Source organism: Pinus tabuliformis, chromosome X, assembly GCF_031772625.1.
Source record: "Pinus tabuliformis cultivar Carrire ecotype Pingquan chromosome X, CPIR1, whole genome shotgun sequence".
NCBI classification, from domain to species: domain Eukaryota; kingdom Viridiplantae; phylum Streptophyta; class Pinopsida; order Pinales; family Pinaceae; genus Pinus; species Pinus tabuliformis.
The window spans coordinates 1,193,536,465-1,193,608,553 of NC_142308.1; the positions used below are offsets into that span (position 1 = coordinate 1,193,536,465).

Below are 72,089 nucleotides of genomic sequence, written 5' to 3' on the forward strand. Positions count from 1 at the left end.
ATTATCTACACACTACTATTAATACTCCACAGTCTATTTATGTGTCAGCAATATAGTATCGTATATCAATAATCATAAAGACCTAATAAGGAGTCAAAGTTCCTTTGAAGTTAAGATGATGAAGCAGTTTCAAACATCATAATAACATATAGTCTGAAGAATTTTTTTGTCATCCTTGGTGCTTGACAGTGCAAAGAGTCTTGGTAAGAGGTTTTCAATAATGATCTAGAAAGAATCTCATTCAAAGAAGTATCAAGGTAAGGATCTCCTCTTCATGTGTCAAGTAAGTATCTTTCACGGTTATGGTTTATATTTGATTTAAATGACTTTGTTGTACAAATAGATATGCTAGTCCTTGTATAAGGAGGATATTCTCAGTCTTTATAAATAGGCAAAGTCATTGAAAGGATAATATCAAATAGAGGATAAAAAGAAAATTCATCCTACTCGTTAGGATGAAACGAGATGAATGGATTCCATGATAAGAGGAGTAGAATTCTTTAAGTTAGCCTCTCTCTATAAAGTCTCTTTCTAGACTCCTATATCATGCATAGAATGCGACTAAAATATGTTATAGGATGTGGTGCAACACTATGGAGGTATTAGAAACTAGATCTCATGACATCATCATGAGGGTGACTATGATAATGAGCATAAGATACATTTGTCAACAACTTAGGGTTTCTATGAAAGAATGCAAGTTGTAGGCAACAACTTTTCAGAACCAAAACATTCTAAGATTGCTCATCATGCCATCGATCCAAAGGTGAAGCATGTGTTTCAATAGAAACTCCAACGTATGGAGTTCATGAATGATGATATGATGATGTGAGAGTAGTCAAGGAGTTGAAGATCTTTCAATCAAGGAATATGTTGAAAGAAGCCTGGAAAACGTAAAGTTAAAATGAGATATGCATACTTGTATTTAAGTTTTATAATGTCATGTTGTATGGTTGCAGATCAATACTTATATCTCGAGAAGGATGATCGAAGGAAAAAGGATATCCTCCTCTGAAAGGATGAAAAAAGAGATAAGTCGCACCAGATGAAATGCTCTAATTCACGTAGTGGAGTTTTAAGATATAACTTCAACCCATCAAACATGCATGTGCATTAACGACTCAATGCAAATGAATCTATAAGCAAGTATTAAATATTATAACATCTATTGTTAAACGAATTCAGAGAATAAAATAGACAAAATGGATGAAAACAGGAAATACCACACTGTAATACTCAAAGGGGGGATCACCACTACCCCTTCGATATTCTGCAAGATCTATGTAACTAAGTGACACAGTCTCACAAAAATATCGTCCATTCCTTGCATATCAGAGCCTTTATTCAGTTTTTCTGCCCCCTATTTATAAGAAGCGGGGGTGTGTTATTAATCATGATATAATATAAAATATCCCTCGGCCAAGTCTCAGTTGTCAAATCAGCTTGTTGTCTCGGCCAAGGAAGGCTCTGTGTCCAAAAAACATCACAAAAAATAGTAATTGCCCCATAAAAGAAAGAAAATCATAAGATCACAAAATATATGAAACAATAATGCAATATCTCTATGCCCATCCCTCTAATTACTTTGGCTTTAGGCTGCATCTAGTTCGCAGTATGATCTCCTATGGTTCTCAGCTAACTCTTGTCATTTCTTCCTTTAGCAATGACCTTGGAAGCAGGTCAAAAAGATCCATTTTTGAGTCCACCCATACTTGGTTTTGAATGCTCAATCTTCTGTATGTAGTGTTACAGTTGTTTTCGGCACCAACTTTGGATGCGTATTGCAAAATAGTTTTCTCATGAATGTGCCCATGCCTAGTTTGAAAGATCCATCCCTCCATTAAACACACCAACTGCCGACCCATATGTCTTTTAAAGATCTGTGTAGTCCTACATTATTGGTGCCTTGATGTAGTGTAACAATGAAGTTTGTCAACTGCAGGCTTTTTACCTCTAAAATAGGCGAAATGGGCAATATATTGATTTCCCCCTTAGCCCCCCTTCGATGTGGTGCCCTTATCTCTGTTTTCTTCATATAACCACAGGTTAAGAATAGGGGCTTTAACTTTTCAGGAACTAAAACCTTTAAACTTGTGTTCGGGAGGTTTTTTATTTTATAATGTGAAATTCCCTTTTATTTACTTTTACACCACATCGTTCAAAGTCTGAACGCGAAATCTTCATCAAATAGAGACTATGAAATATCGCATATGGGGGCTTCTTCCTTATCAAAATCGCAACTGGGGAGGAGCATCGGCGGAGGAAAGAATTTTCATTTTGTGTGATCACCAATATGTGGGATGACATCATCATTGGCACGTGTCACTCTGTGAGTGGTGACATGTGTCACCCGAAAATGGCCCCATAGCACGACTGAAAATGTTAAAATCAAGTGACACATGTCCCCTACCACGTCAACATATGTACTGCCGCATGTCCTTCATACTACCACATCATTGATGACATCAATTTTCATTTCAGTTGTGAGGACCAATTATACGCTACCACATGGCCTCCTGCAGGAGAGAGAAAAAGTCTTGCTGGACCTTGTTTTCACGTGCATTTCCTTTGTTCATGAATTTTTGCCTTCCACAGAACTTTCATAATGTATCGCAAAATCGGTACCTGAACGGGCTTGGAATGAGAACCTCCTAGATTCGCCAATATTGTGGGATTACAGGATGAGGTATTAACCATACCATCGTACCACCACATGGAGGAGAGAGAAGGGGGCAACGTAACCTTGGGTTTTCCATGCTTTGCTTTGTTAGAATTTTTTAGCCCTACTGGTAATTTCACACTATATCGCAAGATTGGCCTCCCACAAGGTTTTGGATTTTGTTGTGACAGCCGGACTGTGGGATCTCCAAGATGTGGGATGCGGGGCCTAGTGGGACCTGTAGGACTGCGGGATCCGCAGGATGCGGGGACCTGTGGGATGTGAGGACCTACAGTATGCGGGGACCTGCGAGACTATGGGATGTGATATTGGTGTTCAACACTCTGAACCATTGATAACCTTAAGTATGTACCCCGAGACCTCAACGATATGCCAGATGTGGGACTGTAGGGTTGTTATATGCAGTACTGCGGGGTTGCGATATGCAGGACTGCGGGGTTGCGATATGTAGGACTACGGGTACTATGCCACATGGTGCCCATGAAGGAGACAGAAATGGGGTCCTCCTGCCCTTCCATTTTCAATGATTTTTAATGTAAAGTAGCCTCTGCCCTTCCCTGTTGCCTTAACACTATTGGCATGCTCCCACCCGCAATTCCTTAAGGATGGCCCATAAGGAACTGTGGGGGTCATGAGGGATGAAAGATTGTGGTATGTTCAATCTGCTCAACTTTCTATGCCCGGGCTCCTCTAATAAACTCTTTTGCTGCACTTCAAGGCAACATGACTGCTGATCTTCCATAGGCCATATCTTCTGATGCAGAGGTCCATTTTGGGACTTTTGTATACCGTTGGAAAGCTCATTTCAGGAACTATGCAATGGAGAGGGTTTAATCAAGATTTGATAGCTTCCATGACTCAGGAAATCACTTCAAATTCACTTCTCTTATTCATCTTGGACAACTGATCATTTGCAAAGCAGTGAGTGATCAATGAGTAATACCATTGGCTCCATTGGGGACAGTGCCTTGCTAGCAAGGTGTTGAGAACCGGAACACTACAAACTACTCCTTTAGGCATGGACTCACTTCTAATCAAAATATAACTTTCATGAAAGTAGAAAGCTTTACATAAAATGAAAATTCAAATAATAATCAATACACACATTGAATATTTACAATGAGTGTAAGACAGGTACTTCTAATTTTGAAAATAAAATTTGAGGAACTGACCATTCACTAGAAGTTTGAACAGTTCACCATCCAATTTTTCAAGTAGATATGCGTTGTTCCCTCTCTCTTCTGCAATCCTGAAGGGGCCAAACCATATAGGATCGAATTTTCCATTTTTTCCTTTGTCATCCCGTCGGACATCCCACCTGAGAACTAAATCTCTTGGTTGAATAGGTTTTTCCTTGGCCTTCTTGTCAGATAGAGATTTCATCTTTTGTTGGTAATTGGATATTTTCGCCTCCACTTGTTCTCTGTTTTGCTGAAGCTCAACCAACTAATTTATCCTCCTTGTCAGGGTGTTTGGTTCTTCCTCAACTTCTTGTAGAAACCTTGCTACTGGCATTGATAGTGGGATCGGGAAGACAACAACCTTGCCACACACTAGTTCAAAAGGTGATTTTCCGGTGGATCGTTTACGCATTACCTAGTTGGCCCATAGAGAAACTTTATTTGGGAGTCCCAGGTCCTTTGATTTTTAGTGATGGTCTTCTTCAGCACCCTCAGCACAAGTTTGTTTGAGGCTCAGCCAAGCCATTGCCTTGAGGGTAGTATGGAGTGGAGTACCCAATGGCGATATTATATTTATCGAAGAAGCTGGTGAACTTGGTAGATTTGAATACTTGAGCATTATCATTGATGATTTTGAAAGGACAACCCAAGTGGGATGGTATGTCTCTTTCATGAATTTTATTACCATTGAGTTTGTAGCATTTCTAGTTGGGATGGCCTCTACCCACTTGGTGAAATAACAAGTGGATGTTAATATCCATTTGTGCTAGCCACTGGATGGTGGATTGATATCCCCTATGAACTTTAATCCCCACTATTTAAAAGGCTCCTCCACATCCACAAGAATCAGTGGGAGAGGAGTAAACTTCTACCTTTTAGCAAACACATGGCATTTCTGACAAATCTTGACTCTGGAATGAACATCCCCAAACATCGTAGGCCACTACAATCTATACTTGAGTATTTTGTGTGTCGTGGTCTTCTAGCTGTGACGCCCTCTGTAGACTCCTTCATGAAACTCCCCAATCACTTTATGGGTCTTTCCTTCCACCAAACATAGAAACCATACCCCCATAGGGTCCTTATAGTAGAGTAGGCCATTGGATATGATATATTTTTGCACTTGCAATCTCAGGCTTTGGTATTTGGATGTATCCATCCCCAAAGAGCACCTTAGGAATAAGAGGTAATGAATGATGTTATTATACCAAGATGATCCCTTGTATTTGGTATAGATTTCATACTTAGATGTTTTAAGATTGCTTTGGTGATCCTCTAATCTGCCTTCCTCTATGATCAATTTTATCCCTAGTGCATTGTAGTTGGATTCAGATAAAACCTTGGTCAGCACCTGGCCTTTAATGAGATTGTTAGGCTTTATTTCTAACTGTTATTTATGTTTTTTTTTTATCCACCTACCCCTCTCTCCTTTGTTGTCTCCCTGCACCAAGATGTCTTTGATTGCTATCATTGGGACAAATGTTGTGATTTTAGATTGTAGCACATACATGAGAAATGCCTTCAGAGCCTGTACCAATGGATAGGATTGTTTCTCCAATATATTATATTTTAGCTTAGCATCCCTTAGGACTTGGTTGGAGAAGGCGATGTGTTTCTCATAACCCGCTTTATTTTTTTGTAACAACATTGTAGTGATGGTATGTGGAGAGGCAAAAGAAAAGATGTAGAAAGGAACTAAATAGATGACACTGGCTAACACTAGGGCTTCAGCCAAATATTATTTGATTTGACTAAAATAATAATGGGGGAAAGGGCTCCATTTGACCTCATTTCCCTTCTTGAGCATGTCTATGATACCCTTGACTATCTTTTCATAGTTTGGTATAAATCACCTTAAGAAATTTATTCTCCCCATGAAGGCTTGGAATTATTTATTATTCATGGGTAGATGAATGTGGTTGATGCTTTCAACTCATTTAGGATTGATCTTCACACCCTCCTGCACTATTATATGTCTTAGGATTCAGGGAGAGACCATATCTCCTACACTTCTCAAAGGTGAGTTTTAAGTGAAGGATGTGTTCTTCCTTAGTGTTGGAAAAGATTGTGATGTCATCCAAGTAGACCACCACGAATTTTTCTTGCTCCCGCATGAAATCTATGTACATGACTATTTGAAATGTGGTCCCTGCATTTATCAGCCAAAAATGCATGTGATCATAGATGAATGTTCCCCACATGGTGATGAAAGTTGTCTTTTCCCGATCCTTGAGATGAATTGCTACTTGATCGTGTCCAAATAACCATCCATCATGGACATTATGGCTGAACCAACCACCTTATGCAATATATTATCCATCTTGGGCAATGGGTAGTTATCTTTCAAAGACGCCCTATTTAGATTCTGGAAGTCTACACATAGCCTTATCTCTCTATTCTTTTTTTGGACCGAGACCAAATTCACTACCCACTCAAAGTATATTCAAGGTACTATGATCTTTGCATGGAGCAGCTTACTTACCTATCTTTCAATGGAGGGGAGTAGGAGTGGATTTATCTATCTGAGTTTCTGGTTGTAGGGTTTCCTTTATATTTTCAAGGGAATCTTATGTTGTATGATGTTAGTATCAATGTTTTTAAATCATCATAAGACCAAGAAAAAGAATCTTTGTAGGTTTTGAAAAGATCTCAATACTTTTGTTTGTAATGCAAGGGGATTCCTTTTGAAATCCTGATCATCTGGGGCTCCTCCTCTGATCCAATGTTGCAATCTTGTACTTGATCATCCATCTCAAGAGCCATTTGTTTGAAAACTATGTCATATTTATTAAAAAGCCTTTCTAGTGGGACTAGTCTGTGAGGGATAGTATTCCCTTTCAGTTGCAAAAATTTGTGCCAATCCACTGTCTTTTGATGAAGTGGCTTATTAATCTACTTCTTCTTCTTCTTCTTGATCAGTAGTGGAGTTAGAAAACTACCCAACGACTTCTATGAATCATTTCACTTGCTTTTCATCTTCAAACACCTACTAGTTCTTGATTCTATCAAGTATGGAGGGTCTATACTTGACTTGCACCTCATATCTAAGGTGAGAATTTTGAGGGGGCCTGAAAGTGCTTGCAGCTACAACAAGGGAGTCAGCCATTATATTTCCTTCTCTTGGCAGAAATTGGATATTAAAAGCTAGGAAGACGTTTTCAATTAAATCCCACACTTCATTGTCATAGGTCCTCGGTCTAGGGTGTTTGGCTTGGCATTGATTTTTTATTTGTCTTATGACTAGCTCAGAGTCTCCATAAACTATTAGGCATTCAATATTCATATTTTTTGTAGTTTGTAACCCAAGGAGAAGTGCTTCATACCCCCCCACATTGTTAGTTACTTCAAACTCTATCTTGAATGAGAGGGGTATCACGCGGCCCTTAGGAGATACCAAAAATACTCCTTCCCCATTTCCATCTTTTGAATTCGCTCCACCAAAATATAATTTCCATACTTTGCTTTCACTTGCTTGTTGATGTTCTACCTGCAATGTTAGGTGGACTAATGTTTCCTCTAAGATAAACTCATCTTCTTCTAGGAGTAGGCAAGAGAGGTTACTTTCTTTTCCATACATTGGGGAGTTTTGTGAGCCTTTAGTTGAGGTCACAGTTTTTAGAAACCTATATTCTCTACATATCCTCCTTTGTTCTCCTCCAAAGATGGGAATGGTGGCATAAGTTAGATCAAACTTGATAAAGCCCCCAACCTTGGAACCCCGAGATCTAGACAGTAGCATGCCAAAATGAGGGTGTATATCTTACAATATTATGTCCATTATCATGCTCTTCATAGGGATCTAAGCCAGTTTCACCACCAAATCCTTTATCATTCCCAAAAATTTGACTCTCTTGGAGTCAAAGGAGTATAGGTTGTTGTAGGGCGTAGTGATTTTCAAGCCAATATGTTCCATTACTTCCTATGGCATGGGGTTGTGGGAGGATCTAGAGTCCAAAATGAAATTATGAAAAAGAAGGTCATGGATTCCCAGAGTCACATAGAAAGGTGCAGTAGAAGGATCAAGTTCTTTCACATGTGGCTCGAAGACCTCTATTAGCCTCTCTTCCTGAAGATTTAGTGAATCATGGGTGGATGGTGAGAGTGATGGATGCATGAATTGAGATACCTAAGCTTTATAAGTAGGTTGCTTTAGAAGCTCAGTCATTGGAACAAAACTCTTTACCTATTCAAGCTCCTTTTGAAGGTTGAATGTATATTGGGTATTTTCTATACCTCCTAACGTTACTTCTCCTTCACTACCACCAGTTTTTTCTATAGTATAGGTGCCTCCTTTGCTGTGTGACCCTCTGAGATATGTCTTTCCTTATTCAAGGGGAATTTTCCCCTAGCATTGTTAGGATTCAACTTACCTTTCCCTTTATATGGTACTAAGGAAATAGTTTGGGGCGCAATCGGTTCTTGTTGTTTTGGCTCCCTTGACCTTGTTTAGTCAATTTAGTGTTCCTAAATTGATGTCATTAATTGTCAACCCGGGGCTCGTAAGCTGATGAAGTGAAGGTGTACTATATGTACTTAAGCAACCTCTTAGAGCTTTTTGTCGTTTGGGGGTGTTGTTTGTGGTTAATTTATCTTTCTAAAATGGAGTGGTGATTTATAAACAGATGAGTGATGGTGTGTGTAAAGTGAATTCTAGATGAGTGAGAGTGTGTGATTAGTGATTTCTAACTACTTGTTGAAAAGGAAAAGCTTGAAGGAAATAAGTAACTTGAAATAACTTGAAAGCAAAGAACCACTTTCTAATGGCATTAGACACCATTCATGCTGCTGCAAATAAAAGGTAAGAAAATCACTTAAAAGACCAATGATAAAGTTTATCTCTTCCTAACTCTCTGCCTCTAACACATAGTACTGTGTAAGACACGATTAGGAAGTAGCTAAAGATAAGTCTAAGAAATGATAAAAATGAGAAAAATCTACTTTAAAGACTAGTTATGATGTTCAGCTCTCTCTAACTCTCTGCCTCTAACACATAGTACTGTGTAAGACACGATTAGAAAGTAGTTAAGGATTAGTCTAAAAAGCACCCAAAGCCAGCTGCAAGTTATTAATATTCTGATCTCTAAAAGATAGACAATTTATGATAAAGAGATCATTCATATGTTAGCAAACCACTTTGAGAAATAAAACTAAAAATCAGCTATGAAAATAAAGCAAAGGCAGCAACTTGAATCTGTCAACTGAAACTACCACTAGATATTTAAGCAAATACACAAACACAAAATCAATCCCGGGTTTAAAAACTTGCAAAAGAACAATGCTGATCAGCTAAAAAGAAAGGCTGGAAATGAAATAACAAGAAGGTAAATTACGCTGTACATGTTTCAACTAAGAGAAATGCTGAATAGAAATAAGGAAATGCTGCATATAAAATACATAAAATACTTTACAAGGCTAACATGAACAGGGGCCCTCCATTCATATCATCCAAAAGAGACTCAAGGAATTGGAAACTTCAAAACAGCACTGTTTCTATTACTCCATGTGCAGGAAAATACAGTCCAGAGTGCTAGAACAGCACTATAAAAACAGAGTCTTCGAATGCTCTAAATTAACAACAAGTTTATAAAATGCAGCAACTGAAAAGTAACCTTCAGCGTATGCGAACGCTAGTTTTATAGGCATCTGAAAGACGGCCTAATGCGTACAGCTAAAACTGAAAAACTAACTAACTGTCATGCGTAATTAAGGATCAAAACACGTCATAAGTCTGCGTGGATGAGCTGGAGGTTCTGGTCGTTATGGGCATTGAATCCAGAGTTGGATTATGTCCCCCACGGCCTGCATAAGACGGACAAGTCACCGTTTGAACTGACGTGACCCAACAGCTTACGTATCATCGTTAAGCTGCCTTTATTGACCGTAACTTGACCCTCGTTGACCGGAGGTACAGATGACGTGGATGGCTGAACAGATAGCACAGGAACCTCGATCACCTTGATTCCTAAGTGCCCATGTGGCTCATTTGGCAAAATGACACGTGGAACCTTGAGATTAACAAAAAGGCTGCGAGATCATCAGATGGCTGCGGAATCAGCAGATGGCTACGGAATGCCTGTAAGTATGTCAAAATATAAACAAAACAGTCACACATTAGCAAAATCCCTAAATCATGCTTAATGCCATCATATGTAATGATCTGGGTGAGTTTACAATGAAAATGAGGCAAAAGAGAGAGGTAAGTGATGAAAAACAGTAGGTAATAGTGGATGATGAGGTGTAAATTAGAGGCTCTACAGACCTCTTTCTTCAAGATCTTCGATCATACCTTTGGTGTAGCTATGCTTGCATGAAATTTGCCAATTGTTTATAATAATAATCAAATCTTCCTCCTTTGTTGTTGTTTCTCTCTCATGAATGACCTCCTAGTGAGCCATATCTCCATGTTCTTCTCCAGATAAAGCAAAATATAATTTTCCTTTCATCTCCTATGTATCTGACCATTGTTCATCGAGATAATCTTCTAAATATAAAGGATGACGGATCTGGTCTGGATATTCTTTTCTTTCTCCTGGAAATATCTATAAAAAGGGCCTTCTATATTGTGGGTTATAACCTCAGTTGTGCCTTGAGTATTTTGTTTGGAGAGACTCGTGTTCTCAATTTCGAGCTTTCCAACCTTATGGGACAAAATCATGATGAGTTTATCCAGTTCCTCCAACTTTAGGTTTGGTGATTCTCTTGTATGACCAGAGGAGGAAGCTTCTTCTTTACCTCTTCTATTCCCAGTGGTTTCCTACTTTCCAATTGACTTCCCTGTTGAGGTAAAATTTGCTTCTACTTCAAGAGCATCGACTTGGAGTTGATCTAAAGTAGGAGACCTACTTCCTGTTAAGGTAAAACAAAAGTCAGATTCAAAGGCTCCCAAGTAAGCTACACAAGCAGCAACTGGAGGAGGCTTTATCTTAGAAGGAAAGTTGTTATATTGCTTATTGAACCTCGTATTAAATTATGAGATATCCTACTTTTTATTCTTCTAGATGGCATTGAACTCTATGTGGAGGTACTCATGATTTCTCTTCTCACCCCACTTTTGTTTGAAGGAGGTTTCAAGTTCCTCCCGAGCGGTGATGGAGGCATTTGGTAGGGCTTTAAACCATTTTCTCACTTCTCCATCAAGGCACTGTACAAAAAATCTCAGAACCACATGCAACTATTCTATATTCAGGTTCTCAGCAAAAGCACAAAAGGCTTGAATGTGTTTCTGAGCAGAATTTTCATCTTCCCCATTAAACTTAGGGAGAAGATTTAAGTAGTCCTAAGGAATAACACCTAGGGGTTGACGTAAATCGAAATGTGCATACATATTTAGAAAAATTCATTGAAGAGGCATCTAAATTAGTGGAGGGGGATTAAAATTTTCTCGAGGAACTGGGGTCAAGACCACAGTGGTTGGAGGGGAAGCAGGGTATGTCAGAATCTTTGGAGCCAATCCTAAATAATGAGCAACAATGGGTTGAGAATTCTAGGAGGATGTTGTGAAGGCTAGTGAGATGGTAGCACAGGTAGGGGGAGTTTTCTCTTTCTAGACTTTCCAAAAAAATATTTTTCAAGGTCAGATACAAATGGGGCTTTCTACTGAGAGGTGTCGAAGTGAGTATGAGGCCTTCTAAAAGCTAGTGTGATGAATGATAATGAGGGGGGGTGTGGAGTTTCCAAGGTGATGTGAATTCAATCAAAATAGACTTCGCTCACCTACACTACTTCGCTCACCTACACGAAGGGTGCTCAATTTTCCATATCCTAGGGAAAAAATCCTTCAATACGTTCCCCGACAATGGTGCCAGAAGATGATGTCACTCCCAAAGACAGCCTTAGATTGCTTACAAGACCAGTGCCTACGTACATCTAAATCAATGTGTCTCAAATGATTCTACAAAAGGAGGAGACACAACCCATTTTCTATACACATTTATAAGAGGCATGAGTTGCTTATTTCATCCAAAGATACATCTCAGGTATTTCAATATTTCTGCACATGCAGAGTTTCCATAAATATATTAGAAAATAGTGGAGGTTGAGCACTTTAAAGGCTTACAGTTTAATTATCTTTATGGAAAAAATGAGAGAAGACAAAGAGAATGGATAACTAAAAATGTAGAGCTAAAAGAAACAAGAAATATATATTAAAAGCATAGAGATTGAAACCATGAGATTTGCTACAATTATCTGAGTTACAAGTACATATAATAGACTGAAAAGAAACTAGATGTTGTGATTCATGTAGTGCAGTTTAAAGATATAAATTCAACCCATCAAACAGGCATGTGCATTAACAGCTCAATGCAAATGAATCTGTAGGCAAGTATGAAATATTCAAGCATCTATTGTTACATGAATTCAGAGAATAAAATAGACAAAATGGATGAAAATAGGAAACAACGCACTGTAATAATTCAAAGGGGGAACCACCACTACTCCTATGATATTTTGCAAGATCTATGTAACTAAGTGATAGAGTCTCAGAAAAATATCAACCCTTCTTTGTAGATTTAGAAACCTTTATTCAGTGTTTCTACCCCCTATTTATAAGAAGAAGGTGTGCGTTATCGATCATGATACTATACAAAATATCCCTTGGTTGAGTCTCAGCTATCAGATCAGCTTGTTGTCTTGGCCAAGGAAAGCTCTTTGTCTAAAAAGCATCACAAAAAATAGTAATTGCCTCATAAAGGAAAGCACATCACAAGATCAAAAAACATATGAAACATTAATGAAATATCTCCACGCTCATCCCTGTAATTAGTTTGGCTTCAAGCTACATCTACTTCATGGTATGGTTTCCTATTCTGCTCATCTAACTCCTGTCATTTCTGCCTTTAGTGCCTTCGGTGTCGACCTTGGAAGCAGGTCATAAAGAGCCATTTTTGACTCCGCCCATACTTGGTTTTGAATGCTCGATCTTCTACATGTAATGTTACAGCTGCGTTTGGCATCGACTTTGGATGTGTATTTCATAATAGTTTTCTCATGAATGTGCCCAAACCTAGTTTGAATACACCATCCCTCCATTAAACACCCCTACTACCAAGCTAAACGTCTTTCAAAGCTCTGCACAAACCTGCACTATCAATGCCTTGATGTAGTGTAACAACAAAGTCTATCAACCATGACATTTTTACCTCTAAAACAGGCGAAACAAGAACTTTTTGATTTCCCCCTTAACCCCCTTTTGATGTAGCGCACTTAACTCTATTTTCTTCATATAACTAGGGGCTTTAACATTTCAGGTGCTAAGGCCTTTAAACTTGTGTCAGGGGGCCTTTTTATTTTATAATGCAAAATACCCTTTGATTTTCTCTTACACTATTTCACACTATATCACAAGATTGATGCCCGACAAGGTTTTGGAGTTTGATGTGATTGCGGGACTCCGAGGTTGCCGAGATGTGGATGCGAGGATGGGCGGGACCTGCAAACCGGTGGGACTTGTGGGATGCGGGGACCTGTGGGACGATGGGACTTGTAGGATACGATATCGGAATTCAACACTTTGAACTACCGATAACCTTAAGTATGTGCCCCAAGACCTCATTGATATGTCAGATGCGGGACTGCAGGTAGTGTGAAGTTGTGGGACTGTGGGGTTGTGGGGTATGGGACTGCGGGTAGTGTGTGATGTGGCTCCCCTGGAGGAGAAAGAAAGGGGATCCGCCTACCCTTGGTTTTTCAATTATTTTTAGTGTAAATCAGCCTCTACACTTCCCTAATGCTTTAACACTATTGGCATTCATCCTGCCCCGCAATTCCTTAAAGGATGGCACATAAGGAACTACGGGGGTCATGTGGGATGCGGGACTATGAGATGTTCAATATGCTCAACTTGTTATGGTTGGGGTCCTCTAATAAGTTATTTTCCTTAGTTCAATGCAACAAGACTCATGATCTTCCATATGCCATATCTTCTGATCTAGAGGTACATTTTGGGACTTCAATGTATTGTTGGAAAGCTCATTTCAAGCACTATGCAATGGAGAGGGTCTTATAAAGATCTAATAGCTTCTGTGGCTTAGGAAATTGCTTCAAATTCATTGCTCTTATGCATCCTAGACAACTAACCATTTACAAAGAAATGAGTGAGGTGTGAGGGACAACACAATAGACCAGCACTAATAACTATAAGTCTAGGTGAAGGTCATGAATGGAAATGTAGACACATGATAGACACAACATTCTTGACTTCACGTCAGAAGAAATAATGATGGATCGGGTAATCATTTGGAATTTGATGCTCTTTGAGGATGTGTAGGGAATCCAAGATAAGAGTAGGAAAGAGGAATAATATTCTTTGAGGGCTGGGAACCCAAGATAAAATAGTCCTAGAAGGTAATACTCAGTGAACACCTAGGTGGGTATGTACCTTAAGAGATAATGATAAAGGTGTCTATAAATCATTGGTCTCACCAACATTTTGCTTTGATCTTATGAGAGGTAGAGTTGTTAGTGAAGGCCTTGCTATAAAAAACGTTGGTTACTATGATGTTATAACATATGGGTTACCAATCCTTCTTATGAGAAATTAGTTAGATTGAGAATGACCAAGTGCCATTGTAAATACCTCCCTAGTTAAGAGGGAGTGTTGAAGAGAAGTGTAACTTGGTTCGGTATTTGTAACTATAATTTTGATCTTTGTACTTATAAAAAAAAGAATTATTATTTTTGTAGATTATTTGAAAGAGTTTCTTGCTCATTCGAAAGGTCTAGGAAAGTCAAAGAATCAAAGTCATGTTAAAGAGATATTCTTGAGCATGAATATGGGTCAAGCTAGTGTCAAATAACCCTCAAAGACAAGCACCATCCTCCAAAGAAGAATATTGTTAGCAAAATGATGGAGAGATCAGCTAATTGAACCTCAAAGTATATATAAATGACATGTCGATTCAATAAAATATAGACATAAGTTCACATTGACATGTTGGCTTATTATGGAGGCATAACACCTATAAATAGGTGACTAGAGTCCACAAAAACCTAGAATTTCGTAGAAGCATCTCTACTACTTCATAGGTATAGGAACTCGAATTTCAAATGGCTACATGACTTTCTATCTTCGCATAAGGTTCACACTTCAGATGAAATCACTATAGCTTTAGATGTGTGCTACATAAATAGTAACATTCTCGGCATAAGCATGATGATAAGGGTTTCAGTGAAAGAGGGGAACACTCTGTCTCATCATTCTAAACAGTATAATCTTGGCATAGCAGTGATGACAAGAATCTCAGAGATCCCACATTAGTCTACATAGTCTCAACATAATTCGGAAAAGAAGTTCCTATAGTAACACTCTCTGCAGTCATGATCATAAGCATATATATGATCTCAATGGAGACTCTACCACAAGGTTATGATCACAACGAAGGAGCAACAGTCATGACCTTGATGGGCCTAAGGGCATACCTTAATAATATCTCGTTGGTACAGTTAAGACCTCGATGAAAGTGCAAAGATGTTGTAGCAACATTGAAGATCATGATGATGACCTTAGTGCTACATCAACGATGATTATCTCAACAATGACAAAGAAGAGGATTGGTGTCTTGGTCTTGGAGTGGCATAATAAGTCAAGGGTCATGGTCTTGGTGTTCATCAATAGGAATCTCTATAAGAATAATTATGTGTGGGTTTTCCTGATCGAGAGAGAGAGTTTTTGGCCCTTGCAGAATGCCAACATCTTGTATTCTTGTCTCTTTGTTTTTGTTATCTATTTGATGAAATAAGAAACACACACTCTAATAATGTCAAAGAGAAGATTTTGATAATACGAAAATTGAAAATGCCTCACAAATAGTTATCAAGTCAAGAAGAATCTCATTAACTACATGTGCCCCAGATTCTTCAACATGTCCCGCATTCCCATGCCTCCCAATCGCTAAGGGTTTTTATGTTGGAACATCAACCTTAACGTTGACCAATAATCATGAGGTCCGCCTTATTCAAAACCTCGTGGAGCGGAACATCATTCCCAAGGATGACTTTATGATCAAGTCCTGGACCACCAAACCCTCCCTCACGACGCTAGGGTAGAGGACAAATAAACAACTAAGACATCCAACATCCTTCACAGGGATAGGGAGGATGAAGAAACAATTGAGACATCTAACATCTAACCATTGACTTGTTCCCAATGTCACCGACGAAAATGACACCTTTATCTTCCAGGAAAAAGTAGGTTTGTCCAAATTTGAGTCAAATTTAACAATAGTCTATAAAATTTGAGTAATTGACTTTGGTATCATCTATTACAACTACTAACTAATAGATCCTCCACAAACCTAAACTATAAAATTAACACTACATTTTTATTTTTATTATAATTGTTTAAATATAAAAATATTAATAAATACATTTAAAAATTAAAATTAAAATAAGAAAGAAAACCAATTCCCCTTAAATTTTAAGAAGATAATAATCCAGGTAAAACAAACCTAAAAGATATTAGAGATCTTAGAAGGAACCAACTCTCCTTGAAATTTAGGAAATTAATTTTCAAGGAAAAAAGGATGGGGTCGAAATAGTCACCATTACCAAATAAGCATTACATACTTTTTCCTAGTTTGGTAATATTATTATAATTTCTTATTTTTATTCAAATTATAATTATTTAAATTATAAAAATTTTAATAAATACATTTGAGATTAAAAATTAAAATTGAAGAAAATTACATACCTTTTTCTAATTTGGTAATATTATGTATAATTTCTTTATTTTTATTCAAATTATAATTATTTAAATGTAAAAAATATTAACAAACACATTTAAAAATTAAAATTAAAATGAAGAATTTTTTTACAATTTCTAATTTCTATGTGAAAGAACCATATCCCATTAAATTATAAGAAGATGATAATCCCGACAAACATAAAATAAAGGATATTACAGATTTTTGAAGAAACAACTCTCATTGAAATTTAAGAAAATAATTATTAAGGAAAAAAAATGTCGACCAGTAAATAGTCACCCTTATCAAATAACTGGCATTACCTAATTTGAGAAGATATTTTAATTTAGACTTTCATAATGTAAATGGTAATGGGAAGCCTTAAGGATTAGTTCAACTGGTTAAATAAGTCTGTTGCCCTTCCAGAACCAACTCCCATTAGATTATAAGAAGTGACAAACATAAAAGATATTACAGATTTTTTGAAGAAACAACTTCCATTGAAATTTAAGAAAAAAATTATTAAGAAAAAAATATGTCTACCAGTAAACAGTCACCATTACTAAATAACTGGGATCACCCAATTTGAGAAAATATTTTAATTTAAACCTTGATAATACAAATGGTCATGGGAAGCCCTAAGGATTAACTCAACTGGTCAAATAAGTGCCCTCCCCCCTCCCCCTTGGGGAGGACACAGGGTCAATTCTTCCGGAAGCCCTTGGAATTAGGCCTCTTAATCAAGCTCAGATATTTCTGTAAATGTAGCAGCCACCCAGTAACTACTAGTATCATTTAACCAAGTGAAAAAAAAAAAATGGTAAAGGTTCGTAAATAAGAATGAGTGATGCGTATACAATTTAAATTCTCATCTGAATGTCTGTCTCATGAAACATGAAAGATGAGGCTCAGAACCTCGTTTGGGAACGGGGTAAAATTCTATGAAGCCACCGGCATGACGACGATGTTGTTCGCCACGGTTCTACCAATTCTTGTAAAAACCGGGTGTATTGCGTCTCCTCGTATTTGAAAAGCAAATCGAAATGCAGATCTTGGAGAGCAGGAGCGCTCTTAAGCAAACACGCCAGCACGTCCTTTTCTCTCTCGTCAAATTCCTCCAATACTACCATCACATACTGCAGATTGGCTTAAACGCTCTGGTAACTTATCTTTACCTAATTCCTGCATCGCATTACAAAGAAAAATCCGTTCTAACTTCGACTTAAATAGCGAAAAAAACAGAAATTAAATACTAATCATAACCCTATGAACTATTCCTTACCAGAAGAAACACGCCATTTATTACCAGGTGCTCAAGATGAGGAAGCCCTTGCAGCAGGCTGATAAGAGGAAAAGTCATCTCTTGTTCCCTTTCAGCCAACGGATCAAAAATGTGAATTCCAAGCCTTTTCAAAGCTTTGAAACTCCCCACTATCTCGACAAATCTCTGCGCCGAGAGACTGTCGTATCCGCGGCTTAAAGTCGAATTCATTTCCAATCCAATCACATTTGTTTCGCACTGCATTTCTAGTGCAACAATCCCAACTGAAAGCTCGTCAAAGAACACCCCATTCACCCTTAGATCATGTACCAAACATTCCTCAATGGTTCTAATTGTGGGACAATTGACCGTTAAAACCTCTATATCATCCCATCCCATTATATCTAAAAGCAAAATGTTGGGAGCGGAGATGGTGGGCTTATTCAGCCAGTGCAGCTAGATATTTCGAGCTTTTGCAGAAGTGGGCAATGTGATGCAAACCAGGATAATGAATCATCGGTCAATTGCATGTCTGTGAAGGAGCAAGTAATGAGATGGTTGAATCCAGAGGAATTTGTTGGAATATGAGTGAGAATGAAAGAGTTGAGCGTGAGCGTAGTGAGATGAGTGCAAAAGAAAAGGGCAGGAGGTGGAATTTCTTTTACCGTGGAATAGCCGAGATTGAGGTGTTGGACATTCTTGTCTGCTGCATACTGCACCCATTTCCATACGCTTTCGCGGCCAAATTCCCAGTTGTTATCAATTGGGTAGGTGCGAGTGCCTGTACTGTCGTTGAAAAGATGGAAGGCCTCTAGATCGAAGCAATGCGATTGCAGAATGCTGGAGATTGCATTCTCTGCCGTGCAGATCGATAACGGATCCGGTGTGACAGGCCCCTGCAAGAGGAGATAAGGACATATTTTGAGTTGGGGTATTTGAGTGTAGAGAAACCTCCATCTTTTCGAAAGAACGGAGCATCTGACTGCCTCTCTGATTGGGAGTTTAGAGAGGATGACGCCCAGAATCTCATTTGGAAGTGGGGAAAACTTGTCTGAAGCCGGCATGATGATGTTTGGCAGTGTTCAACTAATATTTACTGCGAAACGTGGGATGTGGAATGAAGGGACGGAGAGGTGGAAGGGAGAGCTGCTGGAAAGAAAAACGCGATTTTATAGGGGGAGGGAGATTGTGAATATGCAGCAACGTGGGGAGAAACCGATGGAAATTGAGGGTCAGATGTATTTCTATTTAGGAGGGAGAAACTGATGGAAATTGAGGGTCACATGTATTTTTATTTAGGATGGTCAAACATTATTTGTGGACGCGTATGAAACCAATTAGTGTGGTTCATCGTCAGGACAAGTTGAAGAAACAGATCCAGGTTAGCAAGTTAAATAGACAGAGCAGAGCCTCCAACGGTTAAAAAGACTAACAACTACTTTTAATAGTGGTACCGGTTAGCAAGTTAAATAGACAGAGCAGAGCCTCCAACGGCTAAAAAGACTAACAACTACTTTTGATAGTGGTACCGGGATCAAACCTTTTTAATAATTTAAGGGAAAAAAGTTACCCTAAGGGGACCAATCCCTTAAAATAAATAAAAATAATTTTATGATAATAGTTAGTTAAAAATTATTAATAAATAATTAAAATTTTATGTTAAATTAGTATTTAAAAATAATTCATGATAATAGTGAATTAAAAATAAATAATTAAAAATTATAAGTAAAATTAATATTTGAAGGAATTTAGATAAAAACATGACCATTCTTATATAAATAAATGAATATAAAAGAAAGAGAAGGTCAAAAATATGGATAAATAAATGAGAAAAATAATATAAGTCAACTTAAAAATAACAAGAAACGAGAAAAGTAAAATAAGTCAGAAAAATAAATAAATAATAAGAAAAGAAAATAAATAAATAAAAATAAAAATAAAAAATTAATAATAATAATATAAAATAAATAAATAAATAAACAAATAAATTAGCTAAGAAAGAAGATGGTAAAATCAATAGAGATGATCGCTGGAAAATCAGTTGGTGTTGGGTCTATTTATTTATTTTATTTTTTTCTGACTTATTATATTTTTCTCGTTTCTTGTTATTTTTAAGTTGACTTATATTATTTTTCTCATTTATTTATTCATATTTTTAACCTTCTCTTTATTTTATATTCATTTATTCATATAAGAATGTTCTGGTTTTTAACTAAATTCCTTCACCCATCAATGGCTAGAGTGTTTGGAGATTAGGAGTCGCACAATACCATCCATAGATATGCCAGTTATCGGTGCTAGGGTTAGTTCTCGGTGTAATCACCCAAATCCTGCTCCCTCCTCATGCCATTATCGTCTCCTGTGCCTCCAGAAGCACTACACACCAACGTTTCGAACCCTGGTCACTGTAATCATCAATTTTCTCTACCTCGAGGCTGAGGCATCACTAGCCATGTACTGGGTTGCAGTTGAGTTGGACATTGTTGGAATTCCATTATGGTTTTCTTTTTGTTTGGTGGCTCAGGGTTAACGTTGTTCCTGGCTTGTCCACAGGTAATTTGAGCTAGCGTTTCACAGCTAGTTGCACGAACCATGTCAAGGATTGAGGTAGAAAAATTCTCTTTCGGACTCTTACGATTCATGACTTACAGATGCTTTCGTAGACAAATTTTCTGCGTTAAGTTTGTCGGAGGTTTTCTTAAAGATATTTTTTGCTTGATGCGTGTAAATTTTTAGCTGGGTCTTCACTCATACTTTGTTCTTATTAAATAACCCTGCTAGACTTATTCCTTTGCAAGTGGAAGCATTCAAGCATATTATCATCAAGGTATGTCTATTGTTTGTCCTTTTATTCCTCCAACAACCTTAAATATTTTACAATATAACGTTTCCCTTACTGGTATCCTTATGTGATGTCCAGGTTCGTTGGCATGGCGTGCCTTGCTCGTTCGCTTTATAATTTATATGCTCTCGGCTCAGTACACATCCTCCCAAGTTCTCCTTAAACATTTTCCCTTTATTTGTTGAAATACATTTATCTTTCTGGTCAGGCGAGACCCATATGGATAGTTTTTTTGCTAGGCGAAGAATAGATGGTTATTTTCTTTGTTCTATTATGGTCGTATGGCCCAGCCTCTTTCCGACCCTTTTTTATTGTCATATGTACTTAGGGGTGTTAGTTTCATATGGCTAACAACAATTATACTTCCAGTTAGTTGTAGGAATTCGTTCTTGTAAGACGACGAATGGATTCTCTAAGGTCACGTCTTGCTTCTACAGTACATTGATAACAACACTCGGGGAGATTACTCACACGTACAATAGGGTAGTCGGGTAGTATGGTTAAGGGTACAGTTAATCCTCCTTAGTTAGTTCCTTGAAAGATTGGATCCAGTACTATCGTTGGACCCATGTGTATATCATGATCTATATCACTTGACACACCTTTGCGACCATAGTTCCCTACTTTACTTGAAGATCACCCTGTACCTTGCCTTCTAGATTAGATCTAGTTGTTGGGGTTCTCCTATCATCATCGAGATCATATCTAGGAGTTGTTGATTTGGGGTAGCATCGGATGTGATCTAGCAATGAAAGTTGGTAGAGAGGCTAAAAAACATGATATCTCCAAGACCAAGAAATGGTTTGGGGAAAATTCCACCCAGTTAGAGAGATATTAAAATAATTAATATTTCTAATGGATTCATAAGTCTAAACTTAGTAAAATAAAATTATTAATGGGTTTTAATATAAAACTTGGTGAGAATGTTCTAAAAGACATGGATCAAGCCAAATATAATCTTAGCCATTGATTAGAAATTTAATCTCGGTCGTTGAAGACTCAACAAAAAAAGTATAAGAGGAGGCTTGAGAGTGAGTTCGAGACTCACCAAGATTGATTAGTTGATTTGATTTTCTAGAGCAGGGTTTGATCAAAAAATTCGAACAAGTCATCTAAGTTGCAATGAGGGGCAGTGAGTGCATAGCATAGAGGTAGAGATAGTGCTGAAGGACCAACAAAGAGATTGAGGTGGTTAGGCAGTGCCAGCAAGAGCCACGCAGAGGGCAAGAGCGACTGCGCAGAGGCTAGAAGGGCCTGCGTGGGTGACACAAAAGGCTAGAGAGCCAGCGCAAAATAGAATAAGGTTGATGCAATGGGTTTTAGAGTGACACAAAGGCCAGGAGGGCTGACGCAGAGCCCCACAGAAGCATTGGAGAGACTTTCATGCGGCAGACTTGTTGAATATCTGCTTCCGAAGAGAGGTAGTACTGCGAGATAGAAATCTTTGTTGGGTCAGTTAGTTTGGCACCTTAGTTGTATTCAAGAAAGATGCTTAATAAAAAAACCCTCAGAACTATTGAGCCAATTTTCCCAAGTTCGATTTTTCCGGCAATGATTGTCCAAAAATAACGGTATCGATTGTGTGTTTGTCTACTATTTCAGTTGATGATCTGTATATGAGTTGAGACTGTATTTGTGTTTTTCTTTTTAGTATTTATATGGTTAAACAACTTTTTAAGGAATAAACAATTAGGTGAAATAAACCAGATAATGCACGAAGAATTTCTGACGTGTTAGACTTACAAATTTCAACATGGTATTCGAGCGTTGTAGATCACAGGAGGACTGAAGGCACCAACATAATCAGAAGTATTTGCAGTTGTTCCGAGAGACAAAGCTGCTCCTAAGAAGAAAGCAACAAAGAAGGAGTGACACAAAGGGACCGCGTCATCATTTCGACCCAGAGAGAGGGCCAACGCAAAGGAAGAAAGAGGTAGAAGAGGCTCATGAATAGCTATGTCATCCTACTCAGTCAGGTAGGCTTGACGTGGTTGTCCAAAGGAGTGATTTAAGCCTTTGCCGAGATTACGCAAAGATAGAAGGCTCAGTTTCTTCAGTTGTTGGGGCACAGGTAAGTGTGGGAAGGTTATGGATTAAGAAGCTGGTGGGGTTCTATTGCTATCTAAATAGAACAGTGCCTAATGGGACAGAGCCAAGGTAGAGGGAGTCACTGCCTTGTCGAATTTCTAGCCAAGAAAGCCAAATCCGAGTTGCAGTTGCAAAGAGGATCGGAGAGGAGCACATCGAAAGTTTGCGGGAATATTTCCAGTAAGGAAATCAAGACTCAGGGGGAGTCTAGGAGAGAAATTTCGGGAGGGAAGTCAAGACTTAGAGCAAGACTAGGAGAAGAGCGGATATGGAAACGAATAGATTGGGGGATTAGGATGGGTTGGACGGGGCTTCCAACGTTGTCATCTAGAAGGCCAAGATCATGTATGTACTGGATAGACATTACATGAAGGGTTTTGCTTTGAGAACTGTGGCTATCTCAGTCAACCCAACTAATAATGAAAGGTATGAGGGTTCAATGTCCAAGGAAAATTTACATAATCCTTGATGGGGTCAAGGATCATGTAGTACAACATATTGCCGAGAAGAACATGACAAGGGAAATTTGGGATACCTTAACGACATTGTATCAGGGCACTTCTGTGCAGAGGAAGATGCTAGTTGGAGAACCAAAGAGTTTTTTTTTGCATCAGATGGCAGAGCCATTGGAGTTGTGGATTCAGAAACCAGTTACCTGTGAATGAGGACATGATGCAATGATAGATCAAGGACAGTTTAAAATTTAAGGGGGGGAGTATGTAACACCCCTTCCTTGTGTACTACATTATTGTAAACCTAATCTATTTTAAATCTAGGTGTGATATCCTCCCCTGTGTGTTAAATGTTTGTAAGCCTAAGCTGAGGAAAGCTAGGTTTGACACCGTCCATTGTGGGTTAATCTATTCTGCACCTAAAGTGAGGAAAGCTAGGTTTCATACCTTCCATTGTGGGTTAAACTATTCTGCACCTAAAGTGAGGAAAGCTAGGTGATATGTAATATGAAAAGAAAATGTATTATTAAATAAATTAATAAAATAAATCACTTGGAGGGTGGAGCACCAAGAGAGAGGAGATGCTTGCCAAATCCCACAAGGAATGGGATATAGATTAATCTTTCATGAGAAAGCTACTAGATGTAATTCTAGATAAGCTTGGATGGATTGGATATCCATCAGATGGATGGGAGATAAAGATCCATTGAACATAAAGTTGGAAATAATTAATTCCTACTTGTCTATGGTTGTAATTCTCCATTTGAGGAGTTTGTTCCTACATAATAGGGATTTAGTTTCTCCTAGTTTAGTGTGTGGTTGAGAGAATCTCTCAACCACACTACAATACGTCTAAGATAGCATTCCTATCTTGAGACTATTGATTGTATAAATATGTGTGTAATTCCCTTATTCATGTGAATAGAATATATTATTGAGCGTCTGTAATTTTATCTTGGTATCAGAGCTTCAGAGTCTTGTGAGGGCCTGGCCCCTCCTAGGCTTGGCCACCCTGGGCTGAGGGAAAATAATTGAGTGTATAATTTCATTATTTGTTTGTCCATCGAAAGTTGTGTGGGTAATGAGCGATCTGCCAGAGTGGTGCTTATCTTGATTCGTACGCCTCGAGGAGGTCACAGTTAGGAGGTGCAAGAATTCAGCTGCTGGTGTACCAGCTGGGAAACGAACCTGGGTCTGTACCGTGGCAGGGTTTTAGATCTAAGGGAGCAGGCTATTGAGACCTCCTTTGACCGCCGTGCACATAGGACCTTTTATGTTTCGAGCCATGGCATCTCGATGCTGTTACTAGATGAGTCGAAGAAGACAATAGGTCAGCGGCTGGAAATCGATGGAGAGGAACGAGCTTATGAGAGCAGTAAGAAAATTTCTGTTAATATAGACGATCCGGACGGAGAAGACAAGGGTTACGTGCCTCCATTTTCATGGCGGAAGTTGTGGCTGTTTGTGGGGCCTGGATTTCACATGAGCATTGCATTTCTTGATCCAGGGAATCTCGAGGGGGATTTGCAGGCAGCGGCGGTTGCAGGGTACTGCTTGCTATGGCTTCTGATGTGGGCGACGGAAATGGGTTTGATAATCTAGCTGCTCGTTTGAAGTCCAATCCGGGCTAGACCATCTGGAAGAGGATGTTACAGGAAGAGAGCAAAAGCGTTACCGTGTCTGCGACCCGCAGCTTTCGGAGCGAACCGTGGTAGTAATGGGGGCAGACCCACACGAATCCAGAGTCTGTCTCGTGCACACGCTGATGGCCTGCGCAGAAGCGGTGCAATGCAGTAATTTGGCCATCGCACGAGAAATGGTGAAAGAAGTGAGAATTTTGTTTTCTGCAATTTCATTTCTACCAAACCTGCCCTTATCTCAAATTCGCTCACTTCATAGCCAACCAGGCCATTCTGGATGCCTTCTCTGGGCACCAACAGGTTCATGTCATAGACTTCAATCTGAAACAGGGGATCCAATGGCCGGCCTTGATACAGGCACTGGCTCTTCACCCCGGCGGGCCACCGGCTTTCAGGCTAACCGGAATCGGCCCACCCCAACCCGACGGAACCGATGCCTTGCAGGAGGTCAGCACGAGGCTCCACCAATTTTCAGAGTCCGTTATTGTAAAATTCTCCTTCCGTGGCTATGTTGCCACAAGCCTCCCCGACATCAAACCATGGATGCTCGACGCCCAGCCTGAGCTCGAGGCTGTTGCAGTGAATTCTATCCTTGAGTTCCATCGTCTCCTGGAGGACCCCATCCCGGGACGACCCAGTGCCATCGATCGAGTACTCGCTTCCATCTGGAGCCTGAAGCCCAAGATCTTGACAGTGGTTGAACAGGAGGCCGACCACAACCGCCCTGTTTTCTTGAATCGATTCACAGAGGCACTGCACTATTATTCCACAGTTTTTGATTCCCCGGAGGCGCGCGGGTTGCAGGCCCAGAGCGAAGAGCTGGTGATGTCATAAGTCTATCTGGGTCGAGAAATTTGCAACATTGTAAGCGATCAGAACGGTTGGAAAGGCACGAACCTCTCTTGAATTGGAGCGTTCGCTTGAGAAACGCTGGCTTCTAGCCTATTCCTTTGGGATCCAGTGCTTTCAAGTAGGCCAACATGTTTCTCAGTCTCTTCTCAGGTGGAAAAGGATATAGGGTTGAGGAGAATAATGGGTGTCTAACACTTGGTTGGCACAACAGACCTCTAATTGCTGCTTCTGGCCTGATGAACTCGACGAGGAATTCGACACTTTCCCAACTTCAAAAAGTTCTGAGATGGTTGAGGAGTGTTGCGGGCAGAATACAGACTTTGGTCAGAAACTTGGCAACAAAGTGTGAAAGATTTCAGTCTCTCTTGAGCTGGAGAGATCCCCGTGCCACAACCATATTTGTCACCTTTTGCTTGTTTGCAGCCATAATTCTATATTCACTCCGTTCCGATTAATGTTCGTTATATCAGGATTTCATATGCTGCGCCACCCGATACAAACTTCCTTATGCTCCGCTTAATTTCTTTAGGAGGTTTCCTGCACGAACTGATAGCATGTTGTAAGGAGTTTGAGCAATCAATTCTGAGGTAGCCAGCGCAAATCAGTTGATGGGAAACCGCGCTGTGATAGGGTTTTTGTTGTTGAGGAAAGAAACCTAGCAACATCTACATTCTTCATTCAAAGAAGAGAACAACTTTGTGGTAGATTTGAAGGAAAAAGCATTGTTGTTTGTGCATACTTGGGTAAATGTTTTTTTTTGGTGAAGTATTTTTTTAGAATTTAAATTGATATACATATTGAGATTAGCCACTTCAATATGAAGTTATTTTGTTAGAATTGGCTATTCTAACAAATGACAGGTTCATGGATGTTCCAAGAATTTATTTGACAAAGATGCCCAAGATGTGAACAATGAATAGATGAGATAAAGTAGCAGCAACAACGGTTATGGTGGACAACAAAGTAGATTTTTGTTTGAGTTAGTGTGGCTTGTGGAATAGACTCCCTAACATGTTATTGTAATAGTCATTGTATGTACCCAGAAACTCCAAAATGTGGAATCAGATGTAAGATTTTTAAAGGCATCTGAAAGTTCGTGGTGATCTTAAAACCACTTTGTAATGGTTTATGGTCAGCCTGAAACCATCTTTTATCACTTGAAAGTGAGGGTTGGTGGTGAGCCAGAAACCATCTATATAGTCTTTGTGACTGAAGTGCCTTTGTGGCTGAATCGTCTATGTGGCTTGAGGTGCCTTTGTGGCTGGAATCGTGGATGTCAATGCGTTGTTTGACAAGCTTTCCTTTGTGGCTGTGTGTACACGAGAGCTTTGTGCTCAATTGAGCAGGTGGACTGCAGAACACCTGGCTTAGACTCAGATGATTTTTTCTGAGTAGAAGGGGATTGGCACGTTTTTCACGCTGACAGCAGCGCCAGGAAGGCCAACTAGTGCGTCTGTTAGGCCATTAATCGCGCAAATGGGCGCAGGTTTTTTTTCGTTCAGGATCGCGCCAATTCACCTTCAAGGGGATCCGCGGGATCAAAGAAGTTGAGGATCTGTTCAAGGGCGACAGATTGTGCTTTTGGAGGTTTTGTACATGCAATTCGCCTGATGGTGGTGGATTTGACTATCATGACAAGTAGTCATTAAGGGGGGAAGTTGGAAATAATTAATTCCTACTTGTATATGGTTGTAATTCTCCATTTGAGGAGTTTGTTCCTACATAATAGGGATTTAGTTTCTCCTAGTTTAGTGTGTGGTTGAGAGAATCTCTCAACCACACTACAGTACGTCTAAGATAGCATTCCTATCTTGAGACTATTGATTGTATAATTATGTGTGTAATTCCCTTATTCATGTGAATAGAATATATTATTGAGCGTCTGTAATCTTATCTCATAAAAGCTTTGTGGGAGAAAAAGGCAATCTTTTTCTGTGAAAATACGTCGTGGGAGATAAAGACAAGATTTTCTGGATAAGACCTAGGCAAACGAAAAAATCCATAAAGCGGGATGCCGCTAATGGTAAATAAATCATGAAAGGGGGTACTAAATACCCATTGCATCCATCAATTGAGGACAATTGATCCTTGGCAAGATGTTCGGCTCGGGGGGAATTCAGAGGTTATTCATGGCTTGGTGGTGGTGCTTCTCCCTCCAAGAGAGGTTTTAGTTGGCATTAGATGCATGGGATGTTTGTAGGATGATTCTTACTCTCTCTCTCTCTATTATAGTTCCAGTTTGTCTATGAGAAGATTTAAGTTTTTCTTGCCATTAATGAATGAATTGAATGAGATGTTTATGACTAAATTTCTGGTGTTTTCCTTCATTACAATCTGAGTCACTTGTATGAAATATGTTTACTTTGAAATTGTTTAATCCTTTATCTCAGGGTTACCTTTATTATGGAGATAATGGTTTTCATTATGCATGTTGCATTCGAGTGTCAAGTTAGAAATAGAAGTGTATAAAGTGGGTGACAATACTTGTACCCATGAACTATCTATTAAAAATTGCATGTGCCAATTATACTTAAGTAGATTACCGTGTTAATTATTTTTATGATAATGTATTATAATTGTGACTCCTTATATCTCTAAGAACAAAGTTAATATTGAAAGCATAATATGTGGTTATAATACACTAATGGGGTTTAAGAGGAGATCATATATGAATAGGTGAGATAGCTATGAAATCTACATCTTAGCTTTAAATAAGAAATATAGTATACCTATTATACTTCATAAATTAAATACTTATGCATGTGGAACAATCATGGAATTAATGCTTGATTCTCCTGAGTGTATGGCCAATGGTTGAAATTATTTGTGTTTGCATGTCTAAGACTACCTTCAGACTAGTCCAGATAGTTATGCATGTGAATGAAGGGTTGGTCAATAACATATTGACTATGTGTAGAGTACTATGATCATGATACAAAACCATATTAATTACAGTAAACTTGAATTAATGTCCATTAATACTTGTATGGATTAACCCAAGGGTTTCATAGGACGCATGCCATGATTAGTTTTTAACGGTTGATCATATACCATAGACTTGTTAATGAATCTAAGGCTCCATATAATAAAACCAATAAAACAATTAAGGGGAAATTTGTACTATGGCCTAATAATAATATGGCTGAGGTAATTTTAGAAGACAAGATGTGCAAGGAGGGGTAAAACTTTAACTATAAATGAAGAAATCCTTAATTTAATGGAGCCTAAGGTGAAATTTTTGGGTAGGCAAGGAGGTTCATTACATGTCTCATGCATGATTATTCAATCATCCTCCTACATAAATATCACACATGCAACTATACACATATGCTGAGAGAATTCAACAATATATACAAGGTAAGGAGCAACATACAGTACATTCCATGCAATGGAATCTCACAAGAGAAATTGAAATAATGTCACTTGGAAAATCGAGCACCTACACCCAACCTAGAACTAACTTCCTTTAGTTGACTCTTGAGCCGAACATTTTGTCATGGATCAACTGCCTCTTGTGATCCCTTCAATAGGTATTTAATACTCTCTTTCATGATATGGTTTCCTTTAGTTGCATCCTGCTTTTAGGTGGATATTTTTATCCATTTGCCTAGTATTTTCATGGAAAATCTCGCCTTTCCTAGTGCGAGAATTTTCTCATAAAATCTTTCCTTTCTCTCCTACAAAGATTTTACATTTATCTTGCTCGACTTTCTCTTCCGCGAGGATTTTCCGATAAAAGCTTACCTTTATCTCCTGCAAGGCTTTTATGTTAAACTTAGCATCCTTTTCTAGCTAAGAAACCTAATATATATTTATCTCCCAATCCATCAATCTTATCTAGAATTTAATCTAGAAGTCTTATCATGAAAGAATTATCCATTCCCTTTCAACAATGGAATTTTACTTTACAAGAATCTCATCTCTTGGTGTTTCATTTTCCAAGTGATTAATTTATATTTATTTATTTAATAATAGAGTATTTACTTTCATTATCACACCTTCAACCTAGCCTTTCTTAGCTTAGGTTAACAGATTGTTACATACAATGGAGGGGTGTTATACATTGGAATATGCTAAAACTAATAGTACACTGCCTTGGAATATCCATATCAATTACGATACTTGAATTCTTTGCATGGAACAATTATTTTGGGTTGATTTATTAGTTAAATCGTTGATCACTAAATGTGGTTGAAGTTCCACTTCCACAACTTCACCTCCACTAGTCCTTCTGATAGTTAGAACTAGTTAAACTGACAATAACTCAAATTAAACTAATATAGATTGCTACAAATTAGAAATAAAACATACTAAAATAAAATTAAGCTTCACCAACTCTAATTAACTAAGTTAACTCAGTGAAAAGTTCAATTTTAGCTTAGTTAACTACCTCCAGGATTTCTGCTAAAATAAAAATTCGATTTTTCTCTAGTTTGTCCAATGCATAAGTCAAAGTGAGATTTTGTTGCTACATTTTAAACAATAAGCTCCCTTTATAATCTTAATTAAGTCCAAATCCATAAACCTAATATCCCTTCTAGAACCAACTTAGAGATAAATGATCGAGATTATTTCTAGGTCACTTAATAGTTAAATTATTAATCCTTAAAAAATAACTTAGTAACCCATAATAATTAATTAACTTAATTGTTGTACTTTTCCTATGTTAGAATTAGGAAACAAGATATAAATCACTTAGTCCACCAAGTAAGAATGTAGAACAGGAAAATAATGTCTTCTACATGCTAAGACACCAACCCTATGTAGAGTACCTTCCAATGCTATCACTAACTTCAACAACAAGGGGATAAGGCAAATATGCAATTAAAAATGTAGTTTTCTTATTTTTCCCTCCAAAATATCCACCCTTGGGGATGGCATCATTATCTTGAGTTATATTGGTTCTTTTAAAGTTAAGTTTGTTAGTACATTCTTGAGACCCATTTTTTACATTAAAATTACCCTAATGTAAATACCAAGAAGGTAATAATCAAATTTTTTACCAGCCCTACACCAATGAGTAAGCCCCTTCATTTTGCATTAGTCAATGAGCTAGCTAGGCCTTCAACCACTAATAATAATATGAATGGAAGAAGTGCGTGCCCTTGTCTTAGACCCTTCTCAACATGGAAAAATGAGGACATCACTATGTTAATCAAGACCATAAGATATACCAATGTGACGTAGATGATAATATGAGTTGTAAAATGCACTTCAAAACCTATATGGGTTAGAAGTAGGTGGATATAAAGCCACCTAATGCTATCACAAGCTTTGGAGGGGTATATATTTAGAACTGCTCCTTTAATTTTATGTGATTTTAGGTTGTGGAGTCATTCCTACAAAAAACCAATGTCTCATGGATTTGTCACCCTTCCAAAAAGCTAAGATAGTCTTTGGAAATAGATTTGGATGGGATAATATTAATTCGGCTGGAAATTACTTGACTAGAATCTTTTAGATGCATTTGAAGAGTGAAATCAGTTAAAAACCATTAAAGGACGTAGGATTGGCTACTTTTGGAATTAGGGATATAAATTTTATATGGAAATATGTTAAAATATTCCTTATCCTTGTACACTCCTCCACTACACGAAGAAGGTCATTCACAAAGAAATCATAAAATTCCAAAAAAAAAACCTAATAGTCCACCAATTCAAGCGAGGTCTCTTTTATTTTTGGAAGTTGTATAAGACCTCTTATCATTTTAAGTCTAATAGTTCTATAATGAGATTGAGATTACCCTCCTCGAAAACAAAGTAACAACAAATTTATGTTCTTTTAAGAATGTTTTCAATATGAACTTTGAAGACGGTACGAGAATGATCATTTCCCAACCATGAAAGATCCTTAAAAGATGTCACATTTCATCCTTCATATCTTCGAGGCTCCGGATAGCATAAGACATCTTCCTTTTACAAAATTTTAAGAAAATTGTGTTTCATATCTGCAATCGAGCCAAATTTACTACTCCTTAGTTTCCATAAGGTCTCACTTTCCTTTAGAAACTTCCTTTTCCTAGCTTCAAGATGGAAAAGTTTAGTTCCTTTTCCTAGCTTCAAGATGGAAAAGTTTATCTTTTGTGTCATTGTTTATGAACCCTCCATCCTCAAAGGCTCAAAGAAAAAATAATTCATCCTCCACCTCTTTCATTTCTTGATCATCTATTATCCTCTTATTAACTGCTCAAAATGGATCGTAATGTTGAGAATCTAGGGCATTATAATTTAGGTGATTTGTCTACTTATGATAATTTCTTGTAATAGACATTTGCTTATTGATTATGATATTCTCTTTCTTGTCATGTTTTTTATGTTCTTCTCATCAAGACAATTATCATATCATGAAAAAATAGAGATACAAGAGACACAATATATAGGATTGTTAGCTAGGACTCTCACTCTTACAGAGGAAAAACCAAATGAAATTATTCTTATATATCTTCAATTGATGAACACCAAGACCATGAAAATGACCCTTGACACTAGAGTCTTCCAGAGACCAATCCACTAGCCTCTTTTCTGACACAACTTCTTCTTCCTCCTCTTCTTGGCTTCCCTAAGAATCTAAGTCTCCTTGAGAATCTTGGTCTTAAGATAGAGACCTATTTGACTTATACTCGACACCTTATAATGAGGTATTATACCAAAATAATATCACGTCAATGTAGCTGCAAGAATTCACCTTCTTCTGGCACCTTCCTGTCTTCTACCTTCGCATAAGGGAGGATATACTACCTAAAACACTCCACAAACTAACTTCATCCTCCTTCCATTTTACTTCGATCAAATAGATTCTTTCTCTAGTATGTTTTTCACACTTCTTTGTAGACTTGCTTGATCGAACTTCATTTCCTCCAATGAAAATGGGTATTAGTATATATAGGTGTTTCTCCATGGTAGTTAGACCGACATGATCTCTTGGAGGATGACTGACATTATCTCTTTAAAGGATATCATCTCACTTCCTCGTTCTTTTGCTTCATTTCAGGTTCTTCCACTTGTTCGATAATATGAGATTCCTCTTGATTTATTTCTTTAGTGTACATTTTAAGGCAATTTGTTTTGTAGTGCCTAAATTATTGACATCTAAAACATTGAACCTTAACGATTTGTTTTTCTTTTTCTTTTGAGGACCAAATTTACTGAATTTCCTTTTTCCTTTAGTAATTGTTCAACTCATTTTTCTAGGTTCTTCATCATATTGTCCCTTCAACATGTTTTATTCTATCTTGAATAGAGTCAATAATTTTTTGAATTTGATAGATTCCTATTCCTCATTGGGCATGAGGTTACCAACTTGTTCATGAGTTATCATTTAGAATGATGGAAATCACTTCCTTATGAGATATCATCTCTCCTAGGTCTTACAATTGAGTTTTTATTTGAGATGCTTTTGAAAGGGATGAAGATAGATCCCTTCATCATTTGACACCTTCAATGTATATAGACCATATCTAAATGATATGATATTTCTTATTGTACTTTCATATAATAGCTCTATCAACTTATCATATAACTCTTTTGATGTCTCCAACTCAGCTATATGAGGAATGAGGGGATATTTGATAGATTCCTCAGGAATATTTTAAGCCTGTAGAAATTTCTCCATGTATTCAGATAGATATCGATCTTCGTATGGCTTGGAAATATTTCCATGAACTTGATCGATGACTTCATTTACTTCGAGGACTATATCTATCCTTTCTTTTCATGCAAGGAAGTTTGATATCCCAACCAACTTCTGACTTTCCTCGAAACATGAAATCATTTTACTAGGTTATAGGAGAGAAGATACTTACTTGTGAAGATAGAATCTTCAAATAGATTTCTTTGGTGGTGATGAACTTGATGCTTCTTGGATGATTCTTTTAAGGATAAGAAAGTCCTTTTTGGATGACCATCTTCCAAGTGAAGAGAATATTTCGCTTTTTACAACAACACCTTTTGATCTAATGCCTCCTTAGATGATCGATGAATGATGATCTCGAAGATTCTACTAGGGTTTTAGTCTTTCTTTCTGCTTCCTCCTTGATGATGTTTCCAAGACTTTTTGCTAAGGTAAATTTCTTCGATCTAGGGTTTCGGTAAAATGAAGATCTTGATCTCTTTCTTGGTATTATTTTTGTCTCGCTTTGATTCTTCTTTGAAACTTAGTCTTTGTGTGTCTTCTTGATTAGATGCCCTTCTTAACTTTAGCACCTTAGTTCTGATACCATGTTGAGGAATCTAAGGCATTATAAGTTAGGTGATTTCTATACTTATGATAATTGATTGTGATGTACTTTTGACTCTTCATTATGATATTATCTTTATTGTAATTATTATTATGTTCTTTTCATCAAGACAATTATCATATCATGAACAAATAGAGAGATAAGAGACATAGTATAGAGGACTGTTAGCCAAGGCCAAAACCTCTCAACTTTTGGGAGGAAAAACCAAACGAAATTCTTATAAATATTCAATTAACAAACACCGAGACCATGAAAATGACCCTTGACACTAGAGTACTAGCAAGACCAATTCAGTAGCCTCTCTTCTAAGACAACTTCTTCTTCTTCATCTTCTCGAGTTCCTTGAGAATCTAAGTCTTCTTCTTCTTGGCTTCCCTGAGAATCGTGGTATCCTTGATAATATCGGTCTTAAGAGAGAGACATATTCCACTTCTACTCGTCTCCTTCTAATGAGGTATTCTACCAAAATAAGATCACCTCGATGTAGCTGCAAGACTTCAACCTTCTTCTGGCACCTTACTATCTTATGCCTTTGCACAAGGGAGGATATATTACGCAAAACAATCGACAAACTAACTTCGCCCTCTTTCCATTTTACTTCACTAAGATAGATTCTTTCTCTAGTATGTTTTCCACACTTCTTTGTAGACTTGCTTGATCGAACTTGATTTCCTCCAAATGAGGCCGAGTACTAGTATATATAGGTGTTTGTCCATGGCAGTTAGACCAAAATGATCTCTTGGAGGAGGGTTGACATCATCTCTTTATTTTCTCCCTTCACTATATTCAATGCCCTATCTCATCCTCAAAGAGTATGAGATGCCAAATTATTACCCAATCCTCTATTTAGTCTTCCCAAGTGAAGACAAGAATAATGTGTTTAACTCTCCCTCTCAATTAGGGAGGACAAATTTACTCATTCCTACAGAAGGAATGTACCTAAGCTCCTCTTGGCTTAGGAGTTTCAAAGTTTCTTCGAAGTAAGAAACTTGTTTCCAGGCTCCCTCTTAATTAGGGACCTACAACATCTCCTCAGGTGGAGATGATGGGACAACCAGGTGCTAGAAGAACTCCTTCATTCATTGTCATGTATTTTATTTGTCAAGGAGTCTTCTTCTTTTGGGGACGTCTTCATAGGGCATAGACTATTCATCACTTTCATCCATGAGCCAATCATGTCATCGCCCTTCTCATCAGAAAGTGCTCTATCAATCTACATCTAGAATTTCTTCTTATTATTCTATATTTATCATGCTTTCTTCTTCAGAAAGGTCTTTCATCCTTCCACGTGGTTATATAGGAAGATATCAATAGTTCTTCCCTTTAGTAGTCCTTCATAAGCCGATCCAGATACTAGTTCATAAATAAGTAATGAACACTTAAATCATAATTACCTTTGTGAGGGTTTTTCACTATTACATCTTCGTGTAAGCATCAAAATTAGCGTACATGTTGACACATTTCCTAAAGATATGTATGTTAAAGATATCTATCTTTTCCATATTTTCCATCAAAGTCTTCATTTCTTTCTGGGAGATATCATATTCAAATCTTCTTGGGATATCGGTTGTTGATTTATCATTCTTTCCTATTCCACGATCTCTTCCTTTGTTTAGTCACATCTTCCATCCCTGGGAACTTCTAATTAGAGTTCCTAAATTTTATTCAGTTACCTCGTCATTCTTGCATCCTAGGAAGAGATTTAAACTGAAGAAAAAAATTAAAATGAAGATTTTTTTTTCACAATTTCTATGTGAAGGAACCAACTCCCATTAAATTATAAGAAGATGATAATCCTAACCAACATAAAAGATATTACAGATTTTTGAAGGAACCACTCCCATTGAAATTTAAGATAATAATTATTAAGGAAAAAATGTGTCGACCAGTAAACAGTCACCATTACCAAATAACTCGCAGTACCCAATTTGAGAAGATATTTTAATTTAGACCTTCATAATATAAATTTAAATCCCCATCTGAATATCTGTCTGATGAAAGATGACACTCAGAACCTCGTTCCCATCTGAATATCTGTCTGATGAAAGATGACACTCAGAACCTCGTTTGGGAGCGGGGTAAAATTCTATGAAGCCACCGGCATGACGACGATGTTGTTCGCCACAGTTCTACCAATTTCTGTAAAAACCGGGTGTATTGCGTCTCCTCGTATTTCTCTGGCAAATCGAAATGCAGATCTTCAAGAGCAGGAGCGCTCTTAAGCAAACACGCCAGCACGTCCATTTCTCTCTCGTCAAATTCCTTCAATTCTACCATCACATACCGCAGATTGGCAAGTAGGGGGCTTAAACGTGCTGGTAACTGATCTCTACCTAATTCCTGCATTGCATTACAAAGAGAAATCCGTTTTAACTTCGACTTAAATAGCAAAAAAGCAGAAATTAAATACTAATCATAACCCTAGGAACTATTCCTCACCAGAAGAAACACGCCATCTATTATCAGGTGCTCAAGATGAGGAAATCCTTGCAGCAGGCTCATAAGAGGAAAAGTGATCTCTTTTTCCCTTTCAGCCAACGGATCACAAATGTGAATTCCAAGCCTTTTCAAAGCTTTGAAACTCCCCACTATCTCAACAAATCTCTGCGCCGAGATACTGCATTTCGAATCCATTTCCAATCCAATCACATTAATTTCGCACTGCATTTCTAGTGCAACAATCCCAACTGAAAGCTCGTGAAAGAACACCCCATTCACCCATACCATTGACCGTTAAAACCTCTATATCATCCCATACCATTACATCTAAAAGCAAAATGTTGGGAGCGGAGATGGTGGGCTTATTCAGGCCAGTGCAGCAAGATATTTCGAGCTTTTGCAGAAGTGGGCAATGTGATGCAAACCAGGATAATGAATCATCGGTCAATTGCATGTCTGTGAAGGAGCAAGTAATGAGATGGTTGAATCCAGAGGAATGTGTTGGAATATGGGTGAGAATGAAACTGGCGAGTGTAAGCGTAGTGAGATGAGTGCAAAAGAAAAGGGCAGGAGGTGGGGTTTCTTTTACCCTGGAATAGCCGAGACTGAGGTGTTGGACATTCTTGTCTGCTGCATACTGCACCCATTTCAATACGCTTTCGCGGCCAAATTCCCAGTTGTTATCAACTGGGTAGGTGCGAGTGCCTGTAGTGTCGTTGAAAAGATGAAAGGCCTCTAGATCGAAGGAATGCGATTGCAGAATGCTGGATATTGCATTCTCTGCCGTGGAGATCGATAACGGATCCGGTGTGACAGGCCCCTGCAAGAGGAGACAGGGAGAGAAAATGAGTTGGGGTATTTGAGTGTAGAGAAACCTCCATCTTCTCGAAAGAACTCAGCATCTGACTGCCTCTCTGATTGGGACTTTAGAGAGGATGAATCACAGAATCTCATTTGGTAATGAGGAAAACTTGTCTGACCGTACCGGCTATTCCGTCTGCCATGGGCAGAACGCAGCGGACATCCAACCTCATTGGAACTGCATATACCTCTGAAGCATTTGAGTGTATTTACTGTTATGGAGGTGACTTGTTATTTCTCTGGACCCCTTTTTGTTTTTCTTCCAAGAACCAACGTACATAACGTATTCATATTATGTGGGAGAATTCAACTATAACAGTTTACCCTCTATCAACCACCCATCTCCTACACAGTCATCCTGTTGAGTCTTTGATTCTTCACATTCTTTATTAGTTTATAGAAACTCCCATAAAATTCATATACGAGGTTATTTTTAGTTTGAATTTATTAAATATGTTAATTTTTTTTAATATATTATTTGTTTATTTTTTTAATTATATATATAAAAATTTAGTTTCTAAAATGTTGTTATATATTGTTTTAATCAATTAATTTTATTTAATATTATGTGTAAATATAAATTTGTATTTAAAATGGATATTGTTTTAGCTTTAAAAATATTTGCAATTTATTTTTTTAACATATTTATATAATTATATTAATAGAGGTTTTTATTTTGGAATAGAGTTTTAGATGTGTTTATTTTGGAATTGAGTTTTGAGAAACTTAAATTAATTATTAATAATTGTTAAGTAGATGATTGAAATTTAAATATTTATATAAAAGTCAAAAACTGATATTTATCTCCAAAGAAGAAGTCTTGTTTTTTTGTCCTTTTCATTAAATTGATTGATTAAAAAAAATTGTCATGTGAGCAACTGTAATATGAATGGAGTTTGGGTTTTGTAGGCTCAGGGTAATGATAATCCACTAAGTTTGGGCTTTATAGCTTCATAGTAATGATAATCCACGATATCTAACCATGATGTTGCAAAACCCTATTAGGAATCTCCGTGTTAAAGTGAAAAGAAATCTTTATAGTTAAGAATCTTGTTTCATGGTTTTTTAAATGCATAAATGTTTAACTTGTATAAGGAGTATAGGAGAAATGTAATGTAATGTTTAACATTTTGACAAAGCCAAATTATTTAAAAATAAAAATAAAATTAAGTAAAAAGATTAATATAATGTAGTGTAAATGTTTTAATGGGCCAAAATAAAATAAAATAACTCTATAAAAATAAAATAATAATAAAAATAACAATGGCCCATGTTGAATATAACTTAGCTCAAGGGGGAAATTAAACTGGTCTAAATGCATCTTAACTCGTGATCTACCAAGGGATGAGAGAGATAATATTGATAAATAAACCTCTTTTAGAGTGAAAATAGAATTTATCCATTTCCACACTTTGTAGATCCCGAGTTAAGATGGATCTAGGCTGATTTAGTTAGTTTTTATAAACTATGCTACCTTGTGGTGAGAGGTGCTCTTAGACCCAATATGGTAGAGATGTTGTAACCTAACCAAATGTAATGTAACTTAAACATGTTAACTTAGTTAATGTAAATATCTAACTGAGTTAAAGTAAAATAATGTAAATATTTTACCTTCAACAAAATAAAATAAAATAAAATAAAAATAAAAATAACCCTATAAAAACAAAATAAAAATAAAAATAAAAAAGGACCCACGGTATTGACCCATAGTATTAACCTATGATATTAATATAGAATATAGCCTATTTAGAGTTATCTGTAGTGAGACTTTTTGGAAGTTTTTCCTGTGGGTTTTTCCAGTCTAGTATTGACCTATGATATTAATATAGAATATAGCCTATTTAAAGTGAGTTATCTTTAGTGAGACTTTTTGGAAACTTTTCCTATGGGTTTTTCCGGTCTAATATCTCAAAAAATAAGCTATGAATTTATTGAAATCACAAACTAGATGGGTAATCCGTGCACAATCCAATTACGCTACGTTGTTTCAGGGTGTTGAATCCATATATAGAGTCAAAAAACGAGTTTAAATAATATGAATCAAGATTTCACCTTAAAATATTGTGCCAGATTCAAACACGTGAAAGTCCAAAAAACAAGTTTAAATAATACAAATCAAAGTTTCACCTCAAAATTTTCAGCCGAGTCAAACAAGTGAAAGTCCAAAAAATCGCACTAAAAAAACTCCTATTTAAAAAAGAAATTACAATCCTACATCTGTATGACCCTGTGTCACGTTCATCAACTCTTTAAAAAAGTTAAAAAAAAAATATTTACTTACCATAGCTAACTCAACATTTTTTTTATTCATAATTCATTTAACATGACCCATTATTAAACTATTGGTACTTCGTTGTATCATGTGATAGGCATAAGTAATTAACTTCAAACAAGAATAAGTAATTAACTTTAAAAAAAAATAAAAAATAAAAAGTTATTTACTTACAATAGCTACCTCAAATTTTTTTAATTCATAGATTCATTTAACATGACCAAATATTAAATTATTGGTACTTCGTTGTATCATGTGATAAACATAAGTAATTAACTTCAACATTGTTAATCGAGGGGTTTGATCCTATTCCTTATGTTCACATGAATGTTTCCCCGACTCCACATACGTCATACCAGCCATATTTCATTATTTTAATTATGTCGTTGGAAAGAGTATCGTGTGAAGGTATATTGTTAACATGTTATTATATGCTTCAAATCTCTAGACCTATTCGTATCACAGCTTGTGTTATTTAACATGTTATTATATGCTTCAAATCTCTAGACCTATTCGTATCACAGCTTGTGTTATTTTTCTTTGGAACTGGAGTTATAATCCACCGCTACCTACCATTGTAACATTATTAAACTCCTTGTCATTGTCATGGGCTCTTCAATGGATACGTGGCTAGTGTTTGGAGATTAGGAGTCGCACAATACCAGTTTTTTTATAGGCTAGAGACGTGTTTCAGCATCTTCAAATCACAAGATCTGTCGTTGAGCACATAAACCTGCAGATTTTGGGATGTAGGCACATAAGAACTATAAGAGGTAGTCACACTTGTTGGACTCCCTTGTAACCCTTGTGGGTAGCCTTCGAGTAGTAGCACATTAGATAGAATTGCGCATGAATTGCACTTCCACTACCTGTGGGTATATCGGAATCCCCTTAGGATAACCTAAGACGTGACCTTAAAGAATCCATTGGTCGTCTTGCTTCTACATTACATTGATAACAACACTCGGGGAGATTACTCACACGTACAATAGGGTAGTCGGGTAGTATGGCTAAGGGTACAGTGAATCCTCCTTAGTTAGTTCCTTGAAAGATTGGGTCCAGTACTATCGTTGGACCCATGTGTATATCATGATCTATATCACCTGACACACCTTTGTGACCATAGTTCCCTCCTTTACTTGAAGATCACCCTCTACCTTGCCTTCTAGAATAGATCTAGTTGTTGGGGTTCTCCTATCATCATCGAGATCATATCTAGGAGTTGTTGATTTGGGGTAGCATCAGATGTGATCTAGCAATGAAAGTTGGTAGAGAGGCTAAAACACATGAGATCTCCAAGACCAAGAAATGGTTTGGGGAAAATTCCACCCAGTTAGAGAGATATTAAAATAATTAATATTTCTAATGGATTCGTAAGTCTAAACTTAGTAAAATAAAAATATTAATGGGTATTAATATAAAACTTGGTGAGAATGTTCTAAAAGACATGGATCAAGCCAAATCTAACCTTAGCCATTGATTAGAAATTTAATCTCGGTCGTTGAAGACTCAACAAAAAAAGTATAAGAGGAGGCTTGAGAGTGAGTTCGAGACTCGCCAAGATTGATTAGTTGATTTGATTTTCGAGAGCAGGGTTTGCTCAAAAAATTCGAACAAGTCATCTAAGTTGTAATGAGGGGCAGTGAGTGCATAGCAGAGAGGTAGAGATAGTGCTGAAGGACCAGCAAAGAGATTGAGGTGCTTAGGCAGTGGCAGCAAGAGCCACGCAAAGGGCAAGAGCGACTGCGTAGAGGCTAGAAGCGCCTACGTGGGTGACGCAAAAGGCTAGAGAGCCAACGCAAAATAGAAGAAGGTTGATGCAAAGGGTTTTAGAGTGACAAAAAGGCCAGGAGGGCTGACGCAGAGCCCCACAGAAGCATTGGAGAGACTTTCATGGGGCAGACTTGTTGAATATCTGCTTCCGAAGAGAGGTATTACTACGAGATAGAAATCTTTGTTGGGTCAGTTAGTTTGGCACATTAGTTGTATTCAAGAAAGATGCTTAATAACAAAACCCTCAGAACTATTGCACCAATTTTCCCAAGTTTGGTTTTTCCGGCGATGATTGTCCAAAAATAACGGTATCGATTGTGTGTTTGTTTATTATTTCAGTTGATGATCTGTATATGAGTTGAGACTGTATTTGTGTTTTTCTTTTCAGTATTTATATGGTTAAACAACTTTTTAAGGAATAAACAAGTAGGTGAAATAAACCAGATAATGCACGAGGAATTTCTAACGTGTTAGACTTACAAATTTCAACATGGTATCCGAGCGTTGTAGATCACAGGAGGACTGAAGGCACCAACATAATCACAAGTATTTGCAACTGTCCCGAGAGACAGAGCTGCTCCTAAGAAGAAAGCAACAAAGAAGGAGTGACACAAAGGGACCGCGTCAAAGAACTATGTAACTAAGTGATACAGTCTCAGAAAAATATCAACCTTTCTTTGCAAATTTAGAAACCTTTATTCAGTGTTTCTACCCCCTATTTATAAGAAGAAGTTGTGCGTTATCAATCATGATACTATACAAAATATCCCTGGGTTGAGTCTCAGCTATCAGATCAGCTTGTTGTCTTGGCCAAGGAAAGCTCTTTGTCTAAAAAGCATCACAAAAAATAGTAATTGCCTCATAAAGGAAAGCACATCACAAGATCAAAAAACATATGAAACATTAATGCAATATCTCCACGCTCATCCCTGTAATTAGTTTGGCTTCAAGCTACATCTAGTTGATGGTATGGTTTCCTATTCTACTCATCTAACTGCTGTCATTTCTGCCTTTAGTGCCTTCGATGCCGACCTTGGAAGCAGGTGATAAAGAGCCATTTTTTACTCTGCCCATACTTGGTTTTGAATGCTCGATCTTCTACATGTAATGTTACAGCTGCATTTGGCGTCGACTTTGGATGCGTATTGCATAATAGTTTTCTCATGAATGTGCCCACACCTAGTTTGAATGTACCATCCCTCCATTAAACACCCCTACTACCAAGCTAAATGTCTTTGAAAGCTCTGCACAATCCTGCACTATCAATGCCTTGATGTAGTGTAACAACAAAGTCTATCAACCATGACATTTTTACCTCTAAAACAGGCGAAACAAGAACTTTTTGATTTCCCCCTTAACCCCCCTTTGATGTAGCGCACTTAACTCTATTTTCTTCATATAACCACGAGCTAAGACCAGGGGCTTTAACCTTTTAGGTGCTAAGGCATTTAAACTTGTGTCAGGGGGCATTTTTATTTTATAATGCAAAATACCCTTTGATTTTCTCTTACACTGCATCGACTGAAGTCCGGACGCAAAATCTTTATCAAATAGAGAATATGAAATATCGCATCTGGGGGCTTCTTCCTTATCGCAATCGCAGTTGGGGAGGAGCATCGACGGAGGAAATAATTTTCATTTCATGCGATCACAAATATGAGGGATGACATCATCATTGCCATGTGTCACGTGCGAGTGGTGACATGTGTCACCCAGAAATGGCCCAATAGGACCCATGAAAATGCTAAAACTGAGTGACACGTGTCCCTTGCCACATCAATGTCTGTACTGCCATGTGTCCTCCATACTACCACATTATTGATAGCATTAGCTACAATTTTAGCTCTAAGGACCAATCTTACGCTGCCTTGTGGCCCCCTAGAGGAGAGAGAGAAAGGCCTACTTGGCCTTGCTTTCACGTGCATTTCCTTTGTTCATGAATTTGGGCCCTCCCATAATTTTTACATTGTATCGCAAAATCGGCCCCTGCACAGTCTTGAAATGAAAATTTCATTGATTCATCGATATTGCTGGATTGTGAGATGCAGGATTTACCATATCACCATACTGCCACATGGAAGAGAGAGAAGTGAGCGACTTGGCCTTGGTTTTTCCATGCTTTTTTGTCTTAGACTTTTTCAGCCATCCTTGGTTATTTCACACTATATCGCAAGATTGATGCCCGACAAGGTTTTGGAGTTTGATGTGACTGCGGGACTCCGAGGTCACCGAGATGTGGGATGCGAGGATGGGCGGGACCTGCAAACCTGTGGGACTTGTGGGATGCGGGGACCTATGGGACGACGGGACTTGTAGGATACGATATCGGAATTCAACACTTTGAACTACCGATAACCTTAAGTATGTTCCCTAGGACCTTGCTGATATGTCAGATGCGGGACTGCGGGTAGTGTGAAGTTGTGGGACTGTGGGTTTGCGGGGTATGGCACTTCGGGTAGTGTGCGATGTGGCTCCCCTAGAGGGGAGAGAAAGGGGGTCCGCCTACGCTTGGTTTTTCAATGATCTTTAGTGTAAATTAGCCTCTACACTTCCCTAATGTTTTAACATTATTGGCGTTCTTCCTGCCCCGCAATTCCTTAAAGGATGGCACATAAGGAACTATGGGGGTCATGTGGAATGCGGGACTACGAGATGTTCCATATGCTCAACTTGTTATGGCTGGGGTCCTCCAATAAGTTATTTTCCTTAGTTCAATGCAACAAGACTCATTCCATATGCCATATCTTCTGATCTAGAGGTACATTTTGAGACTTCTATGTATTGTTGGAAAGCTCATTTCAAGCACTATGCAATGGAGAGGGTCTAATCAAGATCTAATAGCTTTTGTGGCTTAGGAAATTGCTTCAAATTCATTGCTCTTATGCATCCTAGACAACTGACCATTTGCAAAGAAATGAGTGAGGTGTGAGGGACAACACAATAGACCAGCACTAATAACTATAAGTCTAGGTGAAGGTCATGAATGGAAATGTAGACACATGATAGACACAACATTCTTGTCTTCACGTCAGAAGAAAGAATGATGGATCGGGTAATCATTTGGAATTTGATGCTCTTTGAGGATGTGTAGGGAATCCAAGATAAGAGTAGGAAAGAGGACTAATATTCTTTGAGGGCTGGGAACCCAAGATAAAATATTCCTAGAAGGTAATACTCAGTGGACACCTAGGTGGGTATGTACCTTAAGAGATAATGATAAAGGTGTCTATAAATCATTGGTCTCACCAACATTTTGCTTTGATCTTATGAGAGGTAGAGTTGTTAGTGAAGGCCTTGCTATAAAAAACATTGGTTACTATGATGTTATAACATATGGGTTACCAATCCTTCTTATGAGAAATTATTTAAATTGAGAATGACCAAGTGCCATTGTAAATACCTCCCTAGTTAAGAGGGAGTGTTGAAGAGAAGTGTAACTTGGTTCGGTATTTGTAACTGTAATTTTGATCTTTGTAGTTATATAAAAAAAAGAAATATTATTTTTGTAGATTATTCGAAAGAGTTTCTTGCTCATTCAAAAGGTCTAAGAAAGTCAAAGAATCAAATTCATGTTAAAGAGATATTCTTGAGCATGAATATGGGTCAAGCTAGTGTCAAATAACCTTCAAAGACAAGCACCATCCTCCAAAGAAGAATATTTTTAGCAAAATGATGGAGAGATCAGCTAATTTAGCTTCAAAGTATATACAAATGACATGTCGACTCAATAAAATATAGACATAAGTTCACATTGACATGTTGGCTTATTATGGAGGCATAACACCTATAAATAGGTGACTAGAGTCACCACAGAAACCTAGAATTTCGTAGAAGCATCTCTACTACTTCATAGGTACAGGAACTCAAATTTCAAATGGCTACATGACTGTCTATCTTCGCATAAGGTTCACACTTCAGACGAAATCACTATAGCTTTAGATGTGTGCTACATAAATAGTAACATTGTCGACATAAGCATGATGATAAGGGTTTCAGTGAAAGAGGGGAACACTCTGTCTCATCATTCTAGACAGTATAATCTTGGCATAGTAGTGATGACAAGAATCTCAGAGATCGCACATTAGTCTACATAGTCTCAACATAATTCGAAAAAGAAGTTCCTATAGTAACACTCTCTGCAGTCATGATCATAAGCATATATATGATCTCAATGGAGACTCTACCACAAGGTTATGATCACGTGACCTTGATGGGCCTAAGGGCATACCTTAATAATATCTCGGTGGTACAGTTAAGACCTTGATGAAAGTGCAAAGATGTAGCAACATTGAAGATCATGATGATGACCTTAGTGCTACATCAACGATGATTATCTCAATAGTGACAAAGAAGAGGATTGGTGTCTTGGTCTTGGAGTGGCATAATAAGTCAAGGGTCATGGTCTTGGTGTTCATCAATAGGAATCTCTATAAGAATAATTATGTGTGGGTTTTCCTGATCGAGAGAGAGAGTTTTTAGCCCTTGCAGAATGCCAACATCTTGTATTCTTGTCTCTTTGTTTTTGTTATCTATTTGATGAAATAAGAAACACACACTCTAATAATTTCAAAGAGAAGATTTTGATAATATGAAAATTGAAAATGCCTCACAAATAGTTATCAAGTCAAGAAGAATCTCATTAACTACATGTGCCCCAGATTCTTCAACATTGCCCGCATTCCCATGCCTCCCAATCGCTAAGGGTTTTTATGTTGGAACATCAACCTTAACATTGACCAATAATCATGAGGTCCGCCTTTTTCACAACCTCATGGAGCGGAACATCATTACCAAGGATGACTTTATGATCAAGCCCTGGACCACCAACCCCTCCCTCACGGCGCTAGGGCAGAGGACAAATAAACAACTAAGACATCCAACATCCTTCACAGGGACAGGGAGGATGAAGAAACAATTGATACATCTAACATCTAACCATTGACTTGTTCCCAATGTCACCGGCGAAAATGACACCTTTATCTGCCAGGAAAAAGTAGGTTTGTCCAAATTTGCGTCAAATTTAGCAATAGTCTATAAAATTTGAGTAATTGACTTTGGTATCATCTATTACAACTACTGACCAATAGATCCTCCACAAACCTAAACTATAAAATTAACACTACATTTTTATTTTTATTATAATTGTTTAAATATAAAAATATTAATAAATACATTTAAAAATTAAAATAAAAATAAGAAAGAAAACCAATTCCCATTACATTTTAAGAAGATAATAATCCAGGTAAACAAACCTAAAAGATATTAGAGATCTTAGAAGGAACCAACTCTCCTTGAAATCTAGGAAATTAATTTTCAAGGAAAAAAAGATGGGGCCGAAACAGTCACCATTACCAAATAAGCATTACATACTTTTTCCTAGTTTGGTAACATTATTTATAATTTCTTATTTTTATTTAAATTATAAAAATTTTAATAAATACATTTGAGAATAAAAACTAAAATTGAAAAAAATTACATACCTTTTTCTAATTTGGTAATATTATCTATAATTTCTTTATTTTTATTCAAATTATAATTATTTAAATGTAAAAAATATTAACAAATACATTTAAAAATTAAAATTAAAATGAAGAATTTTTTTTACAATTTCTAATTTCTATGTGAAGGAACCACCTCCCATTAAATTATAAGAAGATGATAATCCTGACAAACATAAAATAAAGGATATTACAGATTTTTGAAGAAACAACTCTCATTGAAATTTAAGAAAATAATTATTAAGGAAAAAATATGTCGACCAGTAAATAGTCACCATTATCAAATAACTGGCATTACCCAATTTGAGAAGATATTTTAATTTAGACTTTCATAATGTAAATGGTAATGGGAAGCCTTAAGGATTAGTTCAACGGGCTAAATAAGTGCGTTTCCCTTCGAGAACCAACTCCCATTAGATTATAAGAAGATGATAATCGTGACAAACATAAAAGGTATTACAGATTTTTTTGAAGAAACAACTCTCATTGAAATTTAAGAAAATAATTATTAAGAAAAAAATATGTTGACCAGTAAACAGTCACCATTACCAAATAACTGGCATCACCCAATTTGAGAAAATATTTTAATTTAAACTTTGATAATATAAATGGTAATGGGAAGCCCTAAGGATTAGTTCAACTGGTCAAATAAGTGCCCTCCCCCTTAAAAACTTAATTATTCATCATGCATAGTTGTCTCATGCATCATTATTCAATCATCCTCCTACACAAAGATCACACATGTAGCTATACACATGCTGAGAGAATTCGAAACCATACAAGGTAAGGAGCAACATACAGTACATCCCATGCAATGGAATCCAACGAGAGAAATTGAAATAATGTCACCTGAAAAATCAAGCACCTCCACCCAACTTAGCACTGACTTTCTTTAGTTCACTCCCGAGCTGAGAGTTCTTTCCATGGATCAATCGCCTCTCTTGATCCCTTCAATGGGTATTTAATACCTTCTTTCATGATATGGTTTCCTTTAGCGGCGTCCCACTTTTAGGTGGATATTTTTATCCATTTTCCTAGGCTTTTCATGGAAAACCTCACCTTTCTCTCTCACAAGGCCTTTCCCATGAAAGCTCGCCTTTCTCTCTTGCAAGGCTTTTATGTTTATCTTGCTCGCCTTTCTTTCGCATGAGGTTTTTCCCATAAAAGCTTGCCTTTCTCTCCTGCAAGCCTTTTATGTTAAACTTAACATATTTTTCCAGCTAAGAAACCTACTGGATATTTATCTCCCAATACATTAAGCTTAGTTAGAATTTTATCTAGAAGTCTTATCATGAAATAATTATCCATTCCCATTCACCAATGGAATTTGTTTTGGCAAGTATCTCATCTCTTGGTGTCTCGTTTCCCAAGTGATTAATTTATCTTTATTTATTTAATAATAAATTATTTACTTTCATTATCACACCATGGATCTAGCCTTTCTTATCTTAGGTTAAGAGAGTGTTACATAAAATGAAGGGGTGTTACATTCTCCCCCCTTTAAATTTATACCATCCTCGGTGTATAACTGCATCTTACAATTTATTTCCTCATTCATAGGTAGTTATTTCTGCATTTTCAAGTTCCTCTGACCTTGCCACCTGAATTAGATCTTCCGATATATTGGTTACAAAGGATTTCTACTAGAAATCCCCTTTTATTTCTACTTGTACATTTATTTCAATCAAATTTAGTGAGAGATTTTCCGATGCTGAAACTCAATTTTGTTTACCATAGTTAATGTAACAGTACTAGTATTTTAGTAAATATGGGTTAATGTTGCCCGCCATTTAATTATGATCCCTTATTTTCATTATAATAAGAAGACATTGCATTCTCTTCCAATGCATTAGTGTTCTTGCCAAACACTCACTTCCTGCAGTCTCCCTGCATTAGTCACAACAAGTCAACTAGCATATTCGACCACCCAACATGTGTAATAGTATCACATCAGGTTAGCTCAGAACATAACCATCAAAACCTTAACTCATAACCATCAATCATAGATCACATGATATCATCATAGACCAAAATCATAAATCTCATGCATACTAAGCTGAAATAAAATACAGATACTTAACCTTTAACCAATCCTTAGCTTTGACTATTGTCTTGCCTATGCATGCACTCTGGACCATTTCTACACCAGGAAATCACCCATCACCTTATCCTTAACCATGTGTACATACATACAATCATGTCATATATTATGTAATACCTGCAGCCACACCAGCACTATCTGTACCACATGTACACGGTACCACCTGTGCAACATGTACACAATACTCAATGTCCATAGCATCATATGCATGACATATACATGATCCACATGTTTCCAAACAATGTTAATATTATTATAACATCAAGTCAACGACAAAAATTCTTTATTTATTCACACTACCTTTAATCAAACCATGCTTGGTTTGTTGATTTAAGGAATCCATGGATCTGTTTATTTTTGAAACGAGAGAATAACTAAATATTTTTATCTCAAATTATTCAATTGATTAAATTTTTAAAATCCTTTTCATGTATCTCGTGGTTGTAGGAAAATTTTAGTAATATGATAACATAGAGGAAATCATGCATACTACATCTAGTTATGCCATCTGATTTCTGGTTTTATCTTTTTAGCACTACTCACAACACTTTGTTGGCCATGATTAATTTAGTATATATACAAATCTAATAAGTATGTATGTCCCTACATCTATACATGAATCATAAGTGAAGGTTACAATGTTTTCAATTCCACACCCTCTAAGTTTTTAGGTACTATGTATACCAGGGTGTGATCCTAGGGAATTCACATGCTAACACCTCATTTTAACATTAAAGCAACCCTAGAAACAAGAGAATATAACTTATTTATCAATTATCAAATTCAGTAACATGAATTCCTGCATCATTTATGCAAAACTTGTTATGTTGTCCTATTCAGAACCAGACAAGACTATTAATGCAATCTGAGAGGCAGAGTTCTTCAAGATTATTGGATAGGAAATAGTGATACAAAATATGAATTTCATATTATACAGTTGTCCGTTTATTTGAATAGATTGCTAGATACCCAATATCTTTGTGCAAAACAATCCTGATTACCAGTGCCACTTAGCCATCATCTTCTTAATTTAGCAACATGTTGTTGCATGATTTGTTATCCTCTTTCTTCCTCGTCAAAAACATTTTATATGTTCCATTTTACTTGATGCATGCATTATTTTACTACCAACATAAGATCCTTTGATTATCATAAGTCTGATTAATGTGAAAACTTCTGGTTTACTAAAGATTGGTTTATTAATTTAGACCAGTCATGTTCTAAATCTAGTGTACAATTCCTATCAGATGTTAGGCTTCTCTGAATTTATCTAATGCATCAAGCACCACCATATCTAATATGTAAGTATACTTTATTCATATAAAGTAGAAACACACTGATCATGTTTACCTTATCACTTTCCATAAGAAGTAAATTTGTAAGATCTTCAATCATTCTATTGGAAGCATATTTTTGAAAGGTTCTTATTTGTGAGATATTAACAGAATTCCATATATATCTACATGGATATGTACGTTAAGGTTGTGGAGTTTGGGGTTGAAAACTTTAAGTTGCAATTTTTATTACACATTAGAATTTGAGTGAGCCTTGGAGAATGTGCTCTTAAGCTTAATATTGTCTTTTTGCTATTAACCGAGAAGCAGCAGGAGTTGCTTTTACACTCACATTATGTATTTAAACTAGATGTACTTTTGGTGTCAATACCATTAACCTTCTTATTAGAGTCATAATTTATTAAGGTATAATGTCTCCTACAACATGCATAGAGTGATTTGTATTGTATTTGTGCATTTCTTGCACAACATTGACCGTAGTTCCATCTAGATTGGAATGTAATTTGTGCTTCTATCTACCTTAGTTATAATTATTGAGATATTGGTTTATTAATTCAGACCGGTCATGTTCTAAATCTAGTGTACAATTCCTATTAGTCATTAGGATTCTTTGAATTTATCTAATGCATCAAGCACCACCATATCTAATATGCAAGTATACTTTATTCATATAAAGTAGAAACACACCAATCATTTTTAACTTATCACTTTCCATAAGAAGTACATTTGTAAGATCTTCAATCATTCTACTGGAAGCATCTTTTTGAAAGGTTCTTATTTGTGAGATATTAACAGAATCCCATATATATCTAGATGGATATGTACATTAAGGTTGTGGAGTTTGGGGTTGAACAGTTTAAGTTGCAATTTTTATTACACACTAGAATTTGAGTGAGCCTTGGAGAATGTGCTCTTGAGCTTAATATTGTCTTTCTGCTATTAACCAAGAAGCACCAGAAGTTGATTTTACACTCACATTATGTATTTAAACTGGATGTACTTTTGGTGTCAGTACCATTAAGCTTCTTATTAGGGTCATAATTTATTAATGTATGATGTTTCCTACAACATGCATACAATGATTTGTACTACATTTGTGCATTTCTTGCACAACTTTTACCCTAGTTCCATCTAGATTGGAATATAATTTGTGCTTCTATCTACCTCAGTTATAGTTATTGAGATATTAGTTTACTCAATGAAACCCGTAGGTTCCAAACCATGCATGCCCAATTAATTACGTATATTTCTATTGAATATCTGAATAATACCCTCGTAAGGTTTAGTTCCCTCCAATAGTGTATATTTAGAGCACTTTCCTACTAAGGGTGAATTAAATGATTCATCCATTGGCAAAACCATATAAAAAATGAACTGCATCATTACATGTAGATGCACCAATCAACACAACAATATTAAATCAAAAGACAAAAATAAAATTACATAATATGATACTTTGTATGAGGACCTGACCTATCTTTCATCAGTAAAATCATCAGAATTTGTTCTAGGATGGAACCCACTTAATTAACCATCAATTTCTACAGATTTTTATAGTTTCCGTTTATATACTTTTTATTTTAATCTTTCTTCATGTTGACCATGATCTATGGCTTTTATCTTTTCTCCTTGCCATTTACCTCATAAGAGTTCAAAATTTCTTCCCTTAAGATCTGTTATAAGTATAATATTCATTCTATTAAGCTATGTTCTTGATTATACTACGCACAGCAATTGTGCAACTCATAATTTAATTTAATATGAGTAAAGCAATATGGTGATGGTATGGTAGAAGAGACATATTGGTACACAATTAAAAATAGTATTCATATTTATTTATCCATAATTACTCCTTTCAACACTTACATCTATATTAATAAAGCATGATGACCACATCACTAGGATTCCTCATCCAAACATTTAATACAATAATCATACCTTACAATTTGTTCATTCATTAAGCTCAAATATGAACATTTAAAACAAGGTCTATCATGCATAAGTATTTTAAACCACTTTCAAATCATGGTATAGAGTATTTGTGTCCCCCAAGAGTATTCACATTAACTTAAGTTTTGGAGAACATATAATGAAATAAAAAATTAATTTCCATCTAATTCCCAACACTTAATAAGTAGGCAAAATAGAACTATGACCAATTTGTCCATTTATACTTATTCAAATTTATAAATATGTTAATTGTTGTTATTATTTTTATTAGTCTGAATTCCACCACATCGTTGCAAGGTTCTATGTTATATACCCACATTGCAGAATTATTTATTGCCATTTAACTTTTCCGGTTTTCTCCTCTCCACAATGCTACTATAGTTATCCACCATGGTGTATGAAATACCATACTTAGACTTGAGAAATTTGAGTTAAAGTGCAAGGGTTAAGTCCAACTTGTTCAAACTCGATTGTCTTCGAACCGTTGAAAGAGTATACTGATTATTGTAATTTGGATTGCAATAAAATAATTATGTATAATGGGTTTATTGAAGAGTTATGAGAATCTCTAGTGTAGAAGAATATGATCTATGTGATCGCTAATATCTAGATCGATGTTGTTGTCGTATGTATAATGATCCCATTGGATTGAGCCACAAAATATAACCACACAGGATAGTATATAAATGCCATAATGTTCACTATGAACTACAGGTATTCACAACGACTGACTGATAATGCAATGCAAATAACAGAGTGTTAAGAAGAATGAGCCACAGGTTGCAGTGTAATACATGTGTGTTTCTATTTAGAGGATATCCATGTCATAGTGAATCTACTCTGCAGGAAGTTTTCCATCTCATTACAAAGATAGGGAAACCAAAACAAGACACAATAGTTGTCTATTGAGTCACACTGTGCGATGTCAAAACAATATAGGTTGAGCGTTATCATTTTAATTCAAACATTCCTAAGAAATACGAAGTCTTATAATCAATTGAATTTCAGAGATCGACCTTCAAATGCGAGCGCAAGACCTCAGAGTAAGAGGAAGAATCATTGAAGTATGGAAAATGAGCTTATAACATGGAATGCAACCTACAGGAAATGAGAATTACTAGCTTGCAATTTACAAGATCTCAGCCTCAATCATAAAATTGAATAGAAATGTGTGTCATCATTCTAAGGGTCATACATTGTATGTAAGTACATGCATGTAATCATGTCATGCAAAATAAGAAAGGTTGAACACATAATGCAATTTCGCAACTCCAAGGAGGTAACTAACAAAAGGTATGCATTATGCATTAAAACGAACAACTCATAATTTAATTATTGTGCCTTTTCTTTTGTACGACTCTAGGTTGCCTCTTTTCCAAACATTCCTCGAAACCCGAATGGAATCTAGGCTTCACTTTCTGGGATATTTTATTTGGCACTCCACGAGCTTCTTCTTTCAACCCTTATTTCCCCTCTTGCATCAAATGTACTTCCCTCCTTTCAATTCTAGGACAGCGCATTCGATATGAGAGAGTCTAATGAACATTTTTGTCTCAATCATCTTGGAGGAGCCCTTACAAGACCATTGATCACATGTTTTTGATGACAAAAGATGCTAGAGATCATTAGGTGCACCTGTTGCCCATGACATTTATACTCTCGGTCGACTTGAATCCTATACCATCATTAACTAATTTAGCTTTTACGTTAGGCTTCCCTCGTTTGCGTGCACTAACATAGTGGATTGACCTTCACTGGCTTAGCTTCCCACGGGAAAAATTCTTTCTAAATCAAATTTGTTGGTCTTCCTGCGTACACCTGATGATGGTGGATATGTATATCCCTGAGGAAGATATGCTCAACATCGTCTCATTCCAGGAAGGTACAACTTGTAACACCCAAGGTTGATAAACTTAGCCCCCATCATGTAATGGCTATAGTTGCTATTTAAAATGATCTTGAAATCCTTAAAATGTGTTGCCTCTATCCATAATGCAAAGGTTCAATAGAGTTATCGAAACAACTAAATAACCATTATCCAATGGTTATGTCCCTTTTTGAAATAGCTCCAACTCAATGGTTAAAGAAAGTAAACCGAGCAATACTAAAATAAAGCACCAGTCTTGTTGATCCAAACTTCAGTGGAACGGAAAAAAATATAGCTATGAGCATTGTCAAAGGGATAAACCTTATCCAACCAGTTGTTTTTAAGGCAACTCGAACCTCTCTAGATTACTGGCTAAATCCAAAGATAGACACTGCGGATTGGAAAGAAACTCAATGGTCCTCAACATGATTTTTTCCACTATTGCAATTGGAAAGGCGTCCTTGATTTAAAGCTTCCCATAAAACATGATTCTAAGCTATCATAACCAGGCATGCTTTAAATCTCAAAGGCTCAAAATTTTGTTACAAGCTCATGAGCTGTATAAGCAAGAATCCAATTCTACAGTAATACAGAAAGCGTCCCTCATGCTTTATCCTCATTCCTTCGATGATCAAACCAAGTGATTTTCTCAGTGCCCACAATGCAAGAGGAAATTGAAGGGAGGATCTCATGAGGGAATTGCATTTATTTAATACGAAAGGTTGTAGTTGGTTGCACAACCAAGATTACATGGCAGTTCTTAGATGACTATGTACACCCCATTACCAAATGGAACTGCTTAAGTTGAAGACTTTTGGGTAAGGTACCTACCCAGGGAAGGTTCAATGTTAAGTACATTTATTGATATGCATAGAAAGCTATACTAACTTCCGCCAATAGATAAAACATGAATGTACGTTGACACTACTGTTGCATGCATTTTATTAGAAGTTGTGTAGTTCACAGGGAACCAGTCTATAAAGGTTCCACAACCGAGCTAACCACTATGCACAATATATTGACTTTCACAATAACCCTTCCAAAAAATGATACTCCCTGAAACATTGTTCTTCGTATTATTTTATGGACTTCGTCTTACAGGTGCATGTAGGTTCAAAGTTATTTAAACCCTTTGACCATAATGAAATTCCTACACATGTTTCTAACCAAGTGAGGTTATTTCCATTACCACCTCACAGACCCATTGTGGTTCCCCTCTTCGATAGATCACCTAGTTAGTTTTGTTTTCACATTTAGACTTTGTCTTACTCTTTATTTATAAGGTGTATTTATCCAAAAAAACAAAACACCATATATTATTTTTAGTGCTAGCTTGGATTTTAGGTTTGTCAATAATGAATTATTGTTAGTGATACTATCTTCCTCTTAGGAAATTAACTGTGATCTGAGAGAAGGCATTGTTAAGCTTTACAGCGATGATTTAACCTTACATACGTTGATAAACACAACCTTTGTAAATGTTAGTCAAACCTTTTATCAGTACAATTGTATTGGTCTTTCAACGCCTTTGTATGATCTTTAAATATAGTGTACCATAGTATCACCTTCATTGCATTGTTTTAATCTATATTCCTTCGTATAGCATGATACAATATTTTCCATGATATATATATATATATATATATATATATATATATCACTTCATACATACTTTACCAACTACAAAATCATTATAAGAGTAATTTTTTCATCGAAATATTGCTTGAAAAATTAGTATAGGCATGTAAGGATTCTACCCTTCTTCCTTCACTATATAATGATCCAATGGACTACTTTTGTTTTTAATTGATTCCTTTATGCCAATTGGAATCAAAACTAGTTGCATGCTTGACAAGCAATATAGGAGATTTCACTCATGAAAAAAAATCCATGTTTTCAAATGCCTTAGTTAAAAATTACCATTGATTACAAGTAATAAATATAACATTGTGACACTACATAAATATTATATTATATATTTTATTGCTTCAACGTCCTCATTTTTAGATTGAATTTCAATCCTTTACGGATTCTTGAATATAGCAATTTTATAATCAATGAAACCTCTTATTTATTTAGGACCTATTTTAGGACCTACATCACACTCATAGTTAAAGAAGTAGATTGGCCCTTAGGCCACAATATTGAACTTAGAACTCTGATACCATTTTTCACATACCCCATTGGCACATACTACCAACTACCTACTATGCTCCACTAGATCCACGACGTGGACTTTTAGGTTCAATGAATATAATTTATTACTACATTCCAAATCAACTCTTATGCATGCATTACAACTTGGAGAAACAAATCAATCATGGGCATTCCATATGATAATATTATGCATAAATATTTCATTCCTTTGCTGACTCATCATGATCATTAATGGAATTGTTATCATAAATATATTGTAGCTAGAATTGCCTTATATCATGATCATAGTCCTACTATCATAGTCGAAAGTATTACTGACACATATATCTTATGCAATACGAATCACAGTGAATAAATAGTTAAGACGACCCTTAGTGGATGAAATTCATGGTGCAAAAGGCCTAGCATGAATAACCTAAACCACCGGCTATAGAATGGAAACCTTAAAAACATAATTATTCATCATACATAGTTGTCTCATGCATAATTATTCAATCATCCTCCTACACAAAGATCACACATGCAACTATACACATATTCTTAGAGAATTTAACAATATACAAGGTAAGGAGCAACATACAATACATCCCATGAAATGGAATCCAACAAGAGAAATTGAAATAATGTCACTTGGAAAATCGAGCACCTCCACCCAACCTAGAACCAACTTCCTTTATTTCACCCTCGAACCGAGAGTTCTTTCCATGGATCAACTGCCTCTTTTGATCCCTTGAATGGGTATTTAATGCGCACTTTCATGATATGGTTTCCTTTAGTGGCATCCCGATTTTAGGTGGATATTTTTATCCATTTTCCTAGGATTTTCGTGGAAAATCTTACCTTTCTCTCCCACAAGGATTTTCCCATAAAACCTTGCCTTTCTCTCCTGCAAGGATTTTATGTTTATCTTGCCCACCTTTCTCTCCCGCGAGGATTTTCCCATAAAAGTTTTCCTTTCTCTCATGTAAGTATTTTATGTTAAACTTAGCATCTTTTTCCAGCTAAGAAACCTAATGGATATCTATCTCCCAATCCATTAAGCTTATCTAGAATTTTATCTAGAAGTCTTATCATGAAAGAATTATCCATTCCCATTCAACAATGGAATTTTATTTGGCAAGAATCTCATCTCTTGGTGTCTCATTTTCCAAGTGATTAATTTATATTTATTTGCTTAATAATAAAGTACTTACTTTAATTATCACACCTTTGACCTAGCCTTTCTTAGCTTAGGTTAATAGAGTGTTACATACAACAGAGGGGTGTTAGATATTGGAATATCCTACAACTAATAGTACAACACCTTGGAATATCCATATCAATTGCATAACTTGAAATCTTTGCATGTAACAATTATTTTGGGTTGATTTATCACTTAACTCATTGATCACTAAATGTGGTTGAAATTCCACTTCCACAGCATGACCTCCACTTGTCCTTCTGACAGTTAGAACTAGTTAAAATGACAATAACTCAAATTAAACTAAAATATATTGCTACAAATTTGAAATAAAACATACTAAAATAAAATTAAGCTTCCCCAACTCGAATTAACTAAGTTAATTGAGTGAAAAGTTCCATGCCAGCTCAGTTAACTACCTCCAAGATTTCTCCTAAAATAGAAATTTGAATTTTCTCTAGTTTGGCAAAGGCAAACTCAAAGTGAGACTTTGTTGCTCCATTCTCAACAATAAGCTCCCTTTATAATCTTCATTAAGTCCAAATCCATAACCCTAATATCCCTTCTAGAACCAACTTAGAGATATACGATTGATATTATTTCTAGGTCACTTAATAGCTAAATTATTAACCCTTAAAAAATGACTTAATAACCCACAATAGTTAGTTAGCTTAATTATTGTACTTTTCCTATGTTAGAATTAGGAAACAAGATATAAGTCACTTACTCCACTAAGTAATAATATGTAAGAGGAAAATGATGTCTTCCACATGTTAAGACACCAAACCTATGTAGAGTACCTTCCTATGCTATCACTGACTTTAACAATAAGGGGATAAGCTAAAGATACAATTAAAAATTTAGTTTTCTTATTTTACCTCCAAAATATCCACCCTTGGGGATGACATCATGATCTTGAATTATATTGGTTCTTTTAAAGTTAGATTTGTTAGTACATTCTTGAGACCCATCTTTTACATTAAAATTCCCCTAATGTAAAAAACAAGAGGGTAATAATCAAATTTTCTACCAACCCTACACCACTGAGTAAGCCCCTTCATTTTGCATTAGTCAACGACCAAGCTAGACCTTCAACAACTAATAATAATATGAGTGGAGAAAGTGGGTACCTTTGTCTTAGACCCCGCTCAACATGGAAAAATGGGGATGTCACTCCATTAATCAAGACCATAAAATATATCATTGTGAGGTAGATGATAATACAAGTTATAAAATGCACTTCAAAACCTAAATGGGTTAGAAGTAGTTGGATATAAAGCGACCTAACCCTATCACAAGCTTTGGAGGGGTATATCTTTCAAAATTCTCCTTTAATTTTATGTGATTTTTTGTTGTGGAGCCATTCCTACAAAACACCAATGTCTCATGGATTTGTCACCCTTCCAGAAAGCTAAGCTAGTCCATGAAAATAGATTTGGATGGGATAATCTTAATTTGGCTGGAAGTTACTCGACTAGAATCTTTTAGATGCATTTCAAGAGTGAAACCAGTTAAAAAACATTAAAGGAGGTAGGATTGACTAATTTTGGAATTAGGGATATAAATATTATACTCAAATATGCTAAAATAATCCTTATCCTTCTACACTCCTTCACTACCTGAAGGTCATTCACAAAGAAATCATAAAATTCCAAAAAAAAAACAACAATCCACCCATTTGAGTGAGGGCTCTTTTCCTTCTATAAGTTATATAAGACCTCTTACTATTTCGAGTCTGATACTTCTATAATGAGATTTATATTACCCTACTCGAAAACAAACTAAGGAAAAATTTATGTTATTTTAAGAATATTTTCAATATGAACTTTGAAGAGGGTACCAAAATGATCATTCCCCAACCATGCAAGATCCTTAAAAGATGTCGCATTCCACCCTTCATATCTCTGAGGCTCTAGATAGCATAACACATCTTTCTTTTACAATTTTTTGAAAAAAAATGGTGTTTCATCTCCGCACCCAAGCCAAATTTACTACTCGCTAGTCTCCATAAGGCCTCATTATCCTTTAGAAACTTCCTTTTCCTAGCTTCAAGATGGAAAAGTTTTTTTTGTCATTATTTATGAACCCTCCATCCTCAAAGGCACAATGAGAAAACAATTCATCCTCCACCTCTTTCATTTCATGATCATCTATGATCCTCTTATTAGCCGCTCCGAATGGATCGTAATGTTGAGAAATCTAGGGCATTAGAATTTAGCTGATTTCTCTACTTATGATAATTGCTTGTAATAGATGTTTGCTTCTTGATTATGATATTCTCTTTCTTGTAGCATTTTTTATGTTCTTCTCATCAAGACAATTATCATATCATGAACAAAAAGAGAAACAAGAGACACAATATATAGGATTGTTGGCCAGGGCCAAAACCTCTCACTCTTTCAGAAGAAAAACCGAACGAAATTATTCTTATAGATCTTCAATTGATGAACATCAATACCATGGAAACGACCCTAGAGTCCTCCCAAGACCAATTCACTAGCCTCTTTTCTGACACAACTTCTTCTTCTTCCTCTTCTTGGCTTCCCTGAGAATATTGGTCTCCTTGAGAATCTTGGTCTTAAGATAGAGAGCTATTTCACTTCTATTTAATTCCTTATAACTAGGTATTATACCAAAATAAGATCACCTCGATGTAGCTGTAAGACTTCAACCTTCTTCTGGCACCTTCCCATCTTCTAACTTCACACGAGGGAGGATATAATACCCAAAACAATCTGCAAGCTAACTTCACCCTCCTTCCATTTTACTTCGATGAGATAGATGATTTCTCTAGTATGTTTTTTGCACTTGTTTGTAGACTTTCTTGATCGAACTTGATTGCCTCCAAATGAGGCCGAGTACTAGTATATATAGGTGTTTGTCCATGGCAGTCAGAATGGCATGATCTCTGGGAGTAGTGCTGGCATTATCTCTTTATTTTGTCCCTTCATTATAGGCCGACTTGAATAGGGATAGTGAAAAGATCTTGGAGGATGACTTTACATAGACAAGTGTCACTCTTTACAATGTGTAACATGCCTTTATTACATGGCAATGACTCTTTATGCTTTAATGACTAGATGAAAAAATTCCTAAGGGCTCTCAATGGGAGCCTATACTAAAATAAAATCTCTTTCTCATGAAACCCATGATGCAAGTATTACAATAACGTTATTTTTCTTCTTCACATATCTTACATAAAAATCACAATTACATGTCATTGTGAAGACCAGACCTAGTTACACTTTACAACACTCCCTCTTAACTATGGAGGTATTTATAATGGTACTTGTTCTTTCTCAATCTGAAGAATTTCTCATCAGAAGGATTGGATTGATAACCCATTAGTTTAGATTCATATTAACCAACATTGTTATATAGCAAGGCCTTCACTAAAAACTCTATCTCTGGACAAGACCTGAGCTCAATGTTGGCGATTCCAATGATTTATAGACACCCTCATAATTATCTCTTTTGGAGCATACCCCACTCGAGTTCTCAAGGTGTGCTCCATGAGGACTACTCTAATCTTGCACTACCCAACCCTCAAAGAATATTGGTCCTCTAAGATTCCTCTTATCTTCGATGCCCTATCTCATCCTCAAAGAGTATCAGATGCCAAATTATTACCCAAGCCTCTATTTAGTATTCCCAAGTGAAGACAAGAATAATGCGTCTAACTATCCCACTCAATTAGCGAGGATAAATTTACTCATTCCCACATAAGGAATGTACCTAAGCTCCTCTCGGCATAGGAATTTTGAAGTTTCTTCCAAGTAAGAAACTTGTTTCTATCCTCCCTCATAATTAGGGACCTACAACAACTCCTAGAAGAGCTCCATCCTTCATTATAATGTATTTTATTTATCAAGGAGTCTTCCTCTTTTGGGGACTTCTTCATAGGGTATAGACTATTCATCATTTTCATCCATGAGTCAGCCATGTCATCATACCTCTCATTAGAAAATGATCGATCAATCTACATATGGAATTGTTTCATGTTATGCTTCATTCATCATGATTTATTATTCGAAAGGTATTTCATCCTTCCATGTGGTTATATTGGAAGATATTGATGTTTCTTCCCTTGGGTAGTCCTGCATAAGTCCATCTAGATCCTAGTTCAGAAATAAGTAATGAAAACTTAAATCATAATTACCTTTGTGAAGGTTTTTGACCATGACATCTTCCTTTAAGCATCAACATGAACGTAAATGTTGACACATCTCCTAAAGATATGTCTTGTTAATGGTAACTATTTTTTCCAGACTTTCCATCAGAGTCTTCATATCTTTCTCGGAGATATTATATTTAAATTTGTTGGGTATCCCATATGGTGACTGCATTTACCATTATTTCTTATTACACGATATCTTCCTTTATTTCTTCACACCTTTCATCTCCAAGAACTTCCAATTAGAGTTCCTAAATTGTATTCCGTCACCTCATCTTTCATATAAGGAAATATTATGTTGATTTCATCTAGTAAATATGTGATCTATGCATTCCTACATCCTAGGAGAAGATCCTTTCTCTGATCAACCTTCTCGAGATAGAACATGATGTTTGCAATCATATCACTTGTATACATACCTCATCTTTCCTCAAAATTTTTGTAGCAGCTTCCTCTGAATGAAGAATCCTTATTCTATAGATCTGCTTCCTTGTTATGCCATTTTTCTATGGATTTCACTTGTCTTCATTCATGATTGATGAAACTTACAATGAAGATTCCATTAGAGAATTTGGTGGATCTAACATATCTTATTATGCATATGTATGATGATTCTTGTCCTATATGACTTCTTCCTTCTCCATAGGTATTTTTCAATGAGGCTTTCAAGAGCTATACCTTATAAAGCTATAGATTTTTACCCTAGAAATTTTACATGTTACCTATATCATGAGTTCTTAATGCTTCTACCATGATGTCATTCTCCAATATGATGCATCCTATCTTATTTACAAAAATACTTACCTATACTTTACACAATATAATAATATTTGGAGGATATCATCTCAGTCATAGTAGAGATCTCTCACTTCCTCCTTCTTATGCTTCTTCATTTTAGGTTCTTCTTGAATTATTTTGTTAGTGTCCCTTTGAAGAAAATTTGTTTTATAGTGCCCATATTCTTGACATCTAAAACACTGAACCTTAGCAATTTTTTTCTTTTTTCTTTTGAGGACCAATTTTACCGAACTTCCTTTTTCCTTTAGTAATTGTTCAACTCATTTTTATAGGTTCTTCATCATATTGTCCCTTCAACATGTTTTCTTCTACCTTGCGGAGAGTCAATAAATTTTTGAATGTGATAGCTTCCTCTTCCTCATTGAACATGAGGCTACCAACTTGTTCATGAATTAGCACATTTAGAATGATGGAGATCATGTCCTTATGAGATATCATCTCTCCTAGGTCTTTCAATTGAGTTTTTATTTGAGATGCTATCCAAAGACATCAAGATATCCCTTCATCCTTTGATACCTTCAATTTATATAGATCATATCTAAGCAATATGATCTTTCTTATTGTACTTTCAGAGAATAGTTATATCATCTTATCATATAACTCTTTTGATGTCTCTTGCTCGACTAGATGAGGAATGAGGGAATATTTTATAGATTCCTCAAGAATATTTTGAGCCTTTAGATATTTTTCCATGTATTTTGATAGAGCTCGATCTTTAGATGGCTTTGAAATCTCTTCGTGAACTTGATCGATGACTTCATTTACTTCAAGGACTATGTCTATTTTTGCTTTCTATGCAAGGAAGTTTGATATCCCAACCAACTTCTGACTTTCCTTGAAACTTGAAGTCATTTTACTAGATTATAAGAGAGAAGATACTTACTTGTGAAGATAGAATCTTCAACTATATTTCTTTGGTGGTGACGAACTTGATGCTTGTCGGATGATTCTTTTAAGGACAATCAAGTCCTTATTTTTGGATGACCTTATTCCAAGTGAAGAGAATATTTCCCTTTTTATGAAAACACCTTTCGATCTAATCCCTCCTTAAATGATGGAAAAATTATGATCTCAAAGATTCTACTATGGTTTTAGTCTTTCTTTCTGCTTCCTCCTTGATGATGTTTCCAAGACTTTTTGCTAAGGTAGATTTCTTTGATCTAGGGTTTCTTTCATTCTTCTTTGAAACTTGATATTTGTGTTTCTTTTTTATTAGATTCCCTTCTCGACTTTAGCACCTTAGCTATGATACCATGTTGAGGAATATAAGGCATTATCAGTTAGCTAATTTTTCTACTTATGATAATTGATTATGATATACTTTTTCTTCTTGATCACAATCTTCTCTTTCTTGTAATTATTATTATTATTTTCTTTTCATCAAGAAAATAATCATATCATGAAAAAATAGAGAGACAAGAGGCATGGTATATTGGATTGTTAAGCAGGGCCAAAACCTCTCACTTTTTGAGAGGAAAAACCAAATAAAGTTCTTATAGATCTTCAATTGGTGAACACCAAGACCATGACAATGACCCTTAACACTAGAGTCCTACCAAGACCAATTCACTAGCCCCTTTTCTAAAACAACTTCTTCTTATTCCTCTTCTTGGCTTCCTTGAGAATCTCGGTCTTCCTCTTCTCGGCTTCCTTGAGAATCTCAGTCTCCTTGAGAATATGTGTCTTGAGAGAGAGACATATTCCACCTCTACTAGTGTTAAGTTATGGTATGTTATATGCTTATAACAGTTTACTTCTTTTTCTTATTATATTCCACCGATTAGCAATCACATGTACATAAAGTAAAGTGTAGATAGAACATTAAACGATCGACAGAAAACAAGCCAAGACAAGAGACACAAGATGTGGCGGCTAGCCAGGGACAAACCCCACAATGTGTGGGGAAACCCTTTGATCAAATCTTCTTTTATCTTCAATAATTCAGCAGAGAGAAATAGTACAATAAATCTGATTCATATCAGCAGTAGCAAACCCTAGATCTGTAGCATCAACATTAGCGGCTTCATTATCAAACTAGGGCAGACCATATCTCACAAACCGACAGTCGGATTGACTTCATTCCACCACCAAAAGTTTTGGCTTCGAGAGGAGGTTCAGATGAACCTACAACACAATTCAAATGAGGAGATCTTCTAGGCCACGCAAGTCAATCTTTACTTCTGCAGTTGCAGCTTTAGTTTCAGCAGTTTCCGGCTTCAAACTAGGGCAGTCGATATCTTGCAAACCGTCCGTCGGATTGACTTCATTCCACCACAAAAAGTTGCGGCTTTAAAAGGAGGTTCAGATGAACCTACATCGCAGTTCCAAAGAGGAGATCTTCTAGCCCACGCAATACAATCTTTACTTCTGCAGTTGCAGCTTCAAATTCAACAGCTTCCGGCTTCACATGTGTGAGAGAGAGAGACCCATTTCAGCGCAGTAGAGAAGAGACTCATATCTGTGCAGTAGAGAGAGAGAGATGTGATGAGATGAGTGAGTCCAAATGAGGAAAAGTCCTCTTATATTTATACACAACGTTGGTGGGTGAATAGGTATGACTGTTGGGCTTCTGAGCCTACATGAGTTGTAGGTCGGCTTGATAATAATTCCATAATCAAAATAAATTCATGATTGCTTTGGCTTGATAGTCAGCTTTCTCACGGAGCTTGTCTTCGGCAGGAAAGAGTGTTGAGGACCCCATAGTTCTTTTAGGATATCCTTGCCAATATTCTCTTCAATGATTTCTCTTGCTCTTGCTCGGGCTTTGTCTTCACCTCAGCTTCGATACCATGTTAAGTTATGGTATGTTCTATGCTTATAACAGTTTACTTCTTTTTCTTATTATATTCCACCGATTAGCAATCACATGTACATAAAGTAAAGTGCATATAGAACATTAAACGATCGACAGAAAACAAGCCAAGACAAGAGACACAAGATGTGGCGGCTAGCCAGGGACAAACCCCACAATGTGTGGGGAAACCCTTTGATCAAATCTTCTTTTATCTTCAATAATTCAGCAGAGAGAAATAGTACAATAAATCTGATTCATATCAGCAGTAGCAAACCCTAGATCTGTAGCATCAGCATTAGCGGCTTCATTCTCAAACTAGGGCAGACCATATCTCACAAACCAACAGTCGGATTGACTTCATTCCACCACCAAAAGTTTCGGCTTCCAGAGGAGGTTCAGATGAACCTATAGTGCAGTTCAGATGAGGAGATCTTCTAGGCCACGCAAGTCAATCTTTACTTCTACAGTTGCAACTTTAGTTTCAGCAGTTTCTGGTTTCAAACTAAGGCAGTCGATATCTTGCAAATCGTCCGTCGGATTGACTTCATTCCACCACCAAAAGTTGTGGCTTACAAAGGAGGTTTATATGAACCTACAACACAGTTCCAAAGAGGATATATTCTAGGCCACGCAAGTCAATATTTACTTCTGCAGTTGCAGCTTCAAATTCAACAGCTTCCGGCTTCACATGTGTGAGAGAGAGAGACCCATTTCAGCGCAGTAGAGAAGAGACTCATATCTGCGCAGTAGAGAGAGAGAGATGTGATGAGATGAGTGAGTCCAAATGAGGAAAATTCCTCTTATATTTATACACAACGTTGGTGGGTGAATAGATACGACTGTTGGGCTTCTGAGCCTACATGAGTTGTAGGTCGACTTGATAATAATTCCATAATCAAAATAAATTCATATCTTCATGAATACTTATCAGAATTGGATGATCTTTATATCAATCCTACACCTCTCGACGAGAGGAATCTAATAAAAATATTATTAGCCATGAATAAGATGACCCACATGAAGTTTTTCCCTGGTTGCCAATTTTAACAACTAGTCTCCTTATAGCCAAGTATTCTACCAAAATAAGATCACCTCGGTGTAGTTGCAAGACTTAAACCTTCTTCTTGCACCTTACTATCTTTTTACTTCACACGAGGTAGGATATATTACGCGAAATAATCCACAAACTAACTTTTCCCTCCTTCATTTTACTTCATTGAGATATATGTTTTCTCTATTATGTTTTTCACACGTCTTTATAGACTTGCTTGATCGAACTTGATTGCCTCCGAATGAGGCTGATTTCTAGCATATATAGGTGTTTTTCAATGGCAGTTAGACCAACATTATCTCTTAGAGGAGGGTTAACATCATATCTTTATTTTATCCCTTTATTATCTTTGATGGCCTATCTCATCCTCAAAGAGTATCAGCTGAAACATTATTACCAATCCTCTATTTAGTCTTCCCAAGTGAAGACAAGAATAATGTGTCTAACTCTCCCTCTCAATTAGAGAGGAAAAATTTACTCATTCCTACAGAAGGAATGTATCTAAGCTCCTCTTGGCTTAGGAATTGGCAAGTTTCTTCCAAGTAATAAACTTGTTTCTAGGCTCCCTCTTAATTAGGGACCTACAGCAGCTTCTCAAGTGGAGATGATGGGATAACCAGGTGCTAGATGAACTCCTTCCTTCATTTTCATGTATTTCTTTTATCAATGAGTCTTCTTATTTTGGGGACTTCTTCATAGGGCATAGACTATTCATCACTTTCATCCATGAGTCATTCATGTCATCATCCCTCTCATCAGAAAGTGATCTATCAGTATACATATGGCATTACTTCATATTATGCTACATTCATCATGATTTCTTCTTCGGAAAGGTCTTTCATCCTTCCATGTGGTTATATTGGAAGATCTCAATAGCTCTTCCCTTTGGTAGTCCTCCATAAGCCCATCTAGATACTAGTTCATAAATAAGTAATGAACACTTAAATCATAATTACCTTTGTGAAGGTTTTTCACCATGACATCTTCCTGCAAGCATCAAAATCAGTGTATATGTTGACACATATCCTAAAGATATGTGTGTTAAGAGTATATATCTTTTCAAGACTTTCCATCAGATTCTTCATATCTTTCTAGGAGATATCATATTCAAATGTTGTTGGGATCTCAGATGTTGACTACATTTACCATTGTTTCTTATTCCACGATCTCCTCCTTTGTTTCTTCACATCTTTCATCCCAAGAACTTCCAATTACAGTTCCTAAATTGTATTCAACTACCTCATCTTTCCAATGAATACATATTATGTTGATTTGATCTATTAAATACGTGATCTATGCATTCTTGCATCCTAGGAGGAGATCCTTTCTGTGATAAGGCTTCTCGAGATAGAACATGATGTATGCAATCATACACTTGTATACATACCTCATATTTCCTCAGACTTTCTGCAACAGCTTCCCTTGAATGAAGAAGTCTTACTCTATAGATCTATTTCCCTGTTTTCCCATTATCTTATGGATTTTACTTGTCTTTATTCATGATTGGTGAACCTTACAATGAAGATTCCATCAGAAAATCTAGTGGATCTAACATATCTTATTATGCATATGTATGATGAGTCTTGTCCTAGATGACCTTTTCCTTCTCCATAAGTATCTTTCAATGAGGTTTTCAAGAGTTATACCTTATATAGCTATAAATTTTTCCCCATAAATTTTACATGTTACCTTTATCATGAGCTCTTAATGCTTCTACCATGATGCCATTCTCCAATATGATGCATCTAATGTTATTTACAAAGATACTTACCTATGCTTTACACAGTAGAATAATAAGTGAAGGAGATCATCTCAGTCATATTAGAGATCTATCACTTCCTCCTTCTTTGTCTTCGTGATTTCAGGTTCTTCCACTTCTTCATTAATATGAGCTTCTTCTTGATTTATTTTGTTAGTGTCCCTTTTATTACAATCTATTTTATAGTGCCCATATTCTTGACATCTAAAACACTGAACCTTAGCAATTTTCTTCTTTTTCTTCTGAGGACCAAATTTACCGAACTTCCTTTTTCCTTTAGTAATTGTTTGACTCCTTTCTCTATGTTCTTCATCATATTGTCCCTTTAGCATGTTTTCTCTTATCTTGCATAGATTCCATAAATTTTTGAATGGGAAAGCTTCATCTTCCTCGTTGGATATGAGGTTACCTTGTTCATCAGATAGTGCATTTATAATGATGGAGATCGTGTCCTTATCAGATATCATCTCTCCTAGGTCTTACAATTGAATTTTTATTTCAGATGATTTTGAAAGGAATGAAGATATCCCTTCATCCTTTGATACCTTCAATTTATATAGATCATATTGAAGTGATATGATATTTCTTATTATACTTTAAGAGAATAGTTCTATCAACTTATCATATAACACTTTTGATATATCCAGCTAGGCTATATGAGCAATGAGTGAATCTTTGATAGATTAGAGCTTGATGTCCATATGGCTTGGAAATATTTTCATGTACTTGATCGATGACTTCATTTACTTCGAGGACTATGTCGGTCCTTCCCTTCCATGCAAGGAAGGTTGATATCACAATTAACTTTTGACTTTCCTTGAAACATGAAGTCATTTTAATAGATTATAAGAGGGAAGATACTTACTTTTGGAGATAGAATCTTCAAATAGATTTCTCTGGTGGTGATGAACTTGATCCTTCTACTATGATTTTTTTAAGGATATGAAAGTCCTTTTTGGATGATATTCTGCCAAGTGAAGAGAAGATTCCCCTTTTTCTAACATTACCTTTTAATATAGTCCCTCCTTAGATGATGGAGAAATTATGACCTTGAAGATTCTACTATGGTTTTAGTCTTTGTTTCTGCTTCTCCCTTGATGATGTTTCCAAGACTTTTTGCTAAAGTAGATTTCTTCGATCTAGGGTTTCGGTAAGATGAAGATCTTGATGTCTTGCTTGGTATTATTTTTGTCTCGCTTTGATCATTCTTTGAAACTTGATCTTTGTGTGTATTCTTGATTATATTCCCTTATTGACTTTAGCACCTTAGCTCTAATACCATGTTGAGAAATCTAGGGCATTATAAGTTAGGTGATTTCTCTACTTATGATAATTACTTGTGATATGCTTTTTCTTCTTGATTATGATCTTCTCTTTCTTTTGTTTATTATTATTTTATTCTCATGAAGATAACTATCATATCATGAACAAATAGAGTGACGAAAGAGACAGTATATAGGCTTGTCAGCGAGGGCCAAAACCTCTCAGTCTTTGAGAGGAAAACCAAAATGAAATTGTTCATATAGATATTTAATTGAACAAAACCAAGACCATTACAATGACCCTTGATGATAGACTCCTCCAAATACCAAGTCACTAGCTTCTTTTCTGACACAACTTCTTCTTATTCCTCTTCTCATCTTCCTTTAGAATCTTGGTCTTCCTCTTCTAAGCTTCCTTCAAAATCTTGGTCTCAAGAGAGAGACCTATTGCAGTTCTACTCTACTCCTTCTATCGAGGTCTTCTACACAAATAAGATCACCTTGATGTAGATGCAATAATTCGACCTTATTCTAGCACCTTTGTATCATCTACCTTCACACGAGGGAGGATATATTACCCCAAAAAAATCCACAAACTAACTTTTCTGTCCATCCATTTTGCTTCGCTGTGATAGATTCTTTCTCTAGTATGTTTATTTCACTTCTTTGTAGACATGATTGATTGAACTTGCTTTCCTCAAAATGAGGTTAAGTACTAGTATATATAGGAATTTTTCCATGGCAGTTAGGACAGTATGATCTCTTGGAGGAGAGCTAACATCATCTCTTTATTTTCTCACATCGTTGTAGGCTGACTTGAAGCAGGCTAGTGACAAAGTCTTGGAGGATGAATTTACATAGATAAGTGTGACTCTTTAAAATTTGTAACATGTCTTCATTACATGAAAATGAATCCTTATACTTTTATGACTAGATGACAAAATTCCTAAGGGCTCTCAATGGGAACCTATACTAAAATAAAATATCTTGCTCATGAAACCCATGATGCAAGTATTACAATAATTTTATTTCTCTTCTTTACATATCCTACATTAAAATCATATTTACATGTCATTATGAAGATCGAAGCTAGTTACACTTTACAACATGTAATCTTCTTGATATTGGATAAATTGGAAGGAAAATGTGCATCTGCAAAGGACCCTAGATTGGGATAATCAGATTTCTAATTGCATTCAACTAGAGCCATAAACTCATCATTCTTAAACTAACTAGCATTGAACATGAAAGGACTAGTAGGTTTCCTGGCCACCCCCTAGTTTCCAAAATAATTGGGTAGTGATCATATTTACCCCTACATCCAACACATTGAGGAATAAATGATGGAATTTCCACTAGTTGTTTAGACAAAAGAAATCGATCTAATAAATTTTCTCTTCTGGCCTCCCCAACATGATTGTTCCTCCACATGGGGACCATCTTAGTCATTTGAAAATTCTAATTTTATGGTTTACGAGAACATGATAAAAAAAAAAAATTGAAAGAGTTTTTTGTATGGCATGTGGATCCTAGAATTTTATAAATGTCAATGAGATATTCAAATCCCACACAATGATCAAATTTTATCAAACTAGAAGACAATTCCTAAAAACATGTTCCTATACAATTACCCTGTCGATGTAGGGACCATAGACATTGAGTGATTCCAACTGCAAACCAATATTAGTTGAGGAAAAGTCTATACCAATAATAGAGTCAAAACCCTAGTGACTAAGTGGATTGATATACTTAGGGTTCCATCCAATGGAAACTCTTATTTAACCTCTTATGCATCTACACAAACAAATATTATCCTTTATGTAGGGGTTCAAAGACTTTTGTCATAGAATTCCATTTCCTGTTGAAGAAAACTGTAACTAGGTTCGATATTTGTAAATGTAATTTTGATCTTTGTACTTATCAAGAAAAATAAATATCATTTTTGTAAATTGTTTGAATGAGTTTCTTACTCATTCTATAGCTCCAGAAAATTCAAAGAATCAAAGTTATGTTAAATATCTCTTCTTGAGCATGAATATGGGTCAACCTAGTGTCAAGTAGCCCTCCAAGGCAAGCACCATCCTCCAAAGAAGAAGAATGTGAGAAAAATGATGAAGAGATAAGTTAAGTTGGACTCAAAGTATATACAAATGACATGTCATCTCAATAAAAGAGACAAATCAGTTCACATTGACATGTCAGCTTATTATGAAGCCATAAAACCTATAAAGAAGTGGCTTGAGTCACCAAAGAAACATAGAATTTTGGATAAGTCTCTCTGCAACTTCATAGGTATACGAACTAATATTTTCTATGGGTACAAGAGTGTCTATCTTTGTGTAAGGCTTAGACTTCAGATGACATCATTGTAGCTTGATGAGTGCTAGAGAAATAGTAACATTCTCAACATAAGTATGATGATAAGGGTTTCAGTGCAAGAGAGGAACAATCAGTCTCATCATTCTAGATAGTATCATCCTGGCATAGTAGTGATGACAAGAATCTCATAGATCCCACATCAGTCTACACAATCTTGGCATAATTCGGAGAAGGTCCTATAGTAACACTCTCTACAGTGATGGTCATAAGCATATATGCGATCTCAATGGACACTTTGTCACAAGCTTATGGTCAAAATGAACGAGAAGAATTCATGACCTCAATGGGCTTAGATGCATACTTTAAGAAGATCTCGGTGGTATTGTTCAGACCTTGATGAAAGTGCAAATATTTTATAGCAGGAATGAAGATCTTGATGATGACCTCAGTGGTGCAACAATGATGATTATCTAAAGAGTGATAAAGAAGAGGATTGGTGCCTCGATCTTGGAGTGGCATGGTGATTCAAGCGTGATGGTCTTGGTTTTCATCAATTGGAATATCTATAAGAAGAATTATGTGTGTGTTTTCCTCTCTAAGAGGGAGAGGTTTACGCCCTGGCAGAAT

General features: G+C 36.4%; 1 pseudogene; it reads left to right on the forward strand.

Annotated features, from left to right (window-relative positions):
• The first annotated feature begins 18,356 nt into the window (after positions 1 to 18,356).
• LOC149144217 (DELLA protein GAI-like) lies at positions 18,357 to 26,131 on the forward strand (annotated as a pseudogene).
• Positions 26,132 to 72,089: the final 45,958 nt, after the last annotated feature.